Source organism: Lygodium microphyllum, chromosome 27 (genome assembly GCF_053477565.2).
Source record: "Lygodium microphyllum isolate KBCC chromosome 27, Lygodium_microphyllum_v1.1.10, whole genome shotgun sequence".
NCBI classification, from domain to species: domain Eukaryota; kingdom Viridiplantae; phylum Streptophyta; class Polypodiopsida; order Schizaeales; family Lygodiaceae; genus Lygodium; species Lygodium microphyllum.
In genome coordinates, this window is record NC_141161.1 from 44,451,911 (window position 1) to 44,523,999 (window position 72,089).

Here is a 72,089-nt window from a genome sequence, read left to right on the forward strand (position 1 = left end):
GTCAAGACTTCAAGGTGAAGCATAGGTGATGGCTGCTCTTGTAAATGACCTACTGAGGTAAAAATGAGCTCTGAGATGAGCTCACAGCCTAGGCCTATTGATCCATTGACTGAGTTCGAACAAGACCTAATGAGTACCAAAGTAATGGATGACCAATATGAACCCCAAATGTGAAGCAATGGTGGTTGTCAATGTTGAAACCCCACTATAGGTAGCTTGAATGGAAGTTGATGGAACCAAGCTCATGAAGAAGCACACTTTGATACTAATTGAAGGGAGTAAGCCCTGAAGTGGAAGCACTAAGTGGAAGTAAGAGCCATGGTGGAAGAAGTAAGAGCAAGAGAGAGACACATAAGATGTGGGAGCTCCAATAGTCACAACGTGTGATCGACCTTCCCTTTATTCAAATGTCATTGAAATAATAAAGAATGAAGTGACAATGATGGGCAACTGCCAGCTGCAATGTACAAGTGTACAAATAACTAATACATGATGCGAGTACTGTCAGTGTAACTGGTACACGGGCAGCTAGGCACAAGCGCCTTCACCCCCAACAATGGGGACTTATACGAGGATATGTAGATGCAAAAACCTGAGGGGTTGGTTATGCAAAGCAAAGAATAATTGGTATATTTAAGCTGCATAAGAGCTTATATGGTTTAAAATAGGCTCTTAGGGAATGGTACCATGAGTTTAATGCCTTTATGTAGACTCACAAGTACACTAGGAGGGAGACTGATTGCTTCCCATACACAAGGAAGGCTAGGGGATGGTAGCCTTATGATCTTGATTCTTTATGTAGATGACATGCTGAATGTTGGAAAGGTAGTTACGGATGTGGATGCTTTAAAGAAAAGGTTGCATGAAACCTTGGATATGAAGGACTTGGGAAATGCTAATCACATTCTTGGTATGCACATAATGCAAGATCAATACAAAAAGATCCTCTATTCGTCTCAAAATAAATGTCTTAAGAGAAATACATTGGGAAGGTATTGGAGCATTTGAATATGGAGAGGGGGAAGGCTATCAATGTTCCGTTTCCTCCATAATTAAAACTTAGCCAAGAGGATAATCCCAAGTCAAATGAGCAGAAGGCTAAAACGGCCAAGGTTTCATATGCATCCATGATTGGTAGCTTATTGTATACCATGGTTACTAAATGTTTAGATATTGTTTGTGTAGTGGGATTGGTTAGTGGGTACATGGCAAATGTTTAGATATTGTCTATACAATGGGATTAGTTAGAGGTATATGGCAAGCCTTGGTAAGAAGCATTGGAAGACAATAAAGAGTATCGTGAGATGCTTGAACCACACTGGATTAATGTGCATAACTTCACAATCACAACACCACAAGGATATGTGAGAGGAAAAATATATTGGGTACATTGAATACAAAGATTCTTCTTCATTGACATGATGGCTCCCTTGTATTTGTAATCTTCATATAAAGAGATGCAACTATTAACTTAAGGTTTGCAAATTAGTAGCATTAACATACCTTCACATTTGGGCAAGCTTGTTGATTCCATGTGATAGGGGGTCACCCCTTGACTTTCACATACTCATGGTTTTTTATTAAAGTCATGAACACTTCAGGAACATACTTCGGGGAGAACTTGAAACTTATAGCTCTACCCATCTTCCAGTATGAATAGTAGCTCCCATCCTTCGCTTCTTCAACCTCCTCATCCTCACCCGCAACAAGGACATTTCCTTTGTCTTCAGCTTTGTCACCTTGGCTTAGCCCAAACTCCACATGTTGGTGTTGTCCACAAATTAGCACCCTCTTAATAGTCTACATCTTGGCATGCTACTATTGTCCTCCTCATATATCCAAAGCAATGCCAAAATCCCACTTATATATCCATCACAAGGCCTTGCTTTCTATCTTCAAAAGCATAACGATTATTCCAATAGCAAGTGAAAAAACGCTAGAGCATGAGCATCATATTCAACATTATCATCATGATCACAACCATCATACTTGATGACATGATGGCATATGTTTTTGGGGGTAGCCCTCCTTATCATGGTGACAAAAAACACATAATTGTATGCTTTTTAACATACCACTAGATTGCGTTCAAATGTTGTGATCTTTTGTCTAAAAAGTCAGTATCATCCTGGTGACCACTCCTTGGTCTCATAACGCAAGTAGGTTATGCCTAGTTTTGGTTCTTATGTCATTGAGTCATAGAGACATCCATGATGAGAGTCTTCAAATCTGTAGTCCATGATGTCTTTAAAAACCTATAGTTCCAGGTTTAACTATCATAATTGTGACTCCATAGAAAAACCATGCTATCCATGTCAAGGAACACCTCTTTATCTTTGATGCAATGCAACAAACGACGACATGGAATTGTTCCGGCCACGTTAAAACCACTCTGTCACTTCGGGCACTCGATGAATGCAAAATAGATTCGGGCTGATGGAAAGGAGCTCTCGGGAGGGAGATGGCAATTTAAATTCTGGTCGCGGACAAGTAGAGATTTTCTAAATACAACACATAACTATATATATGATACGATATACGATGTAATCATATCATAATAGAAGAGCGTCATCTCTCTCTCTCTCGCTCTTTCTCTCACGGTTTTTCAAAACAGGAGAAGAGCGGCTGCTGCGCATAGCGTAGTTTCACCGCTATGGCGCGCAAGGGCAGTAAGCGGGGCCTTCCACGCACCGGATCCCCTCCTCAGAAACGGAAGGAAGCCCAGGAAGAAGTAGTCGCTCAGAAACCGCAGCACCAAGCTCAGGAGGAAGAAGAGGCGCCTCCCTCACCCTCTCCTATGGCAAGTCCATGTTCTTCGGCAATGTTTCTCTCTTTCTCTCTCTCTCTCTTGCGGGCGCGGGCGCACACACACACGCACAGAGAGAGAGAGAGAGAGAGAGAGAGAGAGAGAGAGAGAGAGAGAGTCGAAAAACCACTCAAACTAGATGCTTTTCCTCCTCTGATGATTTTTACTTGAAGCCTTCTGTAATCTGAGTGCCGCTTGGTACGTTTGCTTGCTGTCTCTGTCTTTTATTTTATGAAAAATGAGGCCATTGATTCCTTACTGCAGTTCAGAAAACCTGTGTATTTATGTATGGCTAGCAAAGCTGTGCAGAAGTCAAATCCATGGTTGAGAAAGCCTGGCTTTGCTATGTTGGTGTCTTGGTTGATATCTGACGATGGTTTGAACCTTGCAGTAGCATGTGTTTGATGACATCCGGAAGGCTGAGCTGTCATTTGAAAGTGCATTTGTGTGTCTCAGTCCGTGTATCAAAAATAAATAGAGAATGCTTATATCTGATTTTATAAAACCAGCAGATGTACGGCGTTCATCTCACTTCTATCACCACTGTTTGTTAACCCTCACAGTCCTCATCAACTACATTCCTTGTCGTGTGGTTTTTGTTGCTCAAAGTAGCCTCTTGTTGGCAGCCATATATCTCTGAATTCGGATAATGGACATCACCTGTTATCAGGATTTTAATCTTCACAGTTTGCAAAGACTTGTCTTTGCCGCAACATTTGTCTATGTGGCATGTCATGAGGCATCTATTAGCTGCATTTGTTACACGTCTGATTTAAAAGTGTGTACAATGATGCTTTGCTTGGATTTTTTATGCATTGGTATTACTCCATGGTTATCGCTACTGTCTTTTAAGCTAATCACAACATTGAGTACTGTATTACGCCACAAGAAATTAGGACTTATTTACTTCACGATTATTGACCAATTTATTCTGCCTTCCTACAGCCCCAGAAAGGAAATTGAGTACATTTCTGTTATTTGAGTTTTTGTAAGACAAGTGTTTGGAAAAAAACTAGAAAGGGGCTGGGACCCCAGCCTCTGGTGTTGCTGCTTCAGTGCCTGGTGCTACTGCTATGGTGCTGTTGTTCTAGCTGTGATGTTGCTTCCCTCGCAGTCACATCTCTGACCATTACTGCTACTGCTGCTATGCAGCTGTCCCATGCCCAAAACATGGCATTACTGTTTCAGATTGCTGCATCACTTGATCATGCTGCTATCCAAAGAAACATAACAGGTCTGCCATGTCTGTGAACCACTGCTATAATCTAGGAGCCTTCTGTTGCTGTTGCTGCGGTCCTGCATGGAAAGTGCAGGTATGGCAGGCTGCTATGTCATCAGATTAACTCATTATTGCACTTTCAGTTACTGATTGTGATGTTGCTATCTCCTGACAGCCTTTTTTGCCACCAAATGCAGCTATGCTTTTTCTCTAGCTTGTTTGATAGCGAGTGTTCATTGGCTACTTACTTACATTTAGGTTCTTCAAGTATGATGCACTCATTACTGTTTATGACATCTTTGATGACTCCTTGAAGTTCACACAGTTTGGACTGAAGTCCTTGACCCTTGTGCTTCACCCACTGCTTCAAGCCTTCACCTTTCATTCAGCTTGCATTGCAGTTTGCACTGCTTCTAGTGCTTTACATTCATACATTGTATCTCTTATTTGACTTGTGCAAAGGATATTGTACTTATTTCTTCCTTTCATTTGAGCATACACTATTATTTGAGTAGTTTGCACTTCATGTTTTCTTGTTAACCCATGTATTTCTCACATTATGTTAGTTGCTAGCTTTTGAAACCTCTGATCTATAGTGATTGGAATAGATAGTTCAGATTGGTATAGCATATGGCCCTTGTTTTGCGTAAGATATATGACATTTTCACAAGTTAGGAAAGCATGAAGATTTGTTCAACCTTTCTTGTTTGAGAGCTCGTGCAATTTTGAAATTATTTGTAACTAGCCTTGCTATAGTATATGGCCCTTGTTTTGTGTAAGATATATGATATTTTCACAAGCTAAGAAACATGAAGATTTGTTCAACCATTCTTGTTTGAGAGCCAGAGCAATTTTGCAATTATTGGTAACTAGCCTTGCTTTCCATTCTATTTTTTTAATTCTCATACCCTTTTTTTGGGGGGGAGGGTAGGGGGGGTTGGTTACTATAGCAATTGAGCAATGTGGTGCAATGTCTTTAAATTAGTTACATTGCACAAATAGATCTTTAAAGGGCATTAAATCTTTTGTTACAATGATGATTTTATTTGTTTTTTGTCATTGTAGAAAGACTTATGGAAGGAAGCCTTTCCCGTTGGCACTGAGGTACAATATTGTTCCAATCAATTGCCACTTAATATTGAACTTAGTGAGACTTAGTAGCTTTAAAAGGTGTTATTGTTTCTTGTGAACATTTTACTCCTTAATGTGTTGAGAAAGTTGCATCTCAACTCAATTAGTTTGTATTTGGTAAGGTGTTTGAGGATATATTTGTGAATGAGGCATATTTATACATGTAGAGGTGTCATGGTACATGTTGGCATATTGAGGTTCTATTGTGAACATTAAATGTTTCAATCTAGTTGGCCTTTTTTTAAAAAAATCGATAGATTTGGAAATGATTCATTTGATTGCACATAATGTTTACATAATTGAAGCTTAGAAATCTAGTTGTATGCACTCGTATTCTTGGAGATACACATGATTGTTTTGTTTTAGCCATATTATAAGATGTGTTCGAAAAGGAAATTGAAATGGTTTTTTACAACATTGTTCTTCAATTTAGAGATTGGATTTCTAAGTTAGTGTTTTACTACCTAGTATTGTTATTGCTTAGTTTTGCATGTGCTTGGATTTGACAAAGGCTACTATTAGAGTGCTTTGTAGGGACTAGATTAGATAATGTTGAACTTGATTCCCTAGGCAACAAGTGCCATTTAATTGTCTAGGCAAAAATATTGCAAAAAGTTGCAAACTACAGACGATGCTCGTTGGACCTCTACTTTCCCAATTGATTTTTGAAGTCCAATCTACATTGGAGACTTCCCTTACCTCCTGTCTTCAGACTATTTACACAGGGGTTTATAATTCATTGCAAGACAAGGTTGATTCCTTGACTAGTTAGTTGAGCAAAGCTTGGGAGGACTTGGCATTTGAAAAATCTACCCTCAGTGACATTCATAGACACATGATTGAAGCTACTACTTTGATGGATTCCCAACACGCCCAAATCAAAGAGTTAGCAACTAAAGTCGCTACCTTAGAAGTCGAGAATGTGTCTTTAATTGAAGAAAATAATGCAACTCTCGAGGACATGATTGAGTGAGCGTGTAATTTGGGCACTTGTGAGGGTTTGCAAATTTCTAAAGCAATGTGTTACATGATAAATGTTTTTTGGACACCAAGGATTATGTGCACATTAGTGGTGTAAATTGTTAAAGGATTGGGGCGTGCCAAAATCATGAAAGAAGTTGTATGTGACGTTTCAAAAAATTTTTGGATTTTTTTTTTGTTTTTTTGTATTTTGTTTTTTTAATTTTTTTGTGGATTTGTTTTTGATTTGTGGTTTTGGTTTTGTTTTATTTTATTTTACTTGTTATTGTTTTTTAACCTTAAAAAAGAAGATATGAAGAGTAAGCATCTTAAAATTTGAGAAATTTTGCATGCTTGTACTCTATAGTTGTTTGAAGTGGGATACCCAAAGCCATGCGCTCCTCTTTTAGCATTGAAATACAAGGAATAATGGCCATTCATGGTAGTAGTTGCAATTGCTTTGGACAAGTTGAAATATTTTGTGAATTCAAACCAAAGATGGAGATGTGAGAATCATGAAAGTAATTCACCTTGAAATCAACTTATGGATTAGCCCATTTGGCAAGTGTTGTCTTGCACTAATTCCTCATGACCTTGCCTTGGAGTTGATATGTCCCCATGTGTTTTCAAAGGGAAAACAAAAACAAGGTGCCCAAGTATTTGTGTTGGTAGTGAATTGAAAAGGTGTTGGAGGGGTGGAAAATTACCCCCACGCATTGTAATGGATGTGTTTCCATGTGCTTGTTTCCCCCCTTTAGAAAAACCTGTTGACTTCATTGACAAGCTAGGAAGCACTTTTCATTCAATCCATTTTGTACATGTATTTTTAGCATGCTAACATTTGAATCCAATGGGATGATTTTTTCATTGAGGAAAAAGATGGATATTGGGAAATATAGTGATGCAAAAGGTGATTCTTCATCATTATAAAAGATCCCAAAGGGGTGCAACAAATTGATCCAAGTTAGAATTTTGCAAACCCTTCACGGATTTAGAGCTTGTATAGGTGTCCTTAATTGATGTTATATCCCTCGTACAAATTTGAGTGAAGAATTGATATTGAAGTCACTCTTGAAGATTTAAGGCACTTAGTCACAACAAGGTATTCACAGGTTGAAACAAGGCTCTTATAGGAAAAAACAAGGTGTAGGATTGTTGTGAATAGCCATAAATTTGGTGCTATAGAATTTTCTCGATTTTAATGAAAAGTTAAGTACTCATTTTGAAGAGAGCATTGTTACCTTCAAATTGAATCAAAAAGTATAGAAATTAAAGATTGAGACAAAATTATAGCTAATTATTGATAAGTGGTTTTGTGGGCAATACTTGGTATGGCAAGGGATGGAGGAAAGAATAAGGCCTAGGATGACCTAAACAACTAATAAGAGATTTTATGGTTGAGAATAGTCTTGATGAGCATCAAGAAAAACTCCAATCGAAAGGAGATTATGGTACTTTGAATACAATCTTATGTAGTCATGAAACACATGTAGTAAGACATTATGAGTTAGTATCCATGATAGATCAAATGTTCTTAGCTAGCATTGAAATTAAAGATGCCATTGGTAAACTCACAATCCAAATTGCTTAGCTAATTGCAATCTAGATGGTAGAGAAGAAAAACAAAGAGAGATTACCAGTTGCCATTGATTTGAGACAATCCTTTTAGCCATTAAGTATTGACTCACAACATAGTATTATTGACAAAAAGGGCAAGCCATATAGCCAATATGAAGTTGGGGAACCCTCGCAATGTAGTGAGGAGCCAATTGGGGGCATTCATAGTGTAAATTCTCAAGGGCCAAGGAGCCAAGCACCTATGGGTAGATATCAATCAGCTTTTGAAAGGTGTTTCTCAAATAACGGAGGCCCGAATGATAGCTATTTGGATTAGCAAAAGAATGAAAAGCCATGCATTAATGAGAGGGAGTTGGATGATAACATAGTCCTTTTCGAGAAAAGCAGGCAATCATCTTCACCATCTAGCTCGGAGAAGTGGATAACAAAGTTGGAGTCTAATTTTGACTATCCAAGCTCAACAAGCAAAAGATACATTTTGCCATGTTTCATTTGGAAGGATTCACTCACACTTAACGGAGATATGTAAAAAGAGAGAATCAGTTTATAAATGGTGGGGAAGACTCCAAAGCATCAATGGTGTAAGTTTTTGTGTTTCCCTTGAGAGTAGAAGTTGGCAAGAAGATGGTATGGCCTTGAATAAAGGAATCTTGTGATTAGAAAGTATACAAGTCAATTCTTAAATCTAATGATGCATGTGGAGAGTGCTTGAAAATTCCAAGCTCACAACTACATTTATGGACTAGAACCAAGCTTATTTGTAGATATCATGGCACAAAGCCCTACCACTCTTTTCAAAGCAAGTGAGCTTATCAAGAGAGACATGCAAATATAGGGGAGAGGCTAGTTTTTCATAGCCTTGTGGACAATAAAGATTGATTAAAAACAAGGGTAAATCATGGTAGATTCATCATGCTTACTAGCAATCCAAAGTGCTAAGATACCCTACATTCAAAGTGTCAACCTAAGCAAACAATTTCTGCATGGGGAATCAATATATTGAAATGAAGTCACCATCAACTTTTACTACAAATAATGAGAAGCTTATCCTAATGGAGGTTTATAGGGAGCATAATGAGAAAAGACTTTGCTTTAAGTGTGGAGGGAAGTATACTATAAATCATTCTTCAAAATTCATCTACAAAGCCAAAGTCTATAGCATGTTGGTGCTTCAAGATTTGGACTATAAACCAATGAATGATGGGAATGAAGTGGAATAGTTTTATGATTCCATTCATGGCTTTGATTGCTTTCCTTTTGATCCAAGTGGATTAAGGATTGATATTTAAAAAGGCTTTGCCTCTATTTTTAAACGATCTTTTGTAGGAAGACTATGTTCATTTATTAGGCTCTATTTTGTTGCAATCTACATGCAAAGAATTCTTTGTTTTGGACCATATTTGATTTTGAATTAATTATAGAGAAATGATTCATACATAGATTAAAAGTGTTGAAGGAGATTTTTCTTTTAAGCTATAACATGCATAATTTGGATTAGTGTACATGAAGTTGTGATAGATTTTATGGATTAGGGTTTGTAGTAGACAACATTGTTTATCTTTAAGAAGAGCTCATATTTGATGACTTATGGACCATGTTTGCATCTTAATGATTCTCAACGGATATACATACACTATACTTGGTTCTCGGCTCTATATTTGATATTCCTTTGGAGGCTTTTTGAAGATTAGGAAATCTTTTGTTAGGTCTATATTGAGTATATCCTTTTTACCACTTGGAAAATCTTGTAATAAAAATATTGATGTATTCGATAAATATACTTGGAGTCACATTGACATAATTATATGAGATGTGAGAGATTATTTTTAAATTATCATTTAATAATAATACAAGTCTCTTTATCTTTTTAAGCTTCTTTTACATCTTTTATGACTTTTTGCTATTTTTCTTCTTTCCTCTCTCCTTGTTCCTTTTCTAAGGTTCTCTCTCAGTTTGTTTCCTCTCTTTATGACCTTGCAAGTCGATGCTTTTTTTTTTTTGGCAAGAAAACACATTGATAAGAACGATATGCTTCATTGCAATATGGAATGAATGGAACAGGGGCTAGGAACATTGGAATGCTGTTCCATAATGGAGGGGAACAAGAAATGTGTTTCAATAGGGAGGAGCATTTCCAGGAGTTTGTGTCACAACATTCCTTGAGTTGGAGCATTTCAACTAGGCATTCTGTTTCCAAGTGGTGATACTTTTTGTAATTGCTTTTCTTATTTACTTATATAAATATTTTAATTTTATTTTTTTTAGTTGCTATTGCTTTTGCAGAAGAGGTATCCATTGGAACAAATTGAACTAATGGTGTGTTTGAGCCTTGGGACCAGTTTTATATTGAATGGGCATTGAAGAATAGAATGCCAGTGGTTTGGGATTGTGTGCTTAGCCACTGGAGATGGTGTAGGACAATGAGCTTGGTCAAGATAGAAGATGCACATGTGAGAATGCTCACGGAATAAAAGTCACCGTAATTGAGCCACATTATACTTTTTAATGTGGTTGCAATGATAAAAGTTGCTCAAAACATATTGAGGAATGCAGGGGTTACCATCCTTCAAATTTAGAGAGTTATTATTTGTGGACCCCAGAATCTGTCTGCGTCATTATCTTCGTTTGTGCAGGAGGATTAATTCTCTAGTCTGTGTCGAGGTCAAAATTTACATTGATCATGAAGAGTTTTAGATTGGAAGGTTTAAATGGGAAAATTGTTACATATATGTCGTGTGTCACAATTTGGGCACAAATTTCTAAAAGAAAGAGAGAGCATTATAAAAAACGTAATAGGTAGGAGGGGCAGATCTAAGGGTGAAGTTTTCAAGGACTGAGGGTAGATTGCTGCAAGTACATCAACTATGGAGAGTACTTTTATCTTTGACTTATGTATGGAGGTAGAACTTGCTTCCTCTGGTCAACTCTCTCTCTGTTCTCAGAGAAAATGCTTTGCATGATAGGCTAATTTCATTGAATGTATAGTTCTATGTTTTCTTTGCACTTCTGTTGAGGCAAGAGCCTCACTGTCCAGGTTCAGGAGCAATTGATTGCTTCTCCAATGCATGAACTAAAGAAAGTGATGACCATGCCACACAAGAATAGTGTTTTTAGCTTTGATTTAGTGTTGTTTGTGGGACTATTTTACTGTTGGAATGATGCTAGGGTCAAAAGGATCGTGGTACAATTGGTATGGAACAGATTTGGAATGGAATAAAGTTGAGAACAAGTCAAGAAACAGTAAATGTAGTAAACAAAAAGTTTTGCAGATTGCAATTTTGCACTTGAATTATTGAGTTATAGTCACGGAAAGTGTTTTCCTACTTGGGATGTTATTTTGGATATGCCGTACTGTCCTTATGTAGCTGAAATTTACTCAAAAAAGATGAAAGTCAAGTGTCCACAGGTTTTGTACTTTGGAACATTTCATTTTTGTAACTTTCCATCTTTTAATTGATAAAGAAATATCGAAAGGGCCGTTGGACTTCGGGGTGAATTTGGTATTGAGCAAGGGAGTGAGGTCTCTGTTTGTGTGTGTATGTGAAAAGACCAAGTATTAATTGAAGAAACTATCGCTTTATGTGAGTCATAGACCGGTTTTACATTCCATGTCGGGAATGTTGTGTTCCAACAAGTTGTGAAACAGCACCAACACTACCTCATTTCCCTACATGGAACATTTTCATCTTGCCGTTCCATGTTAGGAATATGACGTTTTTCTTTTACCTTATGGTCCATTTTTTACTCGCGATTCTAGGATAGAGCGTTTGTTTCTTTTTTGTCTTGCCTCTTCCAACCTGTCTCGTCTTAGTATCCTTGCTTTTGTTTTTGTCTTGAATTGTTCGACAATTGACTCCCTTGCCTAGTTGTTGACTTTGTAGGTTGCGTGGCACACTTGCATGTTGCTCAACAGTGGATAGGGTCGTAGGCTAATCAATGAGTCACCGTGATTGGATAGTCACACTTGCCTTTCTCTCTCTCTCTCTCTCACACATACACACACTTATACGTGAAAGGGGGTGAGTTCAGTAGTAGAGAGTAGTGTGTGGAGACTTGAGTTGGGTGTGTACTAGTATCACACAAAGAATAAAAGAATGTATTTATACTTAGGGTACGGTACACACCCTCACAAGGGTGTGGTCACACGTACAAGTAAATATATACATGAGAGTAGGGAAAAGTCTTTACATCCAACAATCTTCCACTTAAAGGTCTTGAGTGAACCGTTAACCAACTCCCACTAGTCGAATGCAACGCTCATGTTGAGCCTTTGCAAGACTCTTGGTGAGAACGTGTGCAAGGTTATCTTGTGTTTTGATTTTAGTTAGTGTGACTAGACCATCATCCAGAACCTGTTTGATAAAGTGATATTGCACATCAATATGTTTGGTATGTGCATGAAACATGGCATTCTTAGATAGGCATATAACATTCTAGCTATCACGTTTGTAGTTACCTTGCTTCAAACTCAGTGGAAAAGAGATGCATGCTCTAAATGTAGCTGCCTCCTTCACCAAAACATGTGATAGAACTCTTAATGTCCCCATTTGACTTAGACTTAGGCTCATAGGCAAGAGATGATTGTGCATGACACGCATAACTGCAAACTTCAATGCTTAATCTTGTCTCCACTTCTTTTATGATTTCATGGATATAAATTTTTTTGAATAATTCTCATGTTTTTGACACATTATGTCTCGAAAAGAAGTGAATATTATGGGTGTTGAGCATACTATGTTGTGTAGGGTGTTTACAACTAGGAGTTTAGGAGTTTCATCATACACCCACCCAAGCCATGTACATGTTAACAAGTCATTGATGAGGTCACGTGTGGAATGGTGTGAGTGGTTTAAGGAGGTGTTTGTGGCTGCATGAGATTGAGCAAAGATTGATTGTGACTATCTTGGATTGGGTAGGGATGTGTGTTGCAGATAGTGTGGGAATGTGTTGGATGATACTTAACTTGGGCTCTTGGAGCCATACTTTGTACAATCTCATATTAAGTGCTATAAATCTGAGATTTAAGGCTTGTTTCCGCCTTTAGATTCTCTTATCTTTTCTATTTAGTTGTGCTATTAGAAACTAGTGCCTTAAAAGTCGATATTAAAGCCAACCCTCGAAAATCAGGCAAAGAGTGACTGGAGTTTGAGGATTTTGTTTTGTTCTAGAGTAGCACTACACAAGGGCTGTTGTCTTGTACTTGCTACTGCTGGTTGATTGAATGGGGTGATTGTTTGTGGTGTTTCATTCTTTTGTCATTGAGAGGACTGCTACATTGTGCTGATTTCCTGCATTCCTCAGCCTCGGAAATATCATCCTCATGTCCAATATCGAGTAATGGTGGTTTGTTGTATTGGGAACCAAATTGGAGGATGACACCCTTCTTCAATATCCCTTAGTTCCTCTTGGAGATAGTGTTGGACAGTCTTTTGCTCTTTCAGTACTCTGATTGTATTCCATACCTCTATTGTTACATCCTTGGATATCTAGATGGATGCAAGCAACATTGGTCACAATCTTGGCTCATAAAATGACTAGTGCAAGTGCACTAGGGAAATTTATTTGGTGGAGCAGTTAAATTCCTGGACCTTATGGTTGGCTTAGTTTATTTGCACATTGTAGATTGTGGTATGGTTGTCTCCATTGCGAACGTTTATATTTTGTTTAATTTGCTATATTCTGTTGTGGCTTTCTTGCAGTGGGACAATTTTGACCGTGTGTATGAAATCAAGTGGGACTTTTCTAATCTGGAGGTCAGTGGAATGTTTTGGTGCATTTTGTAGATGTTGCAATGGTTGTACTTGTTTACAGAAAAAGTATGATCTCTCCTGACTGAGCTTTTGCCTTGGTTGCTCACACATTAATTAGTGCAAGCAGTTATGAGGCTGAGAAACTGATTAAAAAAGATGTCTGCTTTGCAGCAAGCAGTGCAAGAGGGTGGAAAGCTTTACGGAGAGAAGATCTTTCTATTCGGATGTACTGAACGTGAGTTTACCTCTTTACAAGTGCTTTTGTTTCTTTCCAGTTAAACCACTTGGCATAACAATGTGACAAAGTGATTGGAATCTTGATGAGGCCAAGCGCGATGAGGTATTCAGGGACTAAACTGAAATATGTTCCCACTTTAAACCGGCATAAGCTGCTGCACAGCACGATGCCAAGTCTTCTATTAAATTTCTTACAGTTTCCCCAGTCCCCTGCTTCCATAGGGAAGAGCTGTGGGACAGAAGCAGTGGGAAGACAGAGCAGAGCTTAGAGGAAGAATTATGGGGAACATTTAGAAAACTTTTAAAGATGGAGTGTGTTTCCCATTGAGGAAAGTTGCTTTTATTGTACAGTGAAGCTTCCCTGCCCATATCCTGGCACTAGAACCATCCTCCTTGCCATACTGCTTCTTGGGTCTTGAGGCCTCCAAAGTGTGTACTTTGAAGGTCCAATTAAACTTGGTAAATTTTTCCATACAGCTGCTGAGGTGAATGCTTGCTGTATTTAGGGCAATCAGCCACTAACTGCTGCAATGCTATATGGTGAAACTCCATGACCCATTACACATTAATAATCAAAGAAATGAATTGGGAAGCTTTTTTTTTTTTCACTGAAACTAGATGTCAAGTTTATGGTGGTGGGAAAGGGTTGCCAAAAAATTTCTTTGAGAAATGGGATCGACCAGGGCATTTCTTGAAAACCTTAGCTAAGGGTCTGAGTATGACGATGTAGATGTGATCTAACTGTCTGTTGCCTGGGGGTAGGATCTTCCAAAGAGGTGGAGGCATGCAGAAAACTGTCCTACAAGCTGTTTCCCCTTGGGGTGACCTGGTCCCTGGTGTGTCTGTTGTTTGGGACAAGGGTCTTTTGGGGATTTACCCAAAGGGGGGCGACTCCCTCTTCACCAAGGAAGTTGCAAAACATGCATTGGGATGGCCCATAGTGCATGGTAAGCAAGTACCAAAAGGATTTGATCCCTTTGAGTTTAGCCATTGTGAGGCTTAACACGAGGCACAATGTCATTGCTGGGCCTTGCATCCAGTGAGGACCTGCTAGAGCTGTGCATTATCTGGTCAAGAACCAATTTGATGGCAAGCCTGTCAAGTGTTGCACGAGCATGGCACATCACAAGCTGAGGAGGTGCTTTGATGAAGCCAGCAGGCTTCCTATGTTCATCTAGCTTTGTTGAATTATCAGGTCTCTTCTCTTTAACCACATAGTCAAAATTTGCTGTCGAATAGCCAACAAAGTCATCTTGCCACTCTTCTTCTGGAGACATAACTCGGATTTTGATTGTCTCACAAGGTTTGGTAGGGGGGAAACTGTCAGTCCTACATGTGGAACCATCTCTTATGAATTGACAGATACAAATTTAGATACACCTTTAGATATGGACAAGTATGTTAAGGACACATTAAGAGTAGTTTTGAAATATTCTGGTTTTACCTGAATGCAAATAAGAATGAGATTTTGGACTGCCTTTAGTTTTGTTTTGATGCCTTTTCAGCTGTGCAACTAAAAGCTCTTGCATATGAATACAAGACTGAACATTACTTTATGCACAGCCCAAATGGTGCAGGTTGGAGACGTTAGGAAGGTGGTTCAAATCCCAGCAATTGTTGCAGTAAGTTTTTTGTTTCTGAAAAGTCAAAATTTTGGTACATGTCAGTACATAAGACCAAGGCATATGGGCAATAAATTTTTCGCCTGTTTTCAGGTTGCTTCTCCTCAAGAACCCTCAGATAAACTAGGAGTCAAATCTGTTCAAATGGTTGGTGAGACCATTGTCCCAATGAAAGAGATGAAGATGTGCTGGGTTCCATATATGCCAGCTGATAGGTGGTTGCATAAATCTCTTACTGTACAGTTTTTTCATGTGATTGGGTCCATAAATTGCTCACACCCTTTGTTTGTTCTTTTAATCCTTTCACATTGTTTTGATTTTAAGTGGGGTTCAAGTGCATTGCGCATCATGCATTGCTAGTTAGAAAGCCATTGTGTAAGCTTTGATGCATTGTTTTGAAAATTTTACAGGAATGTTTCTATGGAACGATTCAAGTGCAATATTTTCACCTTGAAGTGTGTGCAACGAAGGTAAGCCAATTGATTGCAAGGGTTTATTGCATACATTTCCATTTGTATGTCCTTATTGATATTCTTTTTTTGTTCCAGAGTTGCTTTGAAACATCTAAAAGAAGAAAGGGTGAAGAAGTATGACTATTGTCTACCTTGTAAGTTCTATGTGTCTGTTTTCAGCTATTTTACATGGACTTTAATTGCATTGAATGGTGATTTCTGACTCCATTATCAAACACTGCAAGTTAGGAGATGCAAATTGAACATGAAGCTTGTAAGTTAAGTGTTTTCTTTTAGTATTGAGATGTGATAGGTGTAATGACTTCCTCAACCAATTTCTGTTATTTGTGACCTCTTTTGGATATTTTAATTCCTATATAACTTATGGACTATCGGATATGATTGTTGAAAGCTCAAGGAGGTAGTACTTGTTAGTTATTAGTCATGATTTCAATTTAGCCATTTGCAAAGCTACCTTGATACCCATTTTTGACATTATTGTATTGACAATGCTTAACAAGTTTATAGACATAATCATGCTCTACTCTACAAGCTAACATGGATTGAGGTGTGTGTGGTTGAGAAGTTGCCTTATGAAATGGAATGTTTGAAAAAATAATGTTGGAACACTTACGCAAGTGCTTATGTTATGACTATATTGAGAGCTCTTTAGTACAATAAAAACTCTCAGTACCATTTGTAGACTTGAGCAATGTTTATTTAGACTAATTCCAAGAAGTAACTTTGAAACGTGGATAGTTGTAGAGAGATCGTCTTACTAAAAGGTGAAAAAGGCCAACAAGCAAAGCAAATTATAAATTGTAGACAATCATCGAGAGATTGTCTTATAGAAAGGTGATGAAGGTCATAAGAGTGTTGTGGACAAGAATTATATTCATATGATGTGAAAAATCTTAGTATTTGCATCAACCAAAGAAAATATTTGGTGTAAAGTGTGCCCTCATAGACAAAAAATATAAAACATAAAAGTATTTGATTGTAAGGTAGGCTTCAACATGTTTGCAAGGAAGAAAACTAGGGAGCAAAAGCCAAGGTAATATCTCGAAATCAAGCAAAATGAAGGCATTGCCATTTTACCTCAAGGGAATTTTCTTCAAGGTGTGATTAACAGAATGGGCTAGAGTAACTTAGAGATAATGAACACAGAAGATGAATGAAGAATAGTGAATAAATACATAGAATGCTCAATGTACACTATGCAAGGTGAAGACCGGACCTTAAACTCGTGTCCTTGGAGGACGGAGGTAGAGGAGATGAGCTAGAGAGTGTGCCATACTCTATACTGTTCTTAAAATGCAAGGGGCAGCCTTCGAGATTTGTAAAGTTTGGATCAGGCTGAACATGCAGTGGTAGCATGAAACAATGGGCAGCAAGCTGAGAACTGTCAAGGAGATGAAGGCGATTGCTGTAGATAGCACATACAGTTGTTAGAATGCTCTAGAAGGGCTGGTGTCAACTGTATGCTGCAAATGCAAACAATTGAAGTGCCACAGACTATAGGCAATGGCTAGGAACAAGTGTTTGCAGGTTGGAAATTGCCATCAACAATGAACACAATGTTTGGATGGTTGTAGATTGATCACTAGGTGTTGATGGAAGGCTGGTCACCACCATGAATTGAGGTATTTGCCATGAAGGGGTGTAGATAGCAATGGAGATGTGGATGCTAATTGATAGAGGATTTGCAATCACAAGATGGGGTTGAGTGGTGAGTAGCTTGTCTAGTTGTAAATGAGTGGATCCTCCCAAACTAGGGTTTGGCTAATGGGACACAAACACTCTAGGAACACATTTCTTTTTAATAAAAGTTTGGTAATAATTGAGTTTTGGTGATGTAATAAGGAGCTAATCAATGTCTAATGCATTTTTTAGCTCAACATGAAGACCTTGCCACAAGGGAGAATTGTGTAATATATTGATTTCAAATTTCTTTTGTATGAACCATCTTTAAGCCTTTGGCTCAAGAATCTTGAGAGAGTAAAATTTTCCATTCGCATATATTGCCATTGTGATAGTCTTGTTGTCATGCAAAAGGATTATGAAGGGGACAATTTAATCAAGGGTTGGGGTAGGGGTAATGGTCGGTGTGTAAAGAAATACTCGTTTATACAACAAACTTAATTGTATGACAAAGCACAACTTGATAAGAACTCAATTAGGGTTAGGGTAACTCAGAGACAATGAATACATAAGGAGATAGTGAATAAATAATGAATGTAGAATATTGGCGATGCTCAATGCAACCAATACACTATGCAAAGGTGAAATTTTGACCCTTGAACTCCGGTGCCTCAAGTATTGGGGCAAAGAGTACGAGTTGGAAGGTGTGTCGTACTCTAATGTGTTGAGCAGTTGTTGAGCGAAGAGCATAGTTGAGAGATGAAGGTCGAGCATGAGTGAGCGAGAGAGAGAGTGATGGTTGAAGAGTGAGTGAGCAGAGTGAAAGTACGATTCGGTTAGAGTGTTTCAACAATGTGTTGGTACACAAAGAATAAAATGTATTTATACTTGGGGCACGTAAAGGGTACATTCACATGTACAATGTGCGTGTACTATACACGGGGGGTTAAAACCGGGCCTTTATCCCAACAACCTCCCACTTAAAGGTCCTATGTGAATCTCTAGCTAACCAACTCCCACTAGTCGAATGCAATGCTTGTGCTGAGCTTTGCTTAGACTTTTAGTGAGAACATTTGTAGGGTTATCTTGTGTTTTAATCTTGGTCAATGTGATTTGACTAGCTTTGAGAATCTATCTGATGAAGTGACATCGCATATCTATATGCTTTGTGCGTGAATGATACATGGCATTCTTAGCTAGATACATAGCACTTTGGCTATCACATCCCAAAACTGCAGTATCCATAGACATGCTGAGATCATTTGCAAGTTTGCTCAACCATATAGTTCCCTTAGAAGCTTCAGTAGCTGATATATATCAGCTTCAGTGGTACTCAATGCAACAATGTTTTGCAACTTGGAATACCAAGAAACAATTCCACTAGCAATTGTAAAGATATACTAGGTCCTCCAGTGTCCAAGTCACCTGCCATGTTTGCATCGCAATAACCTTGCAAACTACGTGCACCCTGCCCATAGCAAATACTTTTTCTTTGTGTATCCTTAAGGTATCGAAGAATACACTTGACAGCATCCCAATATGCTTTGCCAGGATTTGACATAAACTTGCTAACAAATCCCATTGCACGAGCAATGTCTGGACGAGTAGCAACCATAGCATACATAAGAGAGCCACAAGCTAATGCATAAGGAACTCCCTTCATAGCATTTGCTTCCACATCATCTTTCAGGCTATTGGCTTTGCTAAGCTTGAGATAAGGAGGTAAGGGTACCCCAAAAGGCTTAGCTTCAGCCATGTTAAATTTGTCCAGTACCTTTCCAATGTACTTTTCTTGAGATAAAAACAACAATTTTTGCATTCTATCTTTACGAATCCTCATGCCCAAAATATGCTTTGCATTTCCCAAATCTTTCATGGAGAAGGCTGATTTCAGCTGATTTTTGAGAGCATCCAAGCTAGTCTTCCTTTTCCTAGCTAGTAACATATCATTCACATACAAAACAAGTATGATGGAGTTGTCATTTGTATCCTTTTTCATGTACAAGCAATGATCTGCATGGCTCCGTGTAAACCCCTTGAGATAGCATAAAAGTGTCAAACTTTTTGTACCACTGCCATGGTGCTTGTTTCAACCCATACAGACTGTATTTTAGCTTACACACCATTTGCTCTTTTCCAGGAACTACAAAGCCCTTAGGTTGTTTCATGTAGATTTTCTCATCAATGCCACCATGCAAGAAAGCTGTTTTTACATCTATTTGATACAGCTCTAAGTCCAATACTACAGTAAGAGCAAAAAGCACATGTACAGTGGTCATCTTCACAATAGGTGAGAAGATCTCTCGAAAGTCAATCCCTTCCTTTTGTGCGTACCCCTTGGCAACTGGCCTTGCCTTGTACTTGGGTTTCCCATCAACTGTCTTTACTTTGTACACCCATTTGTTTGGAAGTTGCTTCCTTCCCTTGGGCAATGACACAAGATCCCAAGTATCATTTGCATATAGAGATTTAATCTCTTCTTGCATAGCTAGCTTCCACTTACTGTTGGGCGGAGAAACTAGAAAGGCAGGGCTTTGAAATTGTAAGCGGACACGAGAGAGAGAGAGAGAGAGAGAGAGAGAGAGAGAGAGAGAGAGAGAGGTATGGAATGGCGTGCATGCAAGGTTGAGAAGCTTGAGAGGACAAGGAGGAGATTTTGCTTGCAAGGAGGGGTCAAACCTATGTGGTTGCCTTTTTACGTGTGTAGACTTGCGAATCCAATGATCAATATTTTTAGGAATCGGGTTTACATCTGAAGGTATATTATTTTCAGCATTTATTGGCTGCTGTAAGCTATTTTTAGCATGTTGTTCTTGCTGGACAGCACCTTCATTTTCATTTCCAGCACTTGCATTTTCATAATCAGCAAGCCTATCTTGTTGTCCATGACCTCCTTGTGCTTCTATTTGCTGTCCATCATCATCTGGCTCAAAAATAACCGGCCGATTATCAGTTTCAGCTTGTGGTACAGCACCATGAGGCTCATTTTCTAAAGTAATAGATGGTTGCAAACTCTGAAACTTCATCTTTTTCAGATCTTCATTAGAGGCTAAAGTATCTTTCAGCAATTTTGCCTCATTAAATACAACATTACGGTTGCGAATAATTTTCTTGGACCGAGGTAACCACACTCTATAGTCAAATTCACCCTCATCACCATAGCCCATGAAAATGCCTTTGGTGGATTTTGGGTCAAGTTTGTTCCTCAACTCATCCCTAACATGCACAAAAGCATCACAGCCAAATATGCGTAAATGGTCATATGAGGTTGATTTGCCAGACCAAACCTCCTCAGGGATGCTATTATTTAAGGACGTGTTTGGAGAGCGGTTGCAAATGTGGACCGCGGTTTTGAGTGCCTCTCTCCAAAATGCACGAGGGAGATTAACAGTGGACAATATGTATCACACTCTTTCACATAAAGTCCTATTATATCTTTTAGCCACCCCATTTGAAGAAGGGTTGTAAGGGGCTGTAAGCTTCCTCTTAATACCAGTCAAGTTTAGAGCCTTTTCCATCAACCCTCTTCAAAGAGGTAAGGGCATCAAGTCCTTTTTGGCTCATATGGCCTAATCTCTTATGCCATAACCAAGTGGCTGCAAATTTTAGCAACTGCAGGAAACTTGCCATTCAAGACTTTACAGTGCAAACAATACAAAGTACCTTTCTTGGTTTCTTTTGCAATCAGCATGGAACCCTTTTTCACTTTTCACAAACCACCACCAAATAGTGTGGTGTAGCCATGCAAGTCAGGCTGACCAACAGATAGTAAATTCTTTTTAATGCTAGGCATATATCTGACATCTTTCAACACAAGCTCTTGACCATTGTCTAAAGACAAGTGTACTGTGCCAATCCCATCAATGTTGCAGGCATGGTTATTTCCAAGATACACCTTTCCATAACTGCTTGCATTGAACATAGCAAAATACTTCAAGCAAGGAGTTACATGGAAAGAGGCACTAGAGTCTACAATCCAAGTCTGAGTGACACCATCATCAAACTGACAAAAGTGCATCAATCACATTAGCCTTGGTAATTTGTATATCTTGCATGTGATATATAAGGGCATCATAATCAACTGCACATAATACATTAGTCTCTGTATCTGAAAGCTCCTCTATGACCACACTAGAGGTCACATCGGCCTTTTCTTTGCCTTTGGTTGCCTCCGATACATCTGTCTTTTCTTCCTTCTTCTTTTTATCTCTTGCATTCTTATTTCTCTCTTGTTTCTTCTTGTAATACTTGCAATCAGGTTTCTTGTGGCCTTTTCGATCATAGTGATAGCAAGTAATGCCACTCTTTTCTTTTTCTTTGCTCTTGCTCCTGTTTCTGTGCCCTGCATTTGTATTTTTCTTTTCAGCCTTGCCTCTTACATTGTAAGTTGAGTTGTTGCCTTCTCCACTAGACATACGTCTAATTTCTTCATTCAAGATAGAACCCTCACCCCATCATATGAGAGATTGGGGTTATTGTTAAGTGAAACCACCAAGGTCTCCTAAGAGTCAAGCAGTGTTATGATAAAAAAGATCGCCCTCAATCATCAAAGTCCAAATTTGCATCTTTGAGTTGATTTAGAATCCCTGTAAATGCACTCAAGTGCGCAGTTGCAGGCTTTGACTCATCTAATCGCATATTCACCAACTTGCGCATTATATGCACTTGATTAACAGGTGTGGTGATCTCATAAGTAGTTTTCAGCTTATCCCATATTGCATAACTTGTACCTAAACCCTTAATGTCTGTCAGAATGTCATCAGTGACACATATCTTTATGTAAGCCACAGTCTTTTTATTTACTCTAGTCCAATCTGCATCAGACATTTGTGCAGGTTTATCTTCTTGCAAAGCATCCTCACAATCCTTTAGGAACAAAATGCCTTGCATACGGTCTTTCCAAAGGTCAAAGCCATGACCATCAAACCGTTTGATCTCCATCAAACTCTTAATATTTGAACTGGAAGAAATTGCAGTCATTTTATCACGAACACAAGAGTAAATGCACTAATCTGTAGAAGCACAAGCTGAACCAACAAAGTACATTGTTGTTCTTTCTCAACTAGAAGTAAATCTCTACTGTTTGTACATGAACCAACCATCACACGGGTAAAAATGCAGACATTTACCAAATTGTACGCAAATTCCCAAAATTTCAAGTACAAAATTGCATGAATGTCAGCCAATTCGACCCAGTTGAGCAAAACTTTGCCAATGTATGAAAAGCCCCAAATTTCTTGGATCCAATGTCAAGAAATTTTACTCAAAAGAGCAAAATTTTGACAAATTTGGAAAAATCCCCAAATTAATTGAGGTCATTGCTCGCAATGTTTGCAATTTCTAACTCGAAAGTCATTGATATGCATAAACGATATCAAATTTGAAAAAAGTCTCAAATTTTTGGCTCGAATCTTCACAGAATTGAGATTTGTGCCTCTTACATGTGAACCAGTCTAGGCAAGTAATTGAAAAATTAAAGTTTTTTTTTTGTTTTTGATTTCAAAAAATTGATGGGGAGTCGTTGATTGTCACGGGATTGTCATTGGTTTCGTCTGTTGGTCAGTCGTTGCCCGATCGGTGCGTCTGTCTGATGGACTCCATTGCCCGGTGTGTCACGTTGCTGTTGGACCCCATTGCCGAGTCGCGCATCTAGTCTCCACGTGCCGCCTGGCCTCCACGTTGGTCACGACTTGTTTGTTGGTTCTCGTCGGTAGTTGGATTGGTGATGCGTTCGGTTGCTGCCAACAGTTTTTTCCTCGGTTGTTGGTCTTCTTTACTTGTTGACTACGTATCACTTGTTAGTTGTGTTTGTCGATTGGGAAGACATTGGAAAGCGTGCACAGAACCTTAAGCTCTGATACAAGTTGTTCAGCAAAGAGCATAGTTGAGAGAGATGGAGGTCGAGTAGGAGTGAGCGAGAGAGAGTGTGACAGTTGAAGAGTGAGTGAGCAGAGTGAAAGTACGATTCGGTTAGAGTGTACCAACAATGTGTTGGTACACAAAGAATAAAATGTATTTATACTTAGGGCATGTAAAGGGTGCATTCACACGTACAATGTGCGTGTACTATACACGGGGGGTTAAAATCGAGCCTTTATCCCAACATAACGGGTCCCAAAATGTAGTAGACAGTCTCCATAAATGTATAGTACGGGCAAATGTAGCTGTAGGTAGCTGGATTAGGGATAGACAGGGAGCTAACATTGAAGTTTTGTCAGGAGAAGTAGATGATGTGGCAGTTGTGTGATAGGGCAAAGCAATAAAATGCAGCAAATTTGATGTTGCCAATAGTAGGCGATTGCTCTTGGAGATGAAATGCAAGTTGATAAGGCTCCTGTAGTAGTAGATGCAACTAGTCAATGTGTTGAACAACGAAAACAGTTTGGAGAAGGTTGACAGTAGCAAAAGGTAGTCAGCAAGTAGGTGGAAGCAAATTGAGCTGTAGTTGCCAATAGCCAGGGTCCAAGAGATGTTAGGAAGGAAGTGCCAAGGGCAAACAATAGTAGACAGCATTTCGAATTGAGATATGTTGCGTGTGGGGTGTGGACAACGGAGTTTAGGTGCTTGCAATTTATAGAAAAGGAGATTGGGGCTGAGTGGTGGGCAGCTTGTCTACCTATTTATGGATGGGTGTTCTCAAATAAGGATTGGGCTTATGGGACACAAGTACTTTAGCATCGTGTTTCTTTTTAATGAAAGTTTGGTAATTTTGAGTTTTGGTGTTATTAAGAGCTAATTAAGTTTACAATGCATTTTTATCTCAACAAGGTGGAGAAGGTAGAAGAGCAACAAGACCTCTTTTTTTCCTTGTATAAATGAGCCTCTTGTCCTTGTGATGGTGTTGTCTCCTTACGCTTGATACAAGCTCGGCTTTCCTCCATGATAATAGGCTCCCATTCATTCATTATGCTCTCTTCATTGATTGCACCTCATGTTGGTGGTTGTCAAGATTGAGAGAAATTGTCTCTCACGTCTCTCAATCTTTGTATGATTGCAAATCAAAGCTTCTATTATTTCATGTTATAATTGCTTGCAAAGGCTAAAATCATCATGTTGAAAATATAGTTGAACAAATCTATTAAAGATCTAGTGTAAAACAACATGGCATTGTCAGAGCGTTTGAGATCGAAAGTCTACCACGGGGGTAAGAGACAGTAGAATGAAGGGAGATTCAGGGAGAGCAATTGATGAAAGAGAAGGGGTTCGAAGAAACAGAAGATGTAGAAGAATACTCATAGAGGTGAAGCCTGTCAATTTATTTTTGCATCCTAAGAAGATAAATCGCTTGTAGACCAAAAATGTACATCAAACAGTAGCTTCTTCTTTGCTGCTTAGACCGCCAATTTGATGCTTCCATTGGTTTCGAAAGAGGGGTAAAATAGTAGGACATTGGTCAGAATACTCTTAGATCACTCCTTTTTCCAGTTCAGAGTGATGTTTGTTGCTTGTAAACTGTGATCGCACGCCGCGCGATTTCGCCAATCCATCTTTTTGTATAAAATCACCCAAAAATGGTTGAAAGCCTCTTGCTTTTTTGTACATGTCATTCTATTCTAGAAATTGTCTATAGCTTTTGGATATTTATAAGAAATAATATCCAAAATATAAAAAATAAGCTAAATTGATGAAAAAATCTAGTATTTTTAAATCATCCACACTACGGACATTGACACTAATGACTAATATGGCATTTACTCTCTAGATCAATAAGAAAGTTGAATGACGATGTACTCTAGAGTTTTTTACACTCTGTTCGCATAGTGGCACGACATCCACCTCCTCTTAACTTGCACATCCTCCGGCATGTGCCAAAGTCTTATGGATATGCAGTGTTTGAAGAAGTATCCTTTGCCATGTCAATGTCTTTATCTTCTACCTCTTTTTCTTTCATATTCTCACATTTATGCTCAGTATCCAACTCCTTCAACTCATATGTTGAAGACTCTCTACGTTTAAAGAGCTTGATATGTTTTTCAGCCATTGGAATCCTTAGGGTTGTCCCATCCATCTCATTTAATGCATAGGTAGCATTGTCAAAAACAAACCTTACCACATATGGACCAAACCACCGCCTTGCTATCTTTCGATTGGCACTATGTTGATTTTTCAAGCTACTATCATAAACTAGCATTCAGTTTCTTTATTGTATAGCTCGTGGTCGAAGTTTGTGTCGCTTGTCAAATCTTTTCTTGTTCTTGATCGTTGTAGTTTTCAGCTTTTTCATGGTTGTCTCGATGTCTTCAGGCTTTCTTTCTAATTGTTTAATGCATAGGACCAACAACTCTTTGTTAGCGATGTTAGATTCTGGTTTGGCCACAGTCGGACTGACCAGTCGGACTGCCACGTGGCAGTCCGACTGTACTGCACTAGTCGGCTGCATTTAATGCAGCCGACTTGCCTATTTTTGGCGCCTATTTTCTAGCTATTTATAGCCGATGTCCAGCACTGCTTCTCACACTTCTGATTGCAGGTTTCAGGCTGGAGATTCGTGCAGATTACGTATTTGTTTGCAGATTTCAGGCTGGAGATAGTGCAGATTGCAGCGGACTTTGAGGTGAACAGCAGGTTGCATTGTCAAGGTGGAGACACGCAGTCCCGCTCACTGCGCCCGTGTACATATCTGCATATCTTTGTATACAACACACTTTATACAGCAGATCTTCATCTTCCACTGTCTCTTTCTCTCTCTTCTCTCTGCGTTCTCTCTCTCTCAGTCTTGGTCCCACGCTTCCGCATCGCTGCACTCTGACATGGTATCAGAGCAGTGTAGAAGGGCTTACTGAGTGAAGAACCAACCTGAAGAGGAGATTCCATCGCGACACAAGGCTGCGTTTCCAGCGTTCGAGGGCGTGCGGGAGGGCTGCGTATCGGAACAAGGCTGAAGGGAGCGTGGGCGTGCGGGAAAGGAGTCCAGTTGGTGGATTTGCTGCTGTTTACTGCTGTTTGAAGAGGAGGAAGGCTGAGTTTTCAGCTTTCAAGTGCAGGTTTTGCTTTTTCATTGCCTCCGACGGGTGAAGAAGATTCGGGACGCGGAAGAAAGAGCCCTAGCAGGCTGCGTTTTCACAGTCAGAGGGGGCTACTTTTGCGTTTGTGAAGGCATTACAGGTGAAGATGTCTACAGAAATTGACTTGGAGTTCCAGACAATCATGGGCCTGTCTTACCGGCTCTTCCCGCAGATCAAAAGCTCGATGGCGACAATTACTGCATTTGGCACGTGATGATGTTGGCCATCCTTGAGTCCTACGATTTGGCGGAGCTTGTACAGGAGATCGACCGGCCCTCGGTGAGAGATGAGTCCAAACTCTCTTCCGATGCTCGTGCGGAGTTGGCCAAGGCACAATCTCATTGGGACAAATAGAATGCCCGGATTTGTTCTTTTCTTTTTTTGTCTTGTACTACAGCTGTGATAGCCCACATCGAGCACTTGACGGTGGCTCGGGAGATATGGTTGGAGCTTGATCAGATGTATAACTGGATGACCCTTATAAAGCGGGTTTCTTTGGAGGTGTAGATGTAGATCTTGTCCGTGAACAAGTCTTCTTCGTTGCGGGAGCACATCAACAAGCTTAAACAGCTTCAGATGTAGGTCTAGAATGCGGGGAAGCCAATTTCCTCCGAAGACATGGCGATCACACTCTTGTCCCAGTTGCCGTCACGATTCGGTGCTTTCTATTCCGCCCTTATTGCTTCGGGGCGTGAGTCTACTCTTCGGTGGGAAGAGTTGGTTCCTATGGTCTTGGACCAAGAGGAACAACTGAAGGGACAGCATGCTTCCAAATCGAAAGCCTTGACAGGTCAAGCCTCTCAGAAGAAGGGGAAGGACCAAAAGAAGAAGAAGGAGGACAACAAGTCAAAGAAGGACAAGGACAAAAAATCCACATGCCATATTTGTGGAAAGACTGGCCGTTGGAAGAAGGATTGCCCTGTCAAAGACAAGGATATCAACAAGAAGGATACGAAGGATTTTGAAGCGGTGGCTGCACCCTCATCAGCTGCGTTTCTTCATCTAGCTGTCATTGAGGATTCTACACCGAATGCTTCTGATGCTGCGATGAGAGCTCCCCAGGCTCGAGAGTGGATTGTTGACAGTGGTGCCTCCTGGCACATGAATCCTTCATCAGTTGGTGTTGCCCAGTTGCGACCTTCGTGTGGGCAGATTCTCATTGGAGATAGCTCTTCGGTGTCTATAGTAGGACGGGGTGAGATGCAGCTTATTCGAGATGGACGTGGTGGTACCCATACCTCAGAGGTGTTGCATGTGCCAGGTTTAGGGTATCACCTACTTTCGGTTCATAAGATTTGTTCACTTGGACTTTTGGTGGAGTTTGACAGTGATTCGGTGCGAGTCCTTAATCGTGGGTCAAGGAAGGTTCTCTCATTAGGATATGAGGAGAACGGCATCTACAAATTGACGTCTTCTACCGCCCTCCCTACTCTTCTTCTTACCTCTCAGACACAGTCAGCTATGGCATGCTCGGTTTGGTCACCTCAACTATGATTATCTTCGGAGGGCGTCACGTGGACAGCTTGTTCGAGGGTTGCCGGACATAGTGGTGAGCCAGCAGCCATGCGTTTCCTGCATTCGTGGGAAACAACATAGGGATGTGATTCCCAACAAAGCTTTGCGGTGGTCTACTTTACCGATGGAGCTTGTCTCTACGGATCTTTGTGGCCCTATGAGGAACGAGTCCTTGAGAGAAAGCTTGTACTTCATGTTGATCGTAGATGACTACAGCAGGATGACTTGGGCCTATTTCTTGGCGTTGAAGTCAAAAGCTTTCTTCCACTTCAAGGATTGGCTTCTCTTTGAGGAGAACCGATCAGGCCGGCGATTGAAGACCTTGCGATCCGACAAGGGTGGTGAATTTGTTTCTAATGAGTTTGCTCGTTTTTGTGCAGATAAAGGTATTTACCAGGAGTTTGCTAACACCAACACTCCTCAAGAAAATGGCATTCTTAAACGGAAGCACCGAAGTGTGATCGAGATGGCGCGCACCATGATGGAGCACCGACATACACCTCAGTTTCTGTGGGCCGAGGCTGTGGCTACTGCAGTCCACATCCTTAACCGATCCCCCACTTTGACCGTTGATGGGATGACACCTTTTGAGGCTTACTTTGGGACTAAGCCCAATGTTTCTTATTTTAGGGTTTTTGGGTGTGATGCCTATGTTCACATTCCCAAGGCTCATCGTGATAAATTTGAAGCAGCTTCCCGAAGACAGGTGTTTGTTGGCTACAGCTCTCAATCCCAAGGCTATCGTTTATATGATTCTGTCAAGCGGGATGTGTACATCAGTCGAGATGTGCGGTTCGTGGAGGTTTCGGCCATAGCAGCGGGTGAGGAGCATCCCATTCTTGGAGATCCAGGGGAGAGTTGGGCTTCCGAGACAGTTCCTTTGGAGCCTGCGCCTTTTGATTTCGATTCTGTTTTCGATACAGAGTCCACTATTCCACCGGTCACCCCCGAGGAGTTACCACCGGTGGATATCCCAGAGTCTTCAGTTGATGGAGAGAGACGAGGAGAGGTCCGGCCTCCTCCTCGTTGGGCTCGTGACACTCCTTGATTCAGGGATCGAGGGGGTCCCTGAGGAGTGGGGACCGCAGGATGGTCTGCGGCGGTCACGAAGGCACCAGGCACATTCTACGGAGCTTGTTTGCTCTAACTATTGTTTGATGACCCGTGTTATGCGAGATTGAGAGTCCACCTCCGTGAAGGAGGCTTTACAGTCCGCACCATGGAAGAAAGCTATGGAAGCCGAGTTGGAGGCTATTGAGAGGAATGGCACTTGGTATCTCGTGTCTCGCCCCTCGAATAAGAAGGTGATTGGCGTCAAATGGGTCTTCAAGACCAAGTATCTTAGCAATGGTTCTTTGGACAAGCACAAGGCTCGCCTTGTTGCTAAATGTTTTGCACAACGCCCAGGGATTGATTGTCATGACACTTTTGCCCCCACTGCTTGTATGGCGGCTATTTGAGCTGTTCTTGCCTTGGCTGGCCATAAGAGATTGTTGGGATGTAAAGGTCCTTTATTCACCTCCGTGTATTTTACACGTGTATTGTTATTTTGTACATGTGAATGCACCCTTACGGGCCCTAAGTATAAATACATTTTATTCTTTATGTACCAACACATTGTTGGTACACCCAAATCAGTTCGTCACTCTCACTCTCACTCTCACTCACCTGCTCACTTCCTTTGTTGCAAATCTTCAAGCTTCCACTACCCGTGCACTCCAACAATTGGTATCAGAGCTTCCGCTAAGGTGTGCGCGCTTCCCGGAGCCCGTGCGAGACATCGCCAGTGTTTCGCTCGCAAGAAATCAGCAAGTCTCTGCTGGTCAAGCGAGAGCACGCGAGAAACAGGCGACAGTGCTGCAGGCTCGTTTTTGCTCAGTCTGCAACCAGACAAGTCAGGCACAGCCATTCAAGGTCAGCACAGGTCAGGTCGTCACTGTTCTCAGCCATGTTTCTGTTCAGGACAGCCAGGCGACAGCTCGTGCAGCAGGCGACAGGTCAGTTCGTCACTTTCTGACCAGGCGACAGTCAGCGATAGGCTGCGTGGCATCAGGCGACAGCGACAGGCTGCGTGGCATCAGGTGACGGGCTGACGGGTAGGCGCAAGGTCAACGGCTGCAGATTCGTTACATTTTCTTCTAGAAAATTTTTAAATTTTTCTAATGTTTACTACAAGCAGCCCCTTTGCCACTGACGGGAGTTCGCGCGCGCAAGCATAGTTCTCAGATTTGGGCAAATTTGAGCCTGGAAATTTGGGGCTTTTCCCAGATTTGATGCTGTTTATGCTTGACAGTGACATCTATGTCAGAAATTGCAGACATTGTGCGCATTGACCTCAATTAAATTGGGGATTTTTCCAAATTTGTTGAAATTTTGCTCATCCGAGTAAAATTTCTTGGCATTGGACCAAGAAAAATTGGGGCTTTTCATGTATTGATGTAATTTTGCTCAGCTGAGTCAGTTTGGCTGACATTTGCGCACATTTGGACCTGGAAATTTGGGATTTTGTGCAGAATTTGATAAATTTCTGCATTATTTGCCTGTGCAGTGGTTGGTTTATGTAAAAACAGCAGAGGATTATTGCTGGTTATGCAAGAACAGCAGTGTATTTGCTGATTTAGCTTGTGCTCTTGCAGTTCAGTGCATTTACACTTGTACTTGTGATAAAATGGCTGCAACTTCTTCTAGTTCTGACATTAAAAGTTTGATGGAAATCAAGCGATTTGATGGTCAGGGCTTTGATCTTTGAAAAGATCGTATGCAGGGCATACTGTTCTTAAAGGATTGTGAGGATGCTTTGCAAAAGGATAAACTCGCACAAATGTCTGAGGCGGATTGGGCCAAAGTCAATAAAAAGGCTATGGCTTATATAAAGATGGGTGTCACTGATGACATTTTGATAGACATTAAGGGTTTAGACACTGGTCATGCAATATGGGAGAAGTTGAAAACTACCTCTGAGATCACCACACCTGCTAATCAGGTGCATTTAATGCGCAAGTTGGTGAATATGCGGCTGGATGAGTCCAAGCCTGCAGCTAAGCACTTGAGTGCATTTATTGGCATTTTAAATCAGCTCAAGGATGCAAGTTTGGATTTTGATGATAAGTTGAGGGCGATCTTTTTGATCATGACATTGCTTGACTCTTGGGAGACTTTGGTTGTTTCTCTCAGTAATAACCCTAGTCTCACATATGATGGTGTGAGGGGTTCGATCTTGAATGAAGAAATTAGACGTAAGTCTAGTGGAGAAGGCAGCAACTCAGCTTATAATGTTAGAGGCAGGGCTGAAAAGAAAAATGCAAATGTTGGACAGAGAAGCTGGAGCAAGAGCAAAGGAAAAGAAAAGAGTGATGTTACATGCTATCAGTGTGGTCGGAAGGGCCACAAGAAGCTTGATTACAGGTATTACAAGAAGGAACAAGAGAGAAAGAAGAATGCAGGAGATAAAAAGAAGAAAGAGGAAAAGACAGATGCGTCTGAGGCAGCCAAAGGCAAGGAAAAGGCCAATGTGGCCTCCAGTGTTGTCATAGAGGAGCTCTCGGATACAGAGGCTGATGTATTGTGTGCAGTGGATTATGATGTCCTTGTATGTCACATGCAGGATATGCAGATCACCAAGGCTGATGTGATTGATGCACTTTTGTCAGTTGATGATGGTGTCACTCAGACTTGGATTGTAGACTCTGGTGCCTCTTTCCATGTGACTCCATGCTTGGAGTGCTTTGCTACTTTTGATGCAGGCTGTTATGGCAAGGTTTACCTTGGAAATAATCATGCTTGCAGCATTGATGGGATTGGCACCATACACTTGTCTTTGGATAATGGGCAAGAACTTGTGTTGAAAGATGTCAGATATGTGCCTGGCATCAAGAAGAGTTTACTATCTGTTGGACAGCTTGACTTGCATGGTTACACCACACTGTTTGGTGGTGGTTTGTGGAAATTAAAAAGGGGTTCCATGCTGATTGCTAAAGGAACCAAGAAGGGCACTTTGTATTGTTTGCACTGTAAAGCTTTGAATGGCAAGTTTCTTGCAGTTGCTGAAATTGGCTGTCATTTGGAGTTATGGCATAAGAGATTAGGCCATATGAGCCAGAAAGGACTTGATGTCCTTACCTCTTTGAAGAGGGTTGATGGAAAAGACTCTAAACTTGATTTTTGTAATGACTGTCAGTTTGGAAAGCAAATGAAAAATTCCTTTTACTCTGGTGTCTCCCGTAAGTCAAATGTCTTGGACTTAGTGCATTCTGATGTATGTAGCATGCCTGTGAAATCGTAGGGTGGTACTGCATACTTTGCCTCTTTTATTGATGATTGTTCTAGGAAGATTTGGGTTTATTTGTTGAAAAAGAAAAGTGAAGTGTTTACTGTTTTTAAAACTTTTCATGCATTTGTGACCACTCAGACAGGTAGAAAGTTGAAATGCTTGAGAATTGATAATGGGGGTGAGTTCACATCTAATGAGTTTAAGTCCTTTTGTGACTTGCATGGAATCAAGAGGGAGCTTACAGCCCCTTACAGCTCTTCTCCAAATGGTGTGGCTGAAAGATACAATAGGACTCTATGTGAGAGAGTGCGGTGCATGCTGTCCACTGCTAATCTCCCTCATGAATTTTGGGGAGAGGCACTTAAAACCGCGGTTCACATTTGCAACCGCTCTCCAAACAGGTCCTTAAATAATGGCATCCTTGAGGAGGTTTGGTCTGGCAAACCGGCCTCATATGACCATTTACGAATATTTGGCTGTGATGCTTTTGTGCATGTTAGAGATGAGCTGAGGAATAAACTTGACTCGAAATCCACCAAAGGCATTTTCATGGTCAATGGTGATGAGGGTGAATTTGGCTATAGAGTGTGGCTACCTCGGTCCAAGAAAATTGTTTGCAGCCATAATGTTGTGTTTAATGAGGCAAAGTTGCTGAAAAGTACTTTAGCCTCTGATGAAGACATGAAAAAGGTCAAATTTCAGAATTTGCAGCCACCTATTACTTCAAATGATGAGCCTCATGGTGCTGTACCACAGGCTGAAACTGATGATCAGCCGGTTATCTTTGAGCCAGATGATGATGGACAGCAAATAGAAGCACAGGGAGGTCATGGACAGCAAGATAGACTTGCTGATTATGAAAATGCAGGTGCCGGAAATGAAAATGAAGGTGCTGTACAGCATGAACAGCATGCTGAAAATGGCTTACAGCAGTCAATAAATACTGAAAATAACATGCCTCCAGATGTAGATCCGATTCTTGAGAATGTAGATCATTGGGTAAGAGGCTAAGTCATGCAAATTCAGCAATAAGTGGGAGCTAGCTATGCAGGAGGAGATTAAATCTCTGTATGCTAATGATACTTGGGATCTTGTGTCGTTGCCCAAAGGAAGAAAGTCTCTTCCAAACAAATGGGTTTACAAAGTAAAGACAGTTGATGGGAAACCCAAGTACAAGGCAAGATTGGTTGCCAAAGGGTATGCACAGAAGGAAGGGATTGACTTCCAGGAGGTCTTCTCACCTGTCGTGAAGATGACCACACTACGTGTGCTTTTTGCTCTCACTGCTGTATTGGATTTAGAGGTGTACCAAATGGATGTGAAAACAGCTTTTCTACATGGTGACATTGATGAGGAGATCTACATGAAACAGCCCGAGGATTTTGTAGTTCTTGGAAAAGAGTAGTTGGTGTGTAAACTAAAACACAGCTTATATGGGTTGAAACAAGCACCACTGCAGTGGTACAAAAAGTTTGACACTTTTATGCTCTCTCATGGGTTTACACGCAGCCATGCAGATCATTGTTTGTATATGAAAAAGGATACAGATGGCAGCCCTATCATACTTGTTTTGTATGTGGATGATATGTTGCTAGCTGCAAAGAGAAAGACTAGCTTGGATGCTCTCAAAGATCAGCTGAAATCAGCTTTTTCCATGAAAGATTTGGGGAATGCAGAGCATATATTGGGCATGAGGATTCGTAGGGATAGAACGCAGAAATTGCTGTTTTTATCTCAAGAAAAGTATATTGAAAAGGTACTGGACAGATTTAACATGGCTGAAGCTAAGCTTCTCGGAGTATCCTTACCTCCATACTTTAAGCTTAGTAAAGCCAACAGCCCAAAAGATGACATGGAAGCCAATGCTATGAAGGGAGTCCCTTATGCATCAGCTTGTGGCTCTCTTATGTATGCTATGGTGGCTACTCGTCCAGACATTGCTCATGCAGTGGGAGTTGTCAGCAGGTTTATGTCAAATCCTTGCAAACCACATTGGGAGGCTGTTAAGTGTATTCTTAGATATCTGAAGGGTACACAAAGAAAGTGTATTTGCTATGGGCAGGGTGCATTTAATCTGCAGGGTTATTGTGATGTAGACATGGCAGGTGACTTAGACACTCGCAGGTCCACTAGTGGGTATGTCTTTACAGTTGTTGGAGGGGCCGTCTCTTGGTGCTCCAGGTTGCAGAACATCGTAGCACTGAGTACTACTGAAGCTGAATACATATCAGCTACTGAAGCGTCTAAGGAAGCTATATGGTTGAGCAGACTCGCAGAGGATCTCGGCATGTCTATGAGTACTCTAGTGTTGGGAGGTGATAGCTAGAGTGCTGTGTATCTGGCTAAGAATGCCATGTATCATTCACGCACAAAGCATATTGATGTGCGATATCACTTTATCAGACAGATTCTGAAAGATGGTTTAATCACATTGACCAAGATCAAAACACAGGACAACCCTGCAGATGTTCTCACTAAAAGTCTAGGCAAGGCTCATCATGAGCATTGCATACGACTAGTGGGAGTTGGTTAAAGGTTCACTCTGGACCTTTAAGTGGGAGGTTGTTGGGATGTAAAGGTCCTTTATTCACCTCCGTGTATTTTACACGTGTATTGTTATGTTGTACATGTGAATGCATCCTTACGGGCCCTAAGTATAAATACATTTTATTCTTTGTGTACCAACACATTGTTTGTACACCCAAATCAGTTCGTCACTCTCACTCTCACTCTCACTCTCACTCACCTGCTCACTTCCTCTGCTGCAAATCTTCATGCTTCTGCTACCCGCGCACTCCAACAGAGATGGCCTGTCTACCAGTTGGATGTGAAGTCAGCCTTCCTCAATGGTGATTTGAAGGAGGAGATCTATGTCGAGCAACCTCTTGGCTTCGGATCTTCAGATGGGAAAGTCTATAGGTTAAAGAAGGCTTTGTATGGCCTCAAGCAGGCTCCGCATGCATGGAACGAGAAGATTGATTCGTTCCTTCAGTCACAGTTGGGATATCAGCGTTCCAAGGCCGATCCGTAGCTTTATATACACACTTCCGAGGTTGGTTGTGTGCTTTTTGTGTTGTATGTTGACGATTTGATTGTCACAGGTGATCATGCACAGAAGGTTAAAGAGATGAAGGCAGCTTTACATCAGACGTTCGAGATGATGGATTTGGGTCTACTCCACTTTTTCTTGGGCCATGAGATTTATCAGTCTCAGAGGGGGATTTTCATCTCTCAGCAGAGATATGTACAGGAGCTCTTGGTTTCTTTTGCGATGGAGGATTGTCGGACCATTTCTATTCCTATGGATCCGAACTGGAAGGCCACTTCACATTCAGGTTCTCCCTTGGCGGATGCTTTCCGCTACCGTCAGTTGATTGGATCATTGATTTGGCTCCTCAATACTTGTGTTGATCTTTGTTTTGCTGTTGGTCTCTTGGCGGGGTTCATGAGTGAACCTCACACGGTGCATTGGCAGGTTGCCCAACGGATACTTCGGTATTTGAGGGGGACATCTGACTTAGGGATTCATTATCCAGCAGGCACAGGTGGTTCAGATCTTGTACTTGCAGGTTGGAGCGACTCGGATTGGGTTGGTGATGTGGACCACAGGCAGTCTACTACAGGTTACTGTTTTACCTTGGGTGCAGGTATTATCTCATGGAGTAGCAAGAAGCAGCTCATGGTAGCCCTTTCGTCTACTGAGGCGGAGTATCGGGCCGCGTCTTCCACCACATGTGAGGTTGTGTGGCTTCAAAGATTGTTGGAGGAGCTTTGCTGTCCCCAGACTCGTCCTACTTTGTTGCAATGCGACAATGAGAGTTGCATTGCCTTGGCACGGAATCCTGTTTTCCATGCCCGGACGAAGCACATAGAGATCCAGTACCACTTCATCAGAGAGAAGCTTCTGGATGCGACCATAGCTGTGGAGTACTGCAAGATGGAGGACAATCTTGCAGATTTGTTTACGAAGGCGCTTTCCCAGGCTCTACTTCGGAGACATGCCAGATCCCTTGGGCTTCTGTCTCGCCCAGGCTTTGAGAGGGGGTGTTAGCGATATCAGATTCTGGTTTGGCCACAGTCCTGCCACGTGGTAGTTCGACTGTACTGCACCAGACGGCTGCATTTAATGCAGCCGACCTGCCTATTTTTGGCGCCTATTTTCTGGCTATTTATAACCGATGTCCAGCATTGCTTCTCACACTTCTGATCGCAGGTTTCAGGCTGGAGATTCGTGCAGTTTACGTCTCTGTTTGCAGATTTCAGGCTGGAGATCGTGCAGATTGTAATGGACTTCGAGGTGAACAGCAGGTTGCATCGTCGAGGTGGAGACACGCAGTCCCGCGCACTGCGCCCGTGTACATATCTGCATATCTTTGTATACAGCACACTTTATACAACAGATCTTCATCTTTCACTGTCTCTTTCTCTCTCTTCTCTTTGCGTTCTCTCTCTCTCTCTCTCAGTCTTGGTCCCACGCTTCCGCATCGTTGCACTCTGACATTCTTCTCTATTCAAACCCTCTTCTCATGGTAGAACATGTCAAAAGATGACGTAGCAGCGAGATAGTAGGGTTGGCGGGGAGTTGAGTGAACTCGGTAAACATGGAGAAGAGAAGAGAAGAGAGAATAAACTCTGATGAATGGAATGATGAAGACCCGAATCATGGAGTGATTGTGATACAAGGGAACAAGGGTGCCGTAGCACAAGGAAGATGATGAAGACAGCCACGAACCACGAACCGCAATGTTCTCTTGAAGGAGTGTGAGGGCAGTGGAGAGGTTGGAGAGAAGATGTGACGGACTGAATGAGAGAGTGGTCTATAAATAGGCACAATCAGTCTAGGATGGTGCCCCTTTTTGGGGCTGCAAATCCTAAACGCAGAAACACAAAAACGCAAAAACGCAAACTGCGGGTGAAGGGCTTTCTCAATAGAACACTCCCAAGTAGCAATGGTCTTCTCAATAGGCATGATTGGTTGTTGTCCATACATTAATTCAGCAAGCATATACCTCGTAACTGCACTATCAGTGGTCCTATCAACCCACAAAGCAAAAGATAACATTCTTGGCTACTCTTTCATCCTGTCTTTGAATGCCTTTGCTAATACCTTAATGATAGGCTGACGATCTCTTTCACTTTTGCCATTTGCTTTAGGATTATAGACTGAACTTAAAGCTAGCTTGATACTCAATCGTAAAAAGAAGTCAGGAGTCTCATCTGCATCCAATTCTCCTCTATTAGCAACCACTTTACCAACACAACCATACCTGCAAAATACTTCTTTCAATAAGAACTTGCAAACTGCTTGAGTGGTCTTTGTACTAAGAGCTTGATCTTCCACTTGATTTGTCAAGTCTTCTTGTACAAGCACAAGATATCTCATATTCTATAAACCTGTAGGTATAGTAACCAAATCAACTATCCATTTGTAATGCATAGACAATGGATAAGTCGGTTGCAATCCATCCCTATGCTTTATTGTGGAATGCATCTAACAAACATTGCATGATTTCACATAATGCTCCACATATTTATTCATGTTTTGCCACCAATACTTCTCTTTGATCTTGTCAAATGTGCTCCAAACTCCTCTATGTCTAGTCCATAAGCTTTCATGAAACTCTTGCATCACCTGTTGTTGAGAAGCCCTATCTTCCAATACATGTACTAGAGCTCCTCTTTTTTTCTTTGCATGCTTCTATAAATATCCATCTTTCAAAAAAAGCCCATAAGCATTTCTTTTAATCCTTTTGAATTCAGCTTCAGACCACTCAACCTTCTTTGTCATGAGGCTGAGATATTGGCCTATTTTCAGCCAATCATCCTCATATAGCTCTTTCAAAAATTGTGTTCTCATTAAAGCATAACACTGATGATGCTTTCTCTCTATTGCTCATCTCTTTTCCATGGTTGTAAGCTTTTTTCTTATTGTTGAAATCGTTGTTAGAACAGTTGTACCTGTTGTATTTGTTGTGTTGACAGCTGTACTTGTTGTTTTCAAATCTGTACTTGTAGTAACAACAGTTGCATACTCATTCTTTTTTGTCATAAAGTCGTTTTCAACACCTATCACATCGTTCTCTCCATGTTTTATCAGCTCCTCTTCATCTTCAAACCCTGCTCATGAAAGCATGTCAGCCACGGGGTTTTCTCTTGTTGCAATATATTGAAAATCAAGGTTAAGTGACTTTATATATGTGATTCACCGTAACATGGCAATATTAGGAGTTGAGCAATTTACTATCATGCCCAATAGAGGTAGACAATCAGTCTCTATCACTACATGAGCTCCCATAAAATACTCCTTATCACACTTTAAGGGTTGTCACTATACCCCAAAGCTCTCTTTTGACTTGAAAATACTGCCATTGCTGTTCATTGTGAGGACCTTTGCTCCAAACCGAATGGCATACCTATTCCCATCAGCATCATCTTGACCCACTCTCCAAACCAATGCCAATTGGGCTTGTATCTACGGTGAGAATAATAGGTTGTCCATTTTCATAATTTGCTCTCTTTAGTGTTGGGGCTGAATTCAATAAGCTCTTTAACTTCTGAACTGCCTTCGTATGTTAGTTACCCCACTAAAATTTTTGTTCTTTTCTCAAGAGTTGATATAAACTTTCAACCACATGAGCAAAATGCAGATTCCATATCAAGTAAAAGACACATGCACCCAAAAATCTTCTTATCTCGGATACATTCGAACATGTCTCTCGTATCTTGCTTATGGCATCAATCTTTACTAGTCAGGGCTTTCTTTGATACGGTTCATACATGTGCCCAACAACTAATATTTTCTCCACTCCAAAACCGACTTTTCTCATGATAGAGTCAAATGCACTTCTTCAAGACGGCTCAAAACCTTGTCACAATCAATCACAAATCTTCTACATCCGTGCTCATTCAGCTCTTCATTCTTCTCATGAATATCACACTCTTTTATCGGCACATCATCATCAAGAAAGGGTATGGTCAATCGAGGGATATACTCCCTTATAACTTTATGCATAGCATTCATCATATGCGTCATTGAATTGGTTGCTCCTTGTGAAAGTGTACATATTTTAACCAATCCAAGCAGTGTCTTCATATTGATATCTCGGCTTTCTAATGCAAGCTAGAACTGATCATATCTTGAATATAAATGTCCCATAGAGTAAATTACCTTGTCTGCAAATGCTTTTGCAAATTCATTCACTATCGGGCTTAATCCAACATTTCTTATGGTGACTTTATTAATTGGTTGTCAATCTTGTATAAACCTCAAAGAACCATTCTTCTTTGGAACAATAAACCACTGATTTGAATATGTAGCTGAAGAGGGCTTCAAAATCCGCATCTTGATCTTTTCGTTCAAAAGCTCCAGTAGCTTAGGTAAATATACTCGAGGTACTGGAATAGGCTTTAAATTCCATGGCACATGAGGTATTGTATAGATCACCATAGGTGCAACTATGGTTGGATCAACACATTCAATTTCATTTGGTTGAAACGCAAAGGCTTTTCCATGCCTTGGCAACATTTACAAAAAACAAGCTCTTTTTGCAAGCAAAAGAAAGCTTGTATCACCAATTTTCAGCTTTTGTAAAGTTTCAGTTGTAAATTTATGTCTTGTTCCATGTGGATGTCGCAAATTAGGATGTTGAGTCACTTTTTTAGCCAACCCATCACTTTCAGGTGGTAAAGGCAAAGCTACAGGCTTAACCTTCTTTGCAACTGTTTTGTACTTTGTATTCACCCTTGCTTCAACTCTGTTTTATAGTCCATATTGCAGCCCATAACATTTATGCTCAGCAAACTCTTGAATGGCTTCATATATCTCTGAAGTGTCAACATTAATAATGTCTTTTTTGGCCTTGTTTTCAACATAAATTGTTGTCAAAATTTCAGCCATTGTATAAATATCAACCAACCTTGAAAACAACCTTGAAATACTTTCATTTGCAGGCATCAAACCATATGTCTTTTGCTTTTTTTCAGTCCATTCTACATATTTCTATTCAGCCTTGCACATGGTTGAAATATTCTTATGGCTGCCAAGACTACATGTTGTCCACAATCCAGACACAAACATAGTTTTTCCCTTTGTTAGAGGCATAATTATCTTCCTAGATGCATTGCTGTAGCCTCCACTTACAACAGTGCTGTCTAAAAACCCTTAAACTCTCGTGCATTAGGTGGCATGGGATTATCTCGCAGCCTATTCTGATTGCGAGGATGATTCACATAAACAATGAGAAATTGTACCGCCTTTGTATTGTCTTTACTTCGAACCCAAGCATACAAAGAACCATCATTCAAGGCTGTTGTTTTCAGCTTTGATTTTGAAATATAGGGTGGTTTCAAAATCACGGGATAACGACATGAATCTTGCACAAAAAAAACATATTTATCATTTACATCTCCAATAGTCACGGGTACATTCGGACAAGCCACATAAAGATTCCTTGATGAATTGTTTGTTGCCGGCATGTGCTATCTCGGATGTACATCAATTGGCCAACCTTCATTCTCATACAAGCTGTGTGCCATAACATTGGTCTCGGAACCATGATCCAAGAGAGCTATGCAAGGCGTCTCTCTTTCTTTCACTTTAATAATTGTCCTTGTAGTACGAGCCCGATGCGTTCATGAATAATGATTGCTTGGAATAAAATGAGCATCTTATTCTTTATGTACTTGTTGATGGACATCCCTATTATACATAGCCTTCTCTATGCTTATTGTTGCCCATGAGACAAATTTCAGCCACAAGCTTGTTGTCTATACTCTTATTTAATCCATTTTCAACATCAGCTTGCTTCAAATCAGCATTATATACATCATCATATTCCCTTTGAAGATGTTTCTCTATGTCTTTGTCAACTTGTATCAATGCTTGCAAAACTTCACTATCAAATTGTCTTTTTCGTTTCAATATATCAATGATTGCATCATGAAATTTACGCTTCGCGATTCAAAGAACTTTGCGAAGTGCAAATTTCACTCTATTGTCAAGTATGCTATCTTCCAAGACCTTTTTAAGGTTTGTAGCAGTCTTAAGATTCGATTGTAACTTGTAACTGGATTGCTTGTCCCTTCTCTTTCCTTCTCGTTTCTTCTCTTGAGATGCATTCTCCATAACATGCTCATGTATGGCTTTTTCAGTCTCTTTCTGTTGCTCCATTTTACTTTGTGTTATGCGTTTAGATAGGCTTGAAGAGGAAGAACTAGCAGTGTCCTCATCTCTTTATTTATTTTCTTCCACAAGAGCTTCTTGATTATGAACCTCAGCTAAATAAGCATAGACTGAAAATGAATCCATTGGTGCACTCCATCTTGTTCTCCTCCGTATATTCTGACTTGTATCAGCCAATTCAGACTTTGCTGTTTTGCCTTTTTCCATGCAATCTAATGCTTGTATTCAAACTCAAGATTTTGCTTCAACCATGCCTCCTTTACGAGCTTTTTTGATCCTTTCAATTCTCAATTCATATCTGGCTGCATCTATGGCAACAAATATTGTCCTTGTTGCCATCTCTTTCAACCTCTTTTGCATGTTACCATTTTTAAAATTTGGCTCTATTGGAAGACCAGTTTTTGTTGCATGTATTTTTTCATCTTTCCAAAAGACTAACCTTTTCGCTTTCGCTTCACGGTTGGTTGTACAGTCTCGCTTTTCATGTTGTAGATTGTCACATCAAATGTATATTCTCTTGTATCTTTCTTTGTACGGTCTTTGGGTTGTTGCCCGATCCTTCTCTTCTACCTTAATATTAAACTTTTCGACCTTTGTATAGATTTTTGTCAAAGTTAGTCTCAAATCATGCATGTCTTTTATTAATTCATCCACAATATCACCTTTAAGAATCGGACCAACAGGTAATAGTCGGTTGTTTTGTCATAGCCACAGGCGCCTTGGTTGCAATTTTAGCCCCCTTCTGAGCATTGGCAAGTGTGGTGCTTGTACCTCGTCTTAATTTCATCCACTCTCTCTTTACCAACATGTGTAATGTCTTAGTTATATTAGCCCAATGATTTCAGCCCCCTTTCAGAAGAGACATCTTCTAAACAATCAGTCAGCTTCTCTTGCAATACAGGATTTGTAGCCTTCAGAAACAAATCAATTTTTTGACTCTCCAAGGATTGTTGCTCATTGGTATCCAACTGTGCATACAGACTTTTAAATTCATGGAGCAAAGTTGTAGTAGCCAACTCTTTATTGGGCTTTTCAATCCAATCAGTAAATGTCTTTTTAGTTACCAATCTTGTATCTTCTAAGAAAAACTCTTCTCTCAAAGTTTTCTTAAAAGTTGTTTAATTAGCATCTCTTCTATGTAACTCATCAATCCGATCATGCAATGTATGTATAGCCAAACATGAGAAATACCGACTCCATGCTTATTGCGGTACTCTATGAAACATCTTTTCTTCATACAATCGGATGAAGGCCTAAACATTTTGACCCTTAAAATGCATTCATAGCTAAGGAATCAATTCTTTCTGCTTCTTGTTGAGTTTGCATCTGCTATTATAACAACTGCTGTTGTTCTTGTTGTTGCAACAGAGCAATCATTTGTTGTAAAGCATCACCACCACTTGAACTTGTAGAATCCCCCATCTTTACACACTTGTTGTCTACTTTCACGTCGGGTTCACCACTGTTGAAGCGTTTGGGATGGAAAGTCTACCATGGGGGTAAGAGACAGTAGGATGAAGGGAGATTTAGGGAGAGCAATTAATGAAAGAGAAGGGGTTCGAAGAAATAGAAGATATAGAAGAATACTCGTAGAGGTGAAGCATGTCAATTTATTTCTGCATCTTAAGAAGATAAATTTCTTGTAGATAAAAAACGTGCATCAAACAATAGCTTCTTCTTTGTTGCTTAGATTGCCAATTTGATGCTTCTGCTGGCTTTGAAAGGGAGGTAAAACACCATGCCACCTGGTTAGAATACTCCCAAATCACTCCTTCTTCTTTCAGTTTAGAGTGTTGTTTGCTGTCTATAAACTACGATTGATCTTCGCGGGATTTTGCCAAATCTTCTTTTTGCATAAAATCCCCAAAAAATGGTTGAAAGCCATTTGTTTTTTTTAAAACATGTCATCCTATTCTAAAAGTTGTCTATAGCTTTTGGATATTTACAAGAAATAATATTAAAAATATTAAAAATAGACTAAACTTATAAAAAAATCTAGTATTTTTGAACCATCCACAATACGGACACTGACACTAATGACTAATATGGCATTGACTCTTTAGATAAATAAGAAAGTCGAATGACGATGCACTTTAGAGTTTTTCACATTGTGTGCACGTAGCGGCACGACAGCGTTGTAAGCGATGGGTGCACGAGACAATTGAAGAGATCGTGAAAGCCTTGTATGTGACACAAGACAATCAATGAAACCCTAAAATGTGCCATCTAGTTACTTTTATTTGGCTCTCAATGAACGGCCAAATGTAGTATTTGAAGTCTACGATATGTACTAAACTAACACCCTCTTTTAGATTCGAGATCATGCGATACAACAATTGAAATTAGAGTGGAGCATATTTAGCAGCCTCAGAGAAAGGATACAAGATGATTGAAGAAACTCTAAAAGACTTGATATGTGATATGAGACAATAGAAGAAACCCTAAAAGGGGTCGCCTAGTTATCTCTATTTGGCACCCAATTAAAGGCCAAATACAATATTAAAGTCCCATGATATATACTAAATTAGCATCTCCTCTTGGATCATGAGTGATTGAAATAATGAAATATACAACTTTGAGTTGCTAGACTAAGCTAATGTATATGGCAAGCCTCTATCAGGGTCAACTGCATCAAGAAATTGGTGAGATCAAGAAGTCTCACTACCACCTTCTCAAATCCATCTTTGGCCCGAGAACTAGTGGGGGAGCTTTAAGGCTAGAAAACAAGCTTCTCAATCATCATAGGCTTAGCCATGCAATTGGAATGGAAGTTAGAGTCCAAGGATGATTAAGAGCTTGAGTCATCCTTGCTCTTCTTGCCCTTCTTTACCTTTTTTTGAAAAGTTGCTAGCTTCTTGCAATCATTTGGGAGATATCCCTTTCTCCAAGAAGCACTTTAGGTTTTTCTTCTAGCCATCCCGCTTTGCAATTGCAAAAGCTCAAACATGTGGAGTATCGACTATAGACGACAATCTTCTCTCTAGCCTTAGGAAAGACTCATGCTTCAACAACATAGATTGCATGTGTAGGAAACTGATTTGAGTTATTGAGTTCTCATCCTCAAGTCTTTGGTAGAACCATTAAATTTCTATGAATGCTTGCAAAGCACTAGCTTCACAATATTTGCTTTAAGAAGAGTAGCTTGTATTTGTATGCTAAGAAGTTGGTCTTGGATCGTTGTCACTTGGAGAAGAAAGGATTTAATGGAATTTGTTGGCTCAAACTTGAGGGTTGAAGATATCCATGGAGAGTGAAGCTTGTATGGTTGATGAAATCTTTTACTTCAAATGAAGCTTTTGTCATTGGAATGGGAAATGAACTTGACTTTTTAATTAAACTTCTCTAGTATTTTTAATTAAAGTGAACTTTAATTTTGATACCTCTAGCTTCTGGCATTGTGACCATTGCAATGGTAGTGAAAAGTTTTGACCATTGCAATGGTGACTATGGACCATGTATCACTTGGTGTGAAAGGCACAACATGTTTTACTAATGTAACATTTCAATTTGCAACAATCCGCATATCCATGTCACTCTTAAGAAAAAAAACTATTTCTTTGAAATCCTTTTTGAATATGTCTATTTTAAATTTGTTATACTGTTTCTTGTGGTGCTTTCCTTAGGACCTATCCAAGGGTGATACATTTCATTCGAAAACATAATGTTTCAATGGTGAGACGTTTCATGACTACCTTGAAACTTTTATTAGATCGAAAGTTTGAACCTTAGAATTAATGAGAGCCTTTGAAGATCTTACCCAATAATAAATAGCTCATTTAAGTTATAAAGAAGGCATGGTGCTTAAGTTTGGTCCAATGAGTAGCTTACTTATGACCAATCAGCCATTTATCAATTAGCACTTTATCAAATTTGGATTTTGATGGAGCAATTGTTTACTCAATTAAGAAAGTTAATTTTGGTTGTCTGGAGTATCTTTTTCTTTACTTGAGCAACCCAAGTTGGAGATAGCCATTTTTCACTTTTTTGTTGTAAAAATTGCAAGTTTCAGCCATGGAATATAAGCTGATAGCGTGTATGGAGTCAAAACAGCAGCTAACCTTTTTCTCTTTACATGAGGGTTTCATTGGGAAGTTTTACAACTCTTGTCATAGCAATTTATGTTGTTATTTTGATTTAGATTTTACCTAAATGGGTTATTATAGTACAATAGATTGAGATCCTATCCTTTTTAAGTTCTTGAGCCTTGCATACTTTTTGGATAACTTTTCACAAAGAAAGAGAAATTTTATAGTTTTGTCACAAGAAATCCGTCTATTTGTGAGAGAAACAATATAAGAATACATGTAAACTTTGCATGACAATTTCAAGGAAAATGCTTGATGAAGTTGGGCTTAAATGTTGGTTGTCATTTTTTGGGTTTGATAGGCACAAAGACAACCTAAATTAAGTAGTCCTTTCTCTCTTCGAAGGCAAACTCAAAATGCAAAGTTTTAATACTTCACATGCATGTAATATATTGCTCAATACTCAAAGCTCATTGCCCAATAGTAGGCCAAGTCACCAAGGGAAGGGGAGATAGGTAATTGAAACGTACGATTAGAATGCTCCAACAGTGTAAAACATGAATGTTCAAAACTAAAAACTGTCAAGTTGCATTACACAAAACTAGCAAACGAATATTGTAGGAGTGCGTGAAGTGCTTTGCCCAACTTTTCGTTTGTCACCCACAGTTGGTACGGTGATTTTCCGCAGTCAATCCACCACCCTTGCTCACAAGAAGGCACTTTGCTAGAAAAGAGTATAGCTTGCAAGAGAGCTTTGAGAATGAAAGAGAATAGTTGTATTATGTAGGCTGCAAGGCTCAGGTGGAGGGAGAAACACCTGGGCGTTTGCAATATGAAAGTTTGTTACAATGCTTGTTTGCACACTTGATCTTCCGTCATTTGAAAACATGTGAGAATGTGGATGATTGGAAGTGTGAGAAAGAGACAACATGAATATTGATAAAAAGAGAGATACATGAATCCAATAAACTTAGATTAGAATGAGTAGGCAATGGAATCCATAGGATGAAGCATGAGATGTGTAATACAATACTAGTAGGGTATCAATATAATGATGAGAGTCTTTAGTCTCCCTCTCTCGAAGGATGCAAGATAATGCGATGCAACAATCAAGGCTAGAGTTGAGCGTATATAGAAGCCTTGGATGGGACACAAGACAATTGACATAACCCTATATATGTTGCCTTGTTACCTTTGTTTGACACCTACGTAAAGGCTAAGCACAATGCCTAAAGCTTGTGTTTAACGCTCAGGTGCAAAGTCAAAGTGTTGGCGTTGAGAGTGAGATTCAAGCATAAAACCTAGAAATGCATTAAAACGAGTCTTGTTCGTAAGTGTCACCCTAGCTTATTTTGGAGTCAAAGATAGTTTTTTTTTTGTGTCTTTTGATATGCTAAGAATTGAATTGTAAATACTTGCAACAGATTTCTTGCTAGCTTTGCTTTTTTTTTGTTAGAATAGTTGGTTCTAGCATTGATCTTTTACATCAAAGAGTAGAGAACATCCTTGAATATGATAATCAGAGCTTGTGACCTTTCTTTGAGTAAATCACAAAAACAATGTTGGAATATTCAAATGACTTTTTTATGCAAAAATATATGTATTTTTAGCTTTTAGCTTACACATGCATATTGTACAATTTATGCTATCTTGCTAAAGTTAATTCTATATTTTGGTGGATCTAGCCTACAGTTCTAGGAATTTATATTTTTTTGTATGTGAGCTTGACCTTGGTATGCTTGAGTTTTAGTCATAGGCTCAATTGAGACATGTTGTGAGTGGTGCTAACGGAAGTATGAAGATTTGTAGTAGAAGTGTACAGGTGAGTGAGAGTGACAGAGAGAGTACGATCTGATTTGGGTGTACCAACAATGTGTTGGTACACAAATAATAAAATGTATTTATACTTAAGGCACGTAGGGGTGCATTCACATGTACAACATAATAATACATGTGTACGATACATGGAGGTGAATAAAGGACCTTCACATCCCAACAACCTCTGACTTAAAGGTTCGAAGTAAACCTTTAACCTTCCCACTAGTTGTATGCAATGCTCATGTTGAGCCTTGCTTAGACTTTTAGTGAGAACATCTGTAGGATTGTCCTGTGTTTTAATCTTGGTCAATGTGATTAGACCATCTTCCAAAATCTGTTTGATAAAGTGATATCGCACATCTATATGCTTTGTGCATGAATGATACATGGCATTCTTAGCAAGGTACATAGCATTCTGGCTATCACATCCCAACATTGGAGTACTCATAGACAAGCCGAGATCCTTTGTAAGTGTGCTTAGGCATATAGCTTCCTTAGAAGCTTTAGTAGCTGATATGTATTTGGCTTCAGCAGTTCTCAGTGCTACGATGTTTTACAACCTAGAGCACCAAGAAACGGCCCCACCAGCAACTGTAAAGACATACTTGCTAGTGGACTTGCGAGTGTCCAAGTCACCTGCCATGTTTGCATCACAATAACCTTGTAGACTAAGTGCACCATGCCAATAGCAAATACACTTTCTTTGTGTACCCTTTAGATATCGAGGAATACACTTGATAGCTGCCTTCTTAAGCGTGTAGACCTGCATACCCAATGATCTACACTCTTGGGAATCGGGTTTACATGAGGAGGTATGTTATTTTCAGCATTTATTGGCTGATGTCAGCCATTTTCAGCATGCTGTCCATGTTGTACAGCACCTTCATTTTCATTTCCAACACTTGCATTTTCAAAATCAGCAAGTTTATCTTGTCATCCATGACCTCCTTATGCTTCTATTTGTTGTCCATCATCATCTAGCTCAAAAATAACCAACTGACCATCAGTTTCAGCCTATGGTACAGTATCACGAGGCTCATCATTTGAAGAAATAGGTGATTGCAAATTCTAAAATTTGACATTTTTCATGTCTTCATCAGAGGCTAAAGTACTTTTCAGCAACTTTGCCTCATTAAACACAACATTATGATTGCGAACAATTTTCTTGGACTATGGTAACCACACTCTATAGCCAAATTCACCCTCATCACCATAGCCTATGAAAATGCCTTTGGTGGATTTCAAGTCAAGTTTACTCAGCTCATCTCTGACATGCATGACAATTGAATATCTGTAAATGGTCATATGAGGTCGATTTGCCAGACCAAACCTCCTCAGGAATGCCATTATTTAAGGATTTGTTTGGAGAGCGGTTGCAAATGTGAACCACGGTTTTAAGTACCTCTCCCCAAAATTCATGAGGGAGATTAGTAGTGGACAGCATGCACCGCACTCTTTACATAAAGTCTTATTGTATCTTTCAGCCATCCCATTTAAAGAAGGGTTGTAAGGAGCTGTAAGCTCCCTCTTGATTCCATGCAAGTCACAAAAAGACTTAAACTCAGTAGATGTGAACTCACCCCCATTATCAGTTCTCAAGCATTTCAGCGTTCTACTTGTTTGAGTGGTCACAAATGCATGTTTTAAAAACAACAAACACTTCACATTTCTTTTTCAATAGATAAACTCAAATTTTCTTGGAACAATTATCAATAAAAGAGACAAAATATGCAGCACCACCCAACGATTTCACGAGCATACTACATACATCAGAATGCACTAAGTCCAAGATATTGCACTTATGGGAGACACTAGAGTAAAATGAAATTTTCATTTGCTTTCCAAACTAATAGTCATTACAAAATCAAGTTTAGAGCCTTTTTCATCAACCCTCTTCAAAGAGGTAAGGACATCAAGTCCTTTTTGGCTCATATGGCCTAATCTCTTGTGCCACAACTTGAAATGATAGTCAATTTATGCAACTGCAAGAAACTTGCCATTCAAAGCTTTATAGTGCAGACATTACAAAGTGCCCTTCTGGGTTTCTTTTGCAATCAACATGGAACCCTTTTTCAATTTCCACAAACCACCACCAAACAGTGTACTGTAGCCATACAAGTCAAGTTGACCAACAAATAGTAAACTCTTCTTGATGTCCAGCACATATCTAACATCTTTCAACACAAGCTCTTGCCCATTATCCAAGGACAAGCGTATAGTGCCTATTCTATAAATGTTGTAAGCATGGTTTTTTTTTTCCAAGATATACTTTTCCATAATTGCTTGCATTGAACATAGCAAAACACTCCAAGCAAGGAGTTACATGGAAAGAGGCATCAGAGTCTACAATCCAAGTTTGAGTGACACCATCATCAACTCACAAAAGTGCATCAATCACATCAGCCTTGGTAATTTGCATATGGTGCATGTGACATACAAGGGCATCATAATCTAGTGCACATAGTACATCAGCCTTTGCATTCGAGAGCGTCTCTATGACTACACTGGAGGCCACATTGGTCTTTTCCTTGCCTTTGGTTGCCTCAGATACATCTATCTTATCCTCTTTCTTCTTTTTGTCTCTTGCATTCTTCTTTCTCTCTTGTTTCTTCTCGTAGTACCTCCAATCAGGCTTCTTGTGGCCCTTCGGACCACATTGATAGCAAGTAATATCACTCTTTTCCCTTCCTTTGCTCTTGCTTTTGCTTCTCTGTTCAGCATTTGCATTTTTCTTTTCAGCTTTGCTTCTAACATTGTAAGCTGAGTTGTTGCCTTCTTCACTAGACTTACGTCTAATTTCTTCATTCAGGATTAAACCTCTCACACCATCATATGAGAGATTGGGGTTTTTATTGACAGAAACCACCAAGGTCTCCCAAGAAAGTAGTGTCATGATCAGAAAGATCACCCTCAACTTATCATCAAAATCCAAATTAGCATCCTTGAGTTGATTTAATATACTAGTAAATGAACTCAAGTGCTTAGTTGCAGACTTGGACTCATCCAGTCGCATATTCACCAACTTGCGCATTAAATGCACTTGATTAATGGGTGTGGTGATCTCATAGGTAGTTTTCAACTTCTCCCATATTGCATGACCAGTATCTAAGCCCTTAATGTCTGTCAAAATGTCATCAGTGATCCATCTTTATTTAAGCCACATCCTTTTTGTTGACTTTGGTCCAATTTGCATCAGACATTTGTGCGGGTTTATGTTCTTGCAAAGCATCCTCACAATCCTTTAAGAACAATATGCCCTCCGTACGGTCTTTTCGAAGGTCAAATCCCTGACCATGAAACCGTTTGATTTCCATCAAACTCTTAATATCAGAACTGGAAGAAGTTGCAGCCATTTTTATCACAAACACAAGTGTTAATGCACTGAATTGTAGGAGCACAAGCTAAACCAGCAAATACACTGCTGTTCTTGCCCAAGCAGCAATAAACCTTTACTGTTTTTACATAAACCAGCCACCACGTGGGCAAATATTGCAGAAATTTACCAAAATCTGCACAAAATCCCAAATTTCCAGGTCCAACTGTGCATAAATGTCAGCCAATCTGACCTAACTGAGTAAAAATTCATCAATACATGAAAAGTCCCAATTTTTCCAGGTCCAATGTCAAAATTTTTTACTCGGATGAGAAAAATTTCAACAAATTTGGCAAAATCACCAATTTAATTGAGGCCAACATGCACAATGTCAGCAATTTTTGACACAAATGTCATTATCAAGCATAAACCGCATCAAATCTGGGAAAAGCCCCAAATTTCGTGAAGCAAATTTGCATAGATTTATGATCTGTGCTTATGCGTGTGGATGCCCGGAAGGGAATAAGTGAAATGAGATGGAATTTCAGATTTTAAAAAAGGGAGGGGGCGTTGACCCTGCCTCGTCATGTCGCATCCGTGCAGCCCTTGTTGGTGTCACGTTGGATCCCGTCGCCACGCACTAGTGCCTTGCTGCACCCTTTCGCCATGCAACGGTCTCCATGCTAGTCCTCGTGTGTGCTTGCAGCCCGCATTTCTTGTCGCTTGGTCCCCTTGTCGACTTGCCATTGGTTGCCGGTTGGTCTTCTACACAACGCTTGCTCTAGTCTTTTGCACATGACTTTTTCCTACGATTGTAGCCTGTCAATTGGCAGCCATGTTGTTGGTCCCGTCAAGTCATGCATGACTTGTCGAGCAATACTGTGTCAACATCTGGTTTGATCTTGGGAAACGTGCACAACTTGTGTTCTGATACCGATTTTTGTGAGTGGTGCTAACAGAAGCGTGAAGATTTGCAGTAGAAGTGTGCAGCTGAGTGAGTGACAGAGAGAGAGAGTATGACGTGATTTGGGTGTACCAACAATGTGTTGGTACACAAAGAATAAAATGTATTTATACTTAGGCATGTAAGGGCGCATTCACATGTACAACATAATAATACACGTGTGCGATACACAGAGGTGAATAAAGGACCTTTACATCCCAATAAGACATGAATGGAATTATTTTTTTTCTAATTTATTACGTGGGTTCATCATAATATATGACTACTCATTAAGAGTCAACTCTAGCGCACTTTTCTAGATATCTAGTAGTTACAAAAGAAACAAAATCAGTAAATAATTAAATATACAAAGTAATAAAAAATATAAATAACTTTTTTATTGTGTTGTAACACTTCCAAAGAAATATTTCAACTTTGTTCAAGAAGTAATCTCATAGCTATCTATGCCTTCTTGTTATGAGTTTGAGTGTTAGCTACTGAGTTATACTCGGTTGATCGACAATTTTTATAAAACAAGTTTTCTTTCACCTATCAAAGGGCCCTTGTTACTACTACTCAAGGGGAAACAAGGAAAAGGCAAGAAGGCTTAAGACCAAAACCAAGACCAATATTAAAACTGCAGCAACGAGCCAAAGGGATCACCCAGTCTCAATTAATATTTGGATGAGAAAATATATCCAATAAAAATAGCTAGTGCCAACACTATGAAAAGGCTAGTCATATTGATGATAAGTATCTCATCTAAAGTCTAAAGGCACACAGCCCTAAGAGAAACAAAATAAGACCTCTGCTTACAATTGCAATGTGATCAGTCAGCCAACAGAATTGGCACCATTCTTAACTTCAAAGGGTATGCTTGACTAGTGTGTTGGATCATAAATGGACCTCGATTCTTTGGCTCAATTGTTTTGATGAGTGGATTGGTATTGCATGGATCACACACCGCTTGTGGTCACATCTCTTGATCATAATGTAAAGCTTTTTAAGGATACTCATGAACAGCCCTTCGATGAGCACACATATCGAGTTGTGGCAGGAAAGCTTCTTTGGTTGGTACACACTAGGACAACCCTTGCATTCTTAATTTCATTGCTTAGTTGATATTTCAATGCATCGAAAATGTTACATTGGATTGTTTGCTTGAGTTTGTTGAGATATGCTAAGTGTACTTACTCTAATGGCTTGTACTATAATAAAGGTTTGATTTTGTAGGGATACAATAACTCTAATTGGGCAAGAGATTTTGATACGTTATGTTTCCATGGTAGTTGCATTTTCTCCTTGGGCATGGCTTTCATTGTATGGTTTAGTCGTAAGTAGGAGATGGTGGTTGTATCCATTGATGAGGTTGAGTATGGGGCTCTCAATGATAGCACCACAAAGGCTATCTACTTGAGAAGCTGGCTGGTGGAGCTTGCATGACAACTTAACAATGATCTTCTATGACAACCAGAGTGCCATTGCACGTGTTGTGGTAAACTCATCATTAGTTTGAAGACAAAGCATGTTGGAGTGCATCTTCATTTCGCAAAAGATAGAATTGAGCTAGCACATGTTGTGGTAAACTTGTCATCAATACGAAGACAAAGCACGTTGGAGTGCGTCTTCATTTTACAAAAGGTAGAATTGAGCTAGATACCATTCGCTTAGAGTTTGTGCCTTCATTAAATATTTTTTGTAAACATTTTTACCAAGTCGGTCAATCAATCGATCCTAATTCTTGAGCTTGATGGGGAGGAGTTTCTCTCTAGCTTTTCCTTCCATTGTTTGGTGGTGAGAGGAGGTGGTTGCTTCTCTTGGTGCTTATAGGATTTTGGTCACCTTATGCTTCAGTAACATTTTTTATTGTATCATTATATGTTTGCATCTTGATGATCATGATTGTAAAAGGGCGCATGGGAAAGTGAACAATTCCCATGTGAGGGCATGGTCAAGTGGGACCGTTGCATAGGTTTTTCTTGAGCATTACATTTTGCATTGCCCTTTGCAATATCCCATGCATTGACATTCTGTTCTTGTAAACATGCATTTGTGTATATTTATTCCTTTTTAGTCAAAGAGTGGTCGACTTAGATCCATCATATTCGTGCCAACTCACATGGCAGTCTCCAAAGGAACTGTCTATGGCAGCACCCCACACATACCCTTAATACTTTTATCATTGACACCCATGAGTGGTTGGGATAGCTTTTCCACTTTGTGATGTTGGATCAAGAACACCCCCACCCACCCAGTGGTAGGTCCTTGGGCAATTGATGAGCACTCTTTATTCGATGCCTTGACTTCTTTGGGGTGAGCCTTTGGACTCTCAAGGTAAGATTGCCATTGTCAGAGGAGCTAGAATGGTCATGCTTAGGGGATCCAATAATTAGGTGTGTTCATACCCAAAACGAGCTTGCATAAAATTTAGGTGCAACCTGCAAATGACGTTGTCAGAGATGCTCTTTGTATCATGCAACTTTGCAGCTGGGGACAAAGCACACCGAGTATGTTTGCCCTTCAAAAAGTCCAGTCACTGTATGGATGTAATATCCTGATTAGTTCTTGTGGGACTTTGTAGATGACTATGCAAGTTGCTGATGAACTCCTAGAAATCATGAAATTTTTCGGTTTAGCTTTGTCATGATTTATTAGACAGTAGTTGTGTTCTAGAGTGCATAATTGATGCCTTTTCTATGTGGGGAAGTTGTGTTACTGATGTCTTTAGATGCCAATGTCTTTCAGACTTCAATAATCCATTTGAAGAAGAAGAGAAGGAGCCAGACACTGTTGTATCAATCATGTATCCTCTTGAGGGAGATAGCCCACCGGTAGGCTTTGTAATTCTTTCTATTTAATTGTTATGGACTACAGTGTTTATTTTGCACCCACAAAATTAGTGGTTAATCTATACATTTACTGCGGCAGTTAATTACCGACTTTGATTGGGCTTTCGATGATGTCGATGTAAGTGAACTGATCATTTCTCTAATGCCTGCAATTAGGAAGGCTTTCACTTCCAATAAAATTTGCTCAGCTATCTTTTTGAGCTTTTGCTCTCTTTCAGAGCAACTTTGCAAAGAATATCTCTGCACTAGATAAGGAGCCTGATCTGTGGACATTTTGACCTCAGGAGGTTGCAGACAATCTAATAAACGAGGAAAGCCTCCCTGCTGAAGAGAGGGAGAAATTCAAGGTGTGCACAAACATATTCATGTGATCAATGCTGTGATTTTAGTTTTCCAGGATGATTTGATTGCTTTTCTGTTCTTCTGGGAAATAGGATTTTGTGAAGCAGACAGTAGCTGCAGAGAAGAAACAGCAGCGGCAGGTTTGTACTGGTTTGGTAGAAAATTTGTCCAGTTGTACAGTGGGTAGTAAGGAAATTAGACTTAATTCTTGCCTTTGGCAGGCAAAGGAAGAACGAAGAAAAAGGATTGAAGAGATGAGCGCAGAAACGAAAGCTCTTTATGAGAAAATACGTTTTTACAAGTTCTATCCTGTTTCTAGCCCAGGGGCACCAGACATATCTGAGTTTAAGGTTTGTGAGTTTATTTTGCATTTCAAATGATGTTTTGATTGGCCTTTTGGAGTAATTGTATTAGAATGAATTTGGCAAACCACTAACCTGTACAGCAATTCACATGTATCTTCTCTTTGGGCAGAGCCCATTTATTAATAGGTACTATGGCAAGGCATCAGAGGTCTTGTGATTTCATGTTTCAGTAAGGCTTCAACACCGGCTGGAAATTTCCAGGTTTAAGCAAGATTTTGGCACTTGTGGAAGAAAGTTCCTTATCAGGTTCTTCCTACGGGAATATTTGTGGCCTACTGGAAAGGTTTCAAATAAAACCATCTGGTAGGCCCCATCAATCCAGAGCCGTTATGAGTTTATTTGCTGGTGATTTTTTCTATCGGCCTATAGTTTTTCTGTGCCAGAGAAATGTTGGACTTTACAGCAGGGGCTCACATATTAGGGTTTGTCCATGGAAAGAACAACCTTGTATAATATACTCTTGTCTTTTCTCGTTTTGAGAAGTCCCATCGTAGATCTATGTTGATGTGTTTGTATTCTTTAGCTCAATTTTGTTATTCTACTTTTACTAGATATGTGGTCAGATGGTTGAGTACCGATGGAACAATTTCCATGTAAACATTTGATATCATGATTCACCTTGTAATTTATATGTTTCTATTCATCAGACACCATCTGAAGATGCTTTTCTTTCATATATCTCTTTGTTGGGCTTTGTTCTATTATTCCAAAGCTCTGCAGGTTGTTATTGTCAGTATACTCATGCCTTTATTATTAATAAAGTGTAGGCGATAAGGGTGAAACTTGCATGCTCATTTCATAAGCTGTGCTATTTAGCAAGAGTTTCACAAAAGTATATGTGAAGGAATGTGAAACGTTGTCTCCCTCCAACTCACTCTTAGAATGTTTCCTTAGCAAATTTCCACTCTTGCACCAAACGCCACGCATTCGATTGGAGTCCCTTCACAACAATAGCACTGTTGGGAGGCTGGCTTATTTTCAAGCAGGTAATCATTCAATTGTTGCAAAAAGACTTTCCTGGCGTCACTGCCAAACAAGGTATTAAAGAGTTTCCAATTGAAAATGACTTTTGGAGGCAAAACCAAACAAAGTATTGAGAATTTCAGTTCCTTTTCGAGGAAGCATTACACACTGTATTAAGAGGTAGTTCTTTTTAGATGTTATATTTGTTGCCTGGTGATATGGATGTATGTCAATGCTTGAAAAGGATTCAAAGTGATGCAAAGCACCTTGAGTAGGATAGGGAAACATCCAAGAGGTGGGGCATTCTCAAGCCATAAGAGGCATCTCCATGGAGTGTGATAATGGAGTTGACCCTTGTTTCTTAATTTTCCATGTGGCATGAGAAGGCAATCTTATGGATGGTGTATGCATCTTTGAGTTCTCTAATATTACTTCTCACACGCTTATTATTTGTGTTTTCCTACATAGGTAGTAACATAATAATATGCTTTTCTTGCCCTTCTCTAAATCTTTTTGGAGATAAAATATCAAACATCCCCTAGGATCCATCTTGCACACGAGACAACACAAACTACACCCATGACACAACACACAAAGAGGATGACCATTAGATTCAACTCCTAGCAAGTCAAACAAACTGACCTTTGAGCTTGAGGCCAACAACATACTAGAGATCACAATTTCAACAATTAGCATTTGGTGTATCATCCACACCATCCAAGTATATATATGTGATGGCCATTGGCCTTGAAGTCCAAGAGCAGTGATCAAATTATGATGTTCACACATGAACATTGAGTCCTATAATCAAGAGTTGCATGTCCTAAATCTAAGATATTGTTGCACCCAAGATTGTGTCTTTATGAGCTAAGGTTGTAACTAATGTGATTGGTGCTAAATTGGATATACAACTGCAATTGTACAATCTAGGGCTCATGCTTTTGTAGGAGCCTTTTTGAGAGCTTCATACATTGCCTAGTATTCCTTGGTTCAATCACATATAATCAGGAGCATAATGGTCTTGCTATAGAGATTTAGTTTAGTCATAGTGTCTATACCACTTGGTATGGCCTAAGAAGCATTGAATTCCCTTTGGGTTTGTTAGAGGAGGTAAATCCATAATCGTTTGAATCTTAATCGTACTAATTGCAATGTTATTCTTGGAGACTCATGACCTATTAGGAGTCCATGTTTCACCCAACATTGGCACTTCAAGGGACTAAGAGAGTTAGTATGATTATATTGTTCAAAGACTAGTCATAGCTTCTCCAAGTATTTCTCCCAACTGGAATTGACATATAGTTCATCAATGAACACCCTTATCATGTCTTAGAATCTTGTATACATCAATCATTGAAAGATTATTGATACATTAGTCAGCCCAAAATACATGATTATGTATAGGATCCCCCATTCTATATGTGAAGGTTGTCTTGTGCTTATCATCCAAGTGGATTTGTACTTGATTGTAACTAAAAGTCCATTGATGAAGCGATATTCTTCCTTGCCTACCGCACACTCAATCAAGGTGCTCTTTGTGTGGTAGTGAGTAATGATCTCTCTTACTAGCCATGTTTACTTTGTTGCAGTTTATGCACACTCTAAACTATATTGTCGAGTACCACTGCAATGGGTAATACCAAGTTTGTATGCTCGCTTGGGTAGATGAATTTGGCTTTGAGAAATTTATCCAACTCTTCACTCACATGGTGATTATATCTTGGTCTTTGTTTTACAGGCTTGGCATGAGGGTTCATTGGGATAATAGGAGAGTACATGAGGCGCAGCTCCCTTTAGCTCAATGTAACTCCAAGCAAATACATCTTGGAACTCCACCAATCCAATAAGATTATGCTCATTATTTGGAGTAAGGTTCTTGGCTATATATATATGCATTTGGGTGTTTCCCTCTCTCTTGTAAGGTTAGCCTCTTTTACTTCTATGGATCTTTCGATTGGTTCGCTAGAATCATTATATGTTTTGGCACCAAGAATTAAATGATCTGATCTCCTTTGTTAAAGTTTATGAAATGCTTTGGGAGATATTTAGGCTTCTCCCTTCTTGTATCATAGTTTACATGCCTCCCAAGTGTTCTTAAATTGCTTCCTTCATAAGTGGAGAAGTAGATTTCTCTTTGGTCTTATCACATTAGAAGGTTGAGGAATCTCAAGATCACTAGCAGGAGAGGTTTTGAAGGGACATGTATGAGTAATGTGGGCTTGTATGTTGTGAGCTGTTGAACCAAGACCTCAAGGTGTTCTAACCTAGCAATCTTTCAACTTTTGAGGGTTTTAGGTATTTGTGGAATTGTTCTATTGAGTGTCCATCTGAATTGTCGTTAGTGAACTCATTGTTGGAGTCTTGGGTGCTTCCATACTCTGACGATTTTTCTTATGATTTGTTGTTGCATTTATCATGAAAATCCTCTTCTCCCATAAGTCTTGCTTCTAGGCTATTGTGGTAATAAAAAAACATTTGATTCATGTTTGTCCCATTCTGAGCTTGGGGTTTCCAACAATTCTTTGGATATTAACAAGTTTTCTTTGAACCCCTATTTTGTTGGAGGGGGTTTGGAATCCTCTTACTCTTGGTTGTACTAATGGTTTTGGGTTTGTCATAAGTAGTGGCACTGTGATTTTCAACTTGGCTCTTCTATTTCTTTTTGACTTGTTCTTTTGTAGGTGTCATAGTCCTCTCCCTCTTTGTGAATGGTAATATCTAAGGTTGTGAGGACATCCATCTAGGCATGTTCATATTTCAAACAAGGGATGTACTAAGTAGCTCATGACATTGATTGCTTAATGGTTTCCATGAGTCTAGAGAGCTCTCCTTGTTGTTGTTTGAAGGTGGTGAGGATGTCTTGGGTTTGCATTGAGATATACATTGCCTCTTATGGGTTGGAGATCTTGAGATCATGCTGCCCTTTTGTCTCTACTCCTCTCCCTATAGAGATCGCCTATTTTGATGGCTCCATCTAATACACCATTTATGCTAGATACTCAAATTCCTTGTGATGGGCTTGTATATCCTTTCATCTTAGATAGCATTGATGAATGCCCTTAGTTACCCTCTTGGTGTTAGACCTTTCTATTGCTAGTGTTCTTTTATACAAACTCCTTACTTTGGAGACGTAGTCTATGATGTTCTCACTTCTATGTTCGTTAGCCTTGTTATGAGGTTTTCCCCATATACAACATCCACAAAATATATGATGAAGAGGTCCTTGAGAGTTGAGAAATATGATTTATTTGTGGCATCTAGGATTGTAAATCACATTCTTCCCTTTTTGCCCCAAGACAACTCAAATGCTCGTGCTCTCTTTGAGTCCACTATGAGGTTTTTATCATTTTACACTCAAAATCCTCTCTAAAGGTATAGGGGCCATCCCTCGCTCTATACTTATCCACTTATTTGGTGATTAGAGGGATTTTGGATTGCTATTTGGTCCTAGGTGTGATGCCCATCCCTATTAGTAGGATATTGACCATTTAAGATCTGAAGCATGCTAGAGTTATTAAGAAACATCTTTGAACTACGTCGAGTGAGTCATTAGATAACATTAATAGACCAAAATTCAAGACAACTCTCTTGATGTCATCTAATTCTCTCTGCAACTCTACCTTGTGCCCTTGTGTGGCTCTATTAAGGGTGCCTTTCCCTTAACCTTTAAGGGCATGTAACCCTTTTTCTATAGCATTTAGGTCATTTCTCTTACATGAAAATCATCTCCGTAGCCTAGCTCTTAGTTGGTCTCGGGTCTCTAGGTTCATGAGCTCAATAGCTAGATGGGGATGTTTTCAAATTTTGGCCTCTCTAAAGTGCATTTGGGACTAGGAGATTTTCTCTCAAGAGTTAGAATATTTGGCCTACAGACTAATTGCATGCACGGGTTTTCTTGGCTCTTAGTTAGCTTGATTGATCACTATGACACTCCTCCAAGGTTAGGCCTTCCCAACCTAGGTTTCTTCTTATGTAGTTGTAGGTATACATTTCCTTTTGACCATTAGTTGTAGTGGTTTAGTTTAATTTAGCTCCTTAACTCTTTTGTGTACGAGTTCCTAGTTTAAGTTTCATTCTTTTTTGTGTCTTGGTTCTAAAGCCTTTGATATAAGTATTTATTTCAATTAAACTTGGTTCTATTTGTGGGGTTATGCTCCTTTGAGTCTCTCATGATTGAGTTGATGCATTTAGGTTTATTGCTTTAGTCTCAAAGTCCTTTAGCTCAAGTTTAATAACTTGGAGTTATGTTTGTGTTAGGTCATCTAGGTTTGTAAATGTGATTTTCTCTCTCTTTGATTTACCCTTTGACTACCACTCCTTAATCTTGACTAGGTGCTACTACACAATGAATCTTTTTGCTTTCTTATGATCAATGTAAGTCTTATGATTGGTGGGGCTCATGTGATTCTTGTGCTCAACTATTGATTTTCACTTATTGCAAGTGCCAATCAAGTGTCAAATCGATTCTTTCATGTGCATGCACACAATGTGGCTATGGGTTGCTAGTGCTAAGGTCTTTGTGTCGTAAAGTGTTCATGTTGCTATTTGAGGCAAGCCTAGGTACATTTGTGGGCTACTTGGTGTTCAGTTTTGGGATGATGTGGCTAGTTTCTTGGTTGAACTCTTATGTGAGCATGCCACTCTATCATGCCTTTCCAAGTGGGTTTAATATTGGTCTTAGAAAGTAGGCACAATCTTAATTTAGCACAATTTGATAGTTTGGGATATAAGTGGACATGTAGTCAAGTAGACTAAGTTTAAAATAGGCAAATCATGATGTGGAATCACAAGAATCCATATAATTGTGAGCAAGTAGTCCAGCCCCGTTGGGTAGGCATGTAGGCTAGATAGACTACTTCAGTTGTGGGGTATTCAGGCTTGACCAAGAGTGGGTAGGTTAGACTTGATGTGGTAAGAGACTCATGTTGATGAAGCTACAAAGAGAATGGAGATTGTGCATGAGCACGCACGCACGCACACACACACACACACACACACACACACACACACACACACACACACACACACACACACACACACACACACACACACACACACAGAGTGAGAGAGAGAGAGAGCTTGTAATGCCTCCCATGTCATGTAACATGCTTTTGCGAGCTTGTAATGCCTCCCATGTCATGTGAGTAACATGCTTTTGCCTTATCACTCAAAGAATAAAGAATGAGTGTATACATGAGTAGTTAGGGTTAGTGAGTAAGATGGGTGGGCAGTCACATTGGCATTTACCCCAACAATCTCCCATTTAAAAGCCAATGTGCCTTTCAAGGAGACAAAAGAATAAGATAATGTGTGAGGTAAATACACATGAGGTAGCCTCACCCAATGTCCATCAACTATTTGCAATATAAAATGTTTTGAAGGGAAAACTCTTGGTGAGAAAGTTTGTGGGATTATCATTAGTATGACCTTTGAAATGCCCAACACTTGTCCTCAAGCACTTGACAAGTGAAGTGATACCTTACTTCTATGTGCTTGGTTTTTGCACGCAATACACAAATCTTTGCCAACATGATGGTACTTTGACATCACTATGCAACAATAACATATCTTTGCCAAGGCTTAAGTCTCCCATTAGATAAGTAAGCCATATGGCTTCTTTGTATGCTTCCGTGGATGCAACACTTTTAGCTTCAATGGTAGATAATACTACACATTTTTGCAAAGAAGACATCCATGAGATTGCACTTTGGAAAGTAACCTCTCTTGTTTCCACTTCCTTAAGAGGTTGCTTCTACATCTTTTTCTCATTAAATGTCACATTTGTACTATGGACAATCTTTCTACATTCTAGATCCTAAAGGTGATAAACCATCTCACCACTTTGTGCATAGCCCAAAAAGATGCATTTAGTGGATTTTGTCTTCAACTTGCTACACCTTTCCTGTAGCACATGCACATAAGATTCACAACCAAATTCTCTTAAGTGATCATAAGAGGGCTTCTTGCCCAACCATGCCTCTTACCCAACCAAATACTCTTAAGTGATCATAAGAGGGCTTCTTGCCCAATCATGCCTCTAAATTAGGAATGCCACCATCCAAAGTAGTATTAGGTGACCTCTTCATCAAATGTACATCAATCACCATAGGTTCAACCCAAAATTCATGAGTAAGACTAATGTTAGATAGCATACTTAACATATTTTCATTTTATAATTCTATTCATATGCTTTGTAATACCATTTCGGGTAGGATTATCAAGTGCAATGAGTTCCCTTTCTATTTGAAGTACTTGAAAAAAAATTATGAACCCATGAATTATTAGTTTTGAGATGTCTCTTGCTAGATGGATTTTCTATAACATCAAAATTTCTCAAAACAAGACAAAGCCTCATCTTCCCTACCCATAGTGAAGGCCTATACTTTCTTAGTTGCATTGTCAATGAATGTGATAAGATAGAATATCTCCCTATAGACTTTGTAGACACAGTCCCACATATATTGTTGGGCATTAAGTTAAGGGCTCACTCCTTTTTTGTTTAAGTTTTTCTTATGGGTTGAATGTGTATGTTTTCTAGAGATAAAATGCTTACAAATAAATATTTTAAAAAATAAAGGTAAGAAAAGTAGCTAAAATGAGATAACATTTCTATTCCTTTCATGGACAGATGTCCCAAAACTGGGGATGCCAGAAAGACACATTTGACTACTCAATTACTATAATTGCATGATTAGTGTACACGATACATAAAGGGGATACAAATTGTTACATGGAAGTCCTTAAGCAACAACAAATGATTCCTTGTGGAGTTTCCATGACCAACTTTGAAAAGTTTCAAAGTATCCCAAGTCATTCAGTTGACCAATAGATATCAAGTTCTTAGTAATCTTGGGTAACTATAGTATCAAAATTCTCCTACATAAAGCACATGTTGGTTGTGAAGGCTACTCATTAGACTTTTCTTCAATGCCCATGTGATAGGTACATTTGTAAGAGATAGAGAGCCATAGTAAGCTCTAGTGTCCATTTGGTAGGTGTATCTATAAGAGGTGCAAGATATAGATGATGTGCAACATGGGCATTCAAATGTAAATAATGCTTTGCTCAATCATATGAGATATGTGTATGTAAGACCCTTGCTTGCATTCATTCTTGAAGCTATTGGATGTATGTGTTTTGATTGTGCTCGTGCTAAAAAGATGGGGGGAGAGAGAGGGAGCTTGAGCTCTTACAAGACACAAAACACACACAAAGAATGCACAAAAGATAGGAAGCTAAAACCCTAGTCTTTCTTCTTCTTCTTCTTCTTCACACTATATGAGTCTACCAAGAATAGGAGAGAGTACAACATACATAATATACAAGTAGTCCATAGTGTGAGCACGCTAAGTAGAAAGATGAGTATATAGATATTTGATAACTGAGGTAGGTGGACTAATTGATGTCTAGCTATAAAGTATCATTGGAATGATATGTCGACGTAGATATCAACGACATCAATGATATGAATGCAGAAATAGTCATCTAGGTACATGAGTGTCAACTTGTGTTGAGCTTGACATCTCAACACTTCCCCTTAAGCTCAACTCCATGATCTATACTTCGAGTAAGCTTTGAAAATGATGAAACTTTTTTGCTCATGGGACCTTGGTGAAAATATTTGCAACTTACTTTTCTATGCTCACATATGCGAGATTGATGTCACCTACCAAGAATCCCTCTCTAATGAAATGGTAATGAATCTCAATGTGTTTCGTGTGTGCATGAAACATTGGATTCCTAGCCAACCATATACTGATCATGTTGTCACAATAACTGACAACTCTCTTGTCTATGTGTATTCCCAAATCATCAAGTAGATTTCACAGCCAAGCTATCTCACATGCTACCATAGAAAAATCCTTGTACTCTACCTTTGTACTTAATAATGCAATAGTGGGTTGTTTTTACTGCTCCAAGTCATAGCCCCACTCCCAAAGAAAAGTACATAGCCACTAGTGTCATAGACACATTGTCTACCTAATCTACATTAGCATAACCAAATGGTTGCATCATTGAGCTAGCTTCATAAAAGATACCACAATCTAATGTGGCCTTAAGGTATTGCAAGGTACATCTCACACTATCCAAATGAGGCTTATGAGGCATGTACATAAACAAACTCTCTAAGCCAACAGTGGAGTTACAATTTGGCCTAGTAATAGTAATGAAGATAAAACTTTCCACCATATTTATCTACATTGTGGATCCTCTAATATCTCACACGTATCATCACTTAGTTCACATTCTGATCTAATGGCATTGAGATTGGCTTACAATCAACCATACCATACTTTTCAACATATCCAAGATGTACTGCCTTTGTGAGAGTCATATCCCTTAGATGTTCTATCACCTCAATGCCAAGAAAGTGCCTCAGGTCTCCCAAATCTTTCATGTCAAATTGTTGCTTGAGAAGACTCTTCACATGCTTTACCTCTTGCATATTATCACCCCCAAAAATCAAATCATGCACATACAAGGTAATCACAAACAATTCTTCTAGTACTCTGACCACCATAAAGCGAGTGACGTGAATTTCCAACATGGAAATCAACAGAGACAAGATACTGTGCTATCTTGTCATGCCATGCTCTCGGTGCCTGTTTCACCCCATATAAGGCTTTGTGTAGCCTACACACATAATCGTGATGAACCATGCTCTCATAACCTTATCACTACTCAATGCATACTTCTTCTTTCAACTCACCATGCAATAATGCATTCTTTATATCCATTTGATGCAAAACCCAACCTTTTGCTACAACCACTACAATGATAACTCTTACAATTGCCATCTTTGCCATAGGAGCATATGTATCCTCATAATCAATCCATAATAACCTTTGGCAAACAATCTTGCATTATACCTGCTTACACTAAAATTTGCATTATGTTTTACTTTGTAACCCACTTGCAACCTATAGCTTTCTTTGCCTTAGGTATTGGCACCAAATCCCAAGTCTAATTTAGATCTAATGAATGGGTTTTGCTAACCAAAGGACATGCATAAAGGGAAAACCAAAGAACCTCTAAACAGGATACTACTGCACATGACCAATAGCTTTCTCAAAACAAGTGGGCTCAATCTATTTTATAACCTTTGCCATATATGTCATAATGGCGAGCAACATAACCATCATATATCAACCTATTTACGGACCCACAAATATATAATTTTTAGCTTTTAGATCCAACTTATTTCTTAGCTCATTAGGAACATTTACATATATAATGTACCCAAATACCTTAACATGTGACAAATCTAGTTTCTTGTGAGTAAACTTCTCCTTTGGTGTCACATCATGCACTGCAATAGTGGGAGTCCTTTTCACAATATATACATATGTAGAGATATCTTCAGTCTTATAATAACGAGGCATGTTCTTTTTAGCCACAATGCAATGTTTGCAATGCTAATTAGAGTTCATTAGAGAGGTACTCTCCCCCTCCATCCGAACTTAGGCACTTAATTTGCACACCTGTTTGTTTTCAACCAAATTTTTAAAATTTTCAAAGTGAGAGAACACTTCACTTTTCTACTTTATGAAGTACACCCATACCTTCCTTGTATGATCATCAATAAAGGTTACATAATACTTATATCTAGCCATTGATGGAGTATTTATAGGACCCCATATATCTGAATGTATGACATCAAGTAAATACCTACTTGCATGTTTATCATGAGAAAATGCATGTCTTGTATGTTTTCCGAATTGGCACGCTTCACACAATTTTTGCATATCAATCACTTTGAACATAGGCAAGCCTATCATAATTTCATGTGACTCCATGTTTTTTAACCACTACACATTTACATGGCCAATACTTTTATGCCAAATGTTAATATCAACCACAAATCCTAGACTTTGTGCAAACATAGTAGCCTTCAGCTCGGGTACATTTACATCTAAGGTAATCATCCTTCCCACACACTTGCCTTTTGTAACCAATTTACATCCATTTTTGAAATCTTCTACAAAGCAGCCATTCTGATTGAACTTTACTTGCAAACCTTGCTCAACCATTTGCACAACAAAGACCAAGTTCTTTGTGATGTTAGGCACATACAACACATCAACCAAACACACAACTTTTCCATCTTGCATAGACAAATAGACATTCCCAATATGAGCAATAGAATGCACTATATTGTCACCTGTTTCAATAAAAATTGACATTTTAAGATTTTTCATTTCTTTGCACCATTCTCCACGAGATGTCATATGATTTGAGGCACCTGAGTCCGCATACCATACATTATCGGTCATTATTCTTAGTACATTTGCATTTATTGCATTCATCATATGCTGCATAACAAACAACTTCTCATTATCGACCTAATTATTGGTAGATGCATAATTATTATGCTCTCTTCTTCCATTTTTGTTATTTCCACCTCTTCTCTTTTCTAGAAAGTCATGTGAAATATGAACTTGATGATCAAAGTTATAGCATTCTATGTTATCATAACTTTCATTATGTCTACCATATCCTTTATCGTAGTTGCTTGCTTGAGATTGGCCTCTAGTGAGACTGCTCGTGTGAGTCATGGGGTTGCCCCTGATTTTGCCCATAATGGTCACTATGCAACCTCTACCACCATGACCTTTGCCTCTACTCGTGTTAGAGTAGAGAACCTATTTTAAACTATTCTTCCTTTGTGATGAAGATACAACAAGATCCAAAAATTTCTCTTCTTGTAATGAAGGATGCCTAACTAATCTAACTAAAAGAGAGAGAGAGAAGGAGAGAAGGAAGAAGACTGCAGAAGAGAGATAAGAAGAGAGCAAAGGAGAGAGAAAGACTAGGAGAAGAGAGAGAAAGACATGAAAAGAGAGAGAAAGAGGGGGAGAGAGAGAGAGGAAGCCATGGGAGCTGAAGGTGAAGGTGAGGAGACAGATTTGTATTTACCAAATGATGCCCTAATCAGGTCCTTGTACACCTTAAATACCCCATCACTATAATCGGGTATTCACATGTGCTAACCTTGTGTAAGACCCTCTAATCCCCATTCTTTACATTCCATCCCGACCCGGAAGGTTTTTGCCCGCAAAAACAAAAAGAGGACGTATTGGTATGGCTGGGTGGGGGGAGGGGAGGGGGGTGAAATCTTGTGGAACGGTGGCCTACGAGCATGTATGTAGTGTGAGCATGAGGGAAGACGGTAACTCAGTACAAGGATAGGCACCAATTCTACAAAGAAGGTCTGGACAACATTGGACAGCAGCATGCTGTCCCGAACAGGCATGCAGTGGAAAACTGATCATAACTTGCCATGGGCAACTCCAAATGAGACGTTCTTCATGTAAAAAAGAAGCTCGTTCAACGTACTTTCAGCCTAGGTAGGTCATGCATGGGTGCAATTTATGTAGACCCAAAATTGTTCAAAAACAGATGGTTGTCTACTGTAAAACAGGCCCAATCATGCTATCCCGAATAGGTCTGCAGTGAAAAACTGATCATAACTTTCCATGGGCAACTCCAAATGAGACATTCCGCATGTCAAAATGAAGCTTGTTGAGTGTAATTTCAGTCCAGGTAGGTCATGCATGGGTGCAATTAATGCAGGCCCAAAACTGTTCGAAAACAGATGGCTGTCTACTACAAAATAGTCTCAAGTCGAGTTGTCCTTCAGCCAAGGTTGCTGCCTCAAGGTGAGAGGAGTGCACCGGGGGAGTGTTGATGTAGATAGAGATTTTTTAAACCCTTGGGATCAAATGGATAACCTGCATGGTAAGCATCACCAGCATATAGGTCATCCATGCAAGCGTGGTTCTCTGCACTACCACCGGGGTCAAATGGAAAGCGGTTATCTTTTCCATGCATTGGTTTACCATCCACAAGTAAAGCTAGAATGGTTAGTACCACTAGCTGTTGCATCGAGTCTGCCATAAGCATCATATGATTAAGCTCGGTCTGCGCTTGGATGCTGTCAATAACACATGGGGTTTCATAAGCTGAAAAGTGTACTGCATCAACCCTTATATGTGACATGTGTACAAACTGAAGGGTCTCCTGAAAGGACATGTTCTCTTGATCCGTAATATGAGCATGATCTTTAAGATCTACATGATCTTGTTTCTTGAATGGAAGTTCGTTTTGCTTTGGACCCACATCAAAATGCTCTTCAACAATATATGTCCTATCCTTGGCATAATGATATTCGAATACAAATAGGAGTTTTGCATTCTGTGCTCTACATTTGTCTTGATGATCACAAGATATTGGCTTAGCACATCGATAGCATAAGCCCGCAGCATGCAGTTCGTGTATCATATCACTAGTAAGGTGTCTAATGCGTTTAGCCTTAGATAGCAATCTACACACATGCTCATCACCATTGGTCAGCTCAGTAATAGTTCTAACATGTTGCTCATAGTCATCTTGCTACTCATGTACAACAGATGGCTGCCCATGACCATAATGCTCATGTTGTCCATATGGAGGGTCATACCAATGTGGCTGCTGCTCATAATGATACTCATGCTATCCATACTACATATGGTGAAAATAGCCCTGCTGCTCATGTACATCTATTTGTTGTTGACTATTACCAAAACTTTGGTCATATTGTTGCCCATAAACATGCTGCCCAAGATTGCATGATGATTGTCCAACATGACTACAATGGGGTCCTTGTATCCTAGGCTGACCATAAATATGATGAGTGGCAAGTCCATGAGCATAGGTATCGGCATGATGCTGGTCATAATCACTATCTTGCTGCTCCTACATTGCATAAGAATCTCCATATGCATGCTACTGAAAACATTCACAATCACCATATGCACGTTGACCATAAGTAGGCGCATGCAAATGGTCATGGTACTCATAATGTCCGTGAGAATGCCCATACATGCCTTGTTGACCAAAATGTCCATGGGTGCCATACTGCCCATACATTACATGTGGGCCAAATTGATTATTAGGGCCTTGCTGCCTAAAATTCCCATGCTGCCCATGTGCACCCGCATTAGGGCCTTGCTGCCCATGCAATACATGCAAACCAAACAAAACATTGGGGCCTTGCTGTCCAAAACTGCCATGTGCATGCTACCCATTGCCATGTGCATGTTGCCCATTACCATGTGCATGCTACCCATGTGCACATGTATTAGGGCCTTGCTGCCCAAAATTTGCATTTTGCCCTCGCATATATCTTCCACTATGGGGGAGGTGGTGTCCCAAGGATGGAGTGGAAGGGTTCATCATGGGCGAGAGGAGGATGAGCTCATCATGTCGCATAGAGGGATCATCCAGCTCATAGGTGCTATGGGGAAAACCATGGGTGCTACCAAAACCTTGTTGGCCACATTCCATCTCCAAGGGGGAAAGGCAGTTGGTCTCACGGGGAGGACTATGCTCCTTGGGCTGAGTTGAGGAGGGTGAGAGGCTGGAGGTGAGGGTGCCCATGCGCTCTACGAGCAAGTCCATCTTAGCCATCATCTTGCTATCATGCTGATCTTGGCGGTTTTCCACCTCCCTATGGCAGTGTTCCAGCTCTCGATGTCGCTCATCATGATGGGTCTCATGTTGACATGGTGTGTCATTAAGTAGTGTCATTAAGCATAGCAAAATGGTCTGTCTTGGGGGACCCTTTCTTCAAGCATGTCTTCACGATCCTCTTGGCCAGAGCTAGGATCATTCATAGAGGCACGGGAGTCCCTTATTTCACGCTGGAAGTCCTCTTGGGCCTTTGCTTTTCCCTTGTGGCCTGCCATCCTAAGTGCAGTCCACTAGACCCCTTGTTACATAAATGACAATATCTTGAGCTAGGAAGCTCTGATTGCCAAACTTCCTGATTCAAATTAAAGCTCTTGATCCCCTCTACGAGTGTATATAAAAATATCTCTATTAGTAAATGATGAGGGCTTTTCTAGAATTGACTTTTGTGGGCTGACTGTGTAGGACTGCTGCCTGTCCCTCATTACCTTTGAGCACAAAATTGGGCGTAACTCCCAAACCTTAGGGCAAAATGGGGAGATTTTTGGCTTAGATCGAAGGGGACAATGACCTCTTTGAATGGAGCTAGGGGTCCGTGCTCAATCACACAAGAAGGCTTTGTTGTAATTGACTTTTGTTAGCAGTTCCCTGAGTTTGCATCCCTGCAATACTTTGCAACTTCCATGCATCATAGTGCGTGGGAACCATTGCCAATATGAATCAAATCCTTGCTGATTAGGGCTAATACATTGCCAACAAGAGCATAACCTTACCAGACATGACATCTCAAGACCAATCATAAGCATCATTACCAAGATTCCCAATTAAAGGCATAGGCATACTGCATAGTTGTAATGCTCCGTAGTAGTACACTTCGGGTTACTTGATGAAGAGTCCAAAAGGAAGATTGACACCTCAATAGTGCTAAAGTGCCTAGCTATCCAAGACTCAAGGAAGAGGAATGCCCAAGATGCAAGCACTATGAGAGGCGCTCAACAATGAGAATGAAGGTATAGGGCCAAAATTCCCCAATTTGTGGTTCCTAATAGCCTCTTGAGGGCTAACAAGCATCAAACTTTGCAATGTTGATCCATCGTAGCTATAGGTTACTATGAAAGAGCTCAAGGATTCAATAATCAATGCTTTGCACTAACTTATTGACACAAGGTGTTAAACAATTTAGAGCTTTTGATCTTTTCCATGGAGTCTTGAAACCACCAAGGTTGATCAATTTCCTGCAATTTGCCAAAGCATGGAAATACTCTCTGCCAGACTAATCGCCCAGTTGTGATTGAAGCAGATATTCTACAAATAGTGCATTCAATGACGATACTGTCAGTGATTCTGGTTCTGATCAAAGTGAAGGATCATGCATTGACTTTGAAATCAGCTCACCCTCTGTTGTTGCTATACTGCAAAATACTATGCAAACATTCACATATTGATTTCGGTGCTGGAAGAACAGTCTTTCCCCCTATTATTTGATCAAGCTGAAACTCTAGTGCTCCAATTCTAGAATCATATTTGGACCTGATTGCTTCTGTGCTATCGAGTTTCTCATTTCCTGATGCAAAATATTGGCTACTGGAGGTACATCCTTAGTTCCATCATTGTCAATAAGGAAGTTCACAAATCTATTCTCAAAGATGTCTATAAGATGGTAATCAACTTGATTCATTCATGGACATCACATCTATGAGAGGAAGGTACAATATCTTCCAATTTCCCTGGCATTCATGTAGGCTACATTTTGGATGCCTCAGGCTGTATTCGTATGGATGATTTTGTTGGGATTGAGAAGCATGCATCAATGGCCATTTCACCTCAAAGGTTCTTGCCAATATGCCAAGAATTGCAGCTCTCTGTGTTCAGTTTGAGGCAGAGGCAATAGATACAATCACAATTCCTTTCAAGTGTGCAACCACCGTCAGAATCTATGAATTAAAAAAAAACATTTTCTTATCATTTTTACTTCCTTCATCTTCACCAATTGTCGCGTCCTAGGCCCTCAAGAATCGTTGCCTATTGCTTCCCCGCTTAGAATCATTGCCCACATTCATCTCCAAGGTTTTCCAAGGACACAAATGCTCTATCACACCAGCTTCACTAGAAGCAACTACTGCTGCTCCCTTCCAAGCCAACAGAATTTTGTTTGCACTCAAATCATATGCCAAGATCTCACAAAAGATGCCTCTAATGGTGTTGGCAGCAACCATGAATCCTTCATCTTAGACTAGTAAATTAGCAATTCATATGTGCAGGATCAATATTTGGAGCCTTGCATCCAGTCTCATCCCCTTTCTTCACTAGTTCTCTACTTTCTATCCCCTTTTGGGGGAGTCAAATTTCGAAAGATGGATCACCTAGCCAATTTCTTTTTAGCTTAAGAACAGTTCCGATCTGTAACCTTGCAATGCTTGAACAAACGGGTACCCTTTTATCTCAAGAAGCGGTCACAAATCAGAAACTTAACAAGCTTGAAACTGCTTTGGAGGATCCATTAGTTCCAATCCATTGCATGCATCCCTCTCATGTTGAAATTCTGAGCTTCCTACATGGCTGCCCAAATGGAAAAATTGACAAGACTGAAATTGAGAGTGATGTTGTACACCACATGGAGAGCATCCAAACATATGTGCGACTGGAAACCCATCC

At 39.8% G+C, this 72,089-nt stretch overlaps 1 protein-coding gene across 1 annotated transcript; it reads left to right on the plus strand.

Moving 5' to 3' along the window:
* Nucleotides 1–2,541: 2,541 nt before the first annotated feature.
* LOC148012268 (myosin-H heavy protein) lies at nucleotides 2,542–55,696 on the plus strand. The gene is made up of 13 exons (XM_087669454.1): nucleotides 2,542–2,800; nucleotides 13,394–13,447; nucleotides 13,616–13,679; nucleotides 15,245–15,303; nucleotides 15,397–15,518; nucleotides 15,714–15,773; nucleotides 15,852–15,910; nucleotides 54,212–54,297; nucleotides 54,395–54,433; nucleotides 54,600–54,662; nucleotides 54,750–54,797; nucleotides 54,879–55,007; nucleotides 55,132–55,696. Exons 1-13 carry the CDS (start codon nucleotides 2,654–2,656, stop codon nucleotides 55,177–55,179), a joined length of 978 nt encoding a protein of 325 aa, XP_087525580.1. The 5' UTR covers nucleotides 2,542–2,653; the 3' UTR covers nucleotides 55,180–55,696.
* Nucleotides 55,697–72,089: the final 16,393 nt, after the last annotated feature.

Coding starts and splice junctions, on each gene's coding strand:
- LOC148012268 (XM_087669454.1), top strand. CDS start 2,654: ATGGCGCGCAAGGGCAGTAAGCGGGGCCTTCCACGCACCGGATCCCCT. Junction 15,774..15,851: donor TTGAAGTGTGTGCAACGAAG/GTAAGCCAATTG, acceptor TTTTTGTTCCAG/AGTTGCTTTGAAACATCTAA. Junction 54,298..54,394: donor TTGAGGGAGATAGCCCACCG/GTAGGCTTTGTA, acceptor TTACTGCGGCAG/TTAATTACCGACTTTGATTG.